Raw genomic sequence first — 72,089 nt, 5'->3', positions numbered from 1 at the left:
ATATTATGTGTATAATTTACCATATTCGAAACTAGTAATAATGGTAACTATCCAAAATTATACTTATAAAACTTTTACTAAAATACTCCACTTAAAAGAAAATACCACATTAACATAATATCTAACGGTATCAATGTTGTTAAACTTACGGAGTCTTACGGTCACAAATCCTCTGTAGAAAAGTACGGGATGTAACATGCGGCGTGCTGCTCGATCCAAATAAGACAATATGGCATGTTGTGGAGTGCAACCCGATCCAAATAACATTAAAGCCAATAAGGCATGTTGCGACATGCAACCCGATCCAATTAGCAATAAAGCCAATAAGGCATGTTGCGGCGTGCAACCCGATCCAAATATCACTCTCAATATGGATCTAAGGCCCACCTCAGTCATCAACCTCTTAAGTCCCAAGGACTCACAATCTCATATCACTCAGCTAAACGGTACCACATATGGAAAGTAACAACAACGTGTGATGTAACAACAAATAATGAACAGAGACTGAGATATGATATACAAATGAAAAATCATGACAGAGTATAAAATTATAATTAAATCAGATAGCCCAAAACAATAGAAATAGTCTCATTAGGTCTCAACCAAATCATCACATTGCCTAAACATGATTTCTAACATGAATCACAACTTAGATAATCAAAAAAGTAGGGAGAACACGGATATAACAAGATATAACAGCAAAACAAGTCCGATAATAGTCTAAAGGTCAACTCGGATAATGATTACCCTGGTGCACGGCTACATGCCTGTCACCTAGCATGTGTGTCACCCTAACACATCACAAATAACACAGTTCCGAGGGATAATTACCCTCAAATTCAAGTTTAGAAATGTTACTTACCTTGAACAAACCAAATCTAATACCGAGCAAGCCAAACAAGACTCTAGAATGCCATCCCGCGCGAATCGGCCTCCAAACGGCTCAAAACTAGCGAAAAGCAACTCAAAAACATCAAATAATGCCAAAGGAAACCAATCCAAATGATAAAGGTCGAATCTTTAACCAAATACTCAAAGTCAACCTAGTCCTGCACCTCAAAACCCGACAAAACTCTCAAATTCGGACAACCCATTCAATTACGAGTCCAACCATACTAATTTCACTCAAATCCGACACCGCATCGATGTTCAAAACCTAATTATTCACTTTAAGAAAATTTAGATAAAACCCCCCAATTTCTGTTTTACATTCATCAATCAAATGCCAAAATCGAATATGGAATCGTGTAATATAATGCAATCTGAGTAGAAAATACTTACCGCAATCCATGTAGTGAAGATCTCCTAAAAAATACCCAAATCCGAGCTCCACAACTCAAGATAAATTAACTCAAAGGTCCGAAATAGAGTACTTATAGATCTGCTCTAGGGGTACCCTTCGCGAACGCGGAATAAGCCTCGCGTTCGTGAAACACAAATCTTACAGCCCACAAAATATCTCTTAGTCTTCGCATCCCATATCTCGCAAACGTGATGCACTGCTTAGACTACTCTTCGCGAACGCGAACACCCTGTCGCGAACGCGATGCACAAAGCACCTAGACCATCAACAACTTTCGCGAACGCGATACAACACTCCAACCGCGATGACCAACCTCACAAAGCTACACGAACGCATTCCGCACATCACGAATGCGAAGAAGAGAAATTCTCAGCTTCAATATACTATACGCGATCGTGGTCAGTCCTTCGCGATCGCGAAGGACACCAACAACAACAGAAACCCAACAACATAATCATGGAGAAAAAGGTTTGAAATGAATTCGAAACACACTCGAGCCCCTGGGACCCCATCCGAACATACCAACAAGTCCCAAAATACAACACGAACCTACTTGAGACCTCAAATCACACATAACAATATCAAAACCATGAATCGCACCTCAAATCAAACTTAATGAACTTTCAACTTTTAAAACTTGTACCGAACCATATCAAATCAACTTGGAACGACCTCAAATTTTGTACATACATTCGAAATGACATAACAAACCTATTTCAATTTCCAGAACAACAATCCGAACCCGATATAATCAAAGTCAACTCTCGAATAAACTTATGAACCTTCCAAACCTTTAAATTGCCAACTTTTGCCAAATAGTGTTGAAACCTTCTAGAAACATCCAAATGCAAATCTGGGCATACTCCGAAGTACAAAATCACCATCCAAACCTAACAGAACCATCAAAACTCCGATCCGAGGTCAAATACACAAAAGACAAACTTGGTCAACTCTTTCAACTTAAAGCTTCCAAAATAAGGATCATCTTTCCAAATCAATCCTGAACCACTCAAAAATCAAAACTAACAATGCACTCAAGTCATAATACACCATGTGAAGCTACTCATGGCCTCAAACCCCCAAGCTAACTGCAATTGGTGAAAATGACTGGTCGGGTCGTTGCATTCTCCCCCACTTAAATATACATTCGTCCTCGAATGTGCCAAGAATCGTTCCAAAGCCATCAATCACTGTATAAACTCACCATGCACATACTCATGGGTGATACCATGTCAGCCCAATCCATATAAGCCTGACAACACAACCTAACTGAAGATCCTAACTTCAACCTTAGCCCATAAACCTTGGAATCAAATTTCCAATATCTGATTACAAGACCCGATTCTCACATCTATACAATGTATAAGTCTGAACAAGTTGTATCAAGCCATAACTATAACCCAAGATAAAATCACATGATATAACGCATAACTCAGATACCCATAACAATAACTTCCGACCACAATAACTGCCCATTAATAAATCCAGTACCGATAACAAACCTCATATCAATGGAAACCTTGATCGAACCCTTCATACACTGCCAATGATGAAAGAAACATGCAGAAACTCATAGCCACTCATTAGACCAACAAGTTATGGGGCTCTCCCGCCCAACAAGAACTATAATCAAATTCTAAGTTGACTGGTGACATTATTCTTCCAAACATACCTTAATCAAATTCAATAGCACTCATTCCCGGTCCAATAACCTCATCTCGTCTAGTACAAGCTTCTCTACTGACATGCTACACCAATACTACCTAAAGCCACAAATTGTGCAATCTGTGCACCAAGCAACAACTCAAATGCACCCAACGATGAAAAGAGAGGTAAATGAGAGAACCACCCCGCTACTTCAACATATATCACCACAAGGCGCAATGTTATGAACCCATCACACATAGTAGAACCAAGACATATGGATCTAACACAAAGGTTCATATCTTAACATAACTCTGCCGCAGTGCGTGACCCAACCCAAACACTGGTCCATATGAAGTACCTCAAGCCATAATGCTCAAGATTAACAACCATACGCAGATCGTCAACAACCACGCGAAGTGCATGACCGTAACCATGGAGAAACGGATAGCACAATATACCACTAACAGGAAAGACCATAACCAAGGCGCAATCAGCCATTCAACACCCCAATAACCCTCTCACTCGAATTTCGCCATAAAGCCCTAACAGAAACACATCTTGTGTGCAATTAACCAACATATCACAACCCATTATAGCATAGCAGAGTGGCACATAGAATATATCAGAACACGAACAAGTTCAACTCTAACCGAATGACACATCCCTCAACAATAGCAATGGTGAGTCAACAAATCCGACCCGGTATAGAATGCACATCCTCATTAGGCCAACCAATGGGCCCCCAAATCAACACCGGTCATCTACAAATAGATAAATAACCCTCCAAAAGTCCACAATAACTTAACCATAACATATACCATTAGCTATCTAACTTTGGCCATACCTTTACAGTCCGTAACCAAGAAACAATCTGCCTATGAGAACTCTCAGTCTCCCAATCCCAAGAATACCAGAATCACCATATCAAATCCCAACTCGACCACTCAAGTGACTGACACCTCCTTCATACACAATCATTCCACATAGGAAAAATTTGAACATCAATAGTCTTTCAACCAGGCCATTACCGTAATACCAATCAAGCATCCGCAAGTCAAACCACAGTGCGCTTTTTTGAAATACACGCTCTTCTCAGGTGATATCAAAATAGTACCAACATTCTTCTAAACATCTAAAACCATCCATGATGTTTAGAAATCATGATATTCCTTTCGAAACTGAACCGCAAACTCTCACATGCAAATCTCAATCCTACACGATGCACCGCCTCTAACATACCAATATATGAAAGCACGAGAATCCCATTATCAACTCCGAGTCACAAGCAGGATACATACTCAATCATCCAGAAACCTTATACTTAATCCCTTCCAGTAGAGAATCACAACACGCAATAATCTTCCCACGCCAGTAGAGAACATATATCCTAAGCCGTGGTAGAAACCATCGAGAACTCTTTAAAATCCATTAGCACAAGATCAAACCATCAGAACTGAATATCTCTAACCCAACCAAGTCATGCGGCTCGCCAAACTCAAGAGTATTATCACAAAACACCTGTAAAGCCTCACCATATCATAAGAACCAAAAGAACCGATCGTATCCATTACCATGTTGATCCAACTTACTACCAAGTTGTCCTAGTTCTCTCAGTTCCTTTTGAATTTCCTTCAAGTTAACACTTCTCTTTGCCAATACACTACAATCCTTAACCAAAGCTCACCACGAGAGGTCCTATCATGAAACCACGCCATCCTAAAGTCCATAAGTCGTTGTATTCCTTCTTAAGCACCCAAAATACCGCATCTGAGATACTCACTCTGAAAAGACCTTATGTTAATCCGAAGTTGTTTCCTTTTAACCTCTCAAACACTGAAATGTAGAATCGACAATGACACAAAAATGTTGCAAGGCCCGACACCATCCAATGCAAGTCTCAGATCTTAGACATTTACAAATCTAGAAATTCCATAAATACCACATATGAATCTTGAACCCATTAGGACCTTCTCGAGAGTTATCCACCCTATTCTAATCTCAAATGCACCACCCAAACGAGCCGAACGACCTGTGCTCCATTAGCACAATAACATCCAAAGAAGTAACCCCACCTTAGCGTAACCGAGTGACTCCCTTCTCTTAGTACATTACGTCCATCACGAATAACAAACCTAAATCATTTTGAGATTCCCATATATAGTGTAATACATCATGCATCTAGAAATTTTCTTGCTCCAGTCATCCTCAAATCCAACCTCTGCAAGTCATAACTGATCCACATGTATACCTCTGACCCAGACTAACACACGACCATATAATCAGATCGTCGATAGCAGGATCCCCCATATGGCTCAAATCCATAGAACATAACATATGATAACCCACCATACCTTTAGTCCATAACTGCCATGATCTCGCATCGTAATTTAGCCAAATCCTTCATGAACTCATGTAGCACTAATCATAAAAATACCTCAAATCATTTGATAAACTCATATTCACCCTCGTAAAAGTCAAGCCAACTTCCTCAAGTGATCCAAACTCAAGTTGCAACACTTGTAACCCATTGGCATAAAGAAACTCTCCACATAATCATCATAAGAATCACATAATCTCAGAACATCCCGCAGGAGATAACCCACATGCTTAGCCTTAAACTGGCATCTCTCTACGCCCTATCGTGGCCACAACCACAATGCAACCACTTAATCCTACCGAGTCTGAACTCGTTAACAATATATAAAAATATACTTCATTCCACACATGAAAAACATGAAAGATCCCTTAACACACCCACAATTTGAGATTGTACAACACATCAAGACTGGAATCAAGCATCCATAGTCCTTTCACATCCCAAGCAAAATCCCCTTGTCATATCCAAACCATCTAAGCACATCCCTCAGTCACATAGTACTCCACATATAGCTATCCAACCACTCACCGAGCCATCAATCCCACTCTCAGGGACACTACTAGATGTATAAGTCCAAAAGCACATACTAACCCAACCGAAATCACCGAGCCCAAGCTGTGGTCTAAACTTGGGCTCAAGTCCTTAAGACCGACCTATCCTCAAAATATATAGAACACATCTCGCACCTCATCCATGACATCACAAGTTGTCGATGCACAGTTGATACCACACTCATATAACATGCGAGTGAGTGGAAGGAATTCAAAGAAATAGCTTCAAGCTGAATCAACGTCGCCCGATGAGGAAAGAAAGATGGCAGATTTCCTAGATGCCATGTAGCCTATCGAAGAAAGGTATGGACGTCATCATACCAATCTGCAAGACTCTACTAGACACTTGCTCATGACTCGTAGAACTTATAAACCTAGAGCTCTGATACCAACTTGTAACGACCCAAAATCCAACTAGTCACCTAACCCAACCTGCTATGTAAGCCAAATAATATCCAACACAAATCAAATGAGAATAATAGGAATCAATGAGTAAAAATAACTGAATTTCTATACAAATCCCAAGGATTGATAATACAAATCATTAGCTTCCAAGACATAGAATTTACAAAACTAGTACGAAATAAATACATCATCTGTTCGAAGTATACATAAACAATTTTGCAAATCTAAAGCTACCAAGGACAAATGGCAGCTATATCCGGAACACAGGTACATCTTCAATGCCAGCTCCATCATACACAGCAACAACAACTCCAAGATCTGCACGCAAGGTGCAAAAGTGTAGTATGAGTACAATCGACCCCATGTATTCAATAAGTAATAAACCTAACCTCAGGTAAGCAGTGATGAACTTGGAAGGAGGTCAGTGTCCAACACAAATAGCTAATAATAACTCGTAATAATATAATGGGAACAGTAAAGGGAAACAACTCAAGAGATATATACTCAGCTCGTTCACAATTATGGAAAAGTAGGCATGCTTTTCAAGTATAACAGTCAAGTCCAAATCTTACCACTAAAAAATCAACTAAACACTAGTTTATCAAAAGAACTGTATTCACCAATTCACAATACCAGATAAGAATTATCGTTTACAAATTAGCACAAAGAAAGTACATTTGTATACCTACATGTCAATATACATGTCACGTCACCAATTATCATATACCGCCTAGCAGGAGGAATATACATCTCTATGCCTATATGTAAAATATACATGTCAAATCATCAAATGACATTACTGTCTAGCATGAGCAAAAATGCATCTCTATGCCCACGTGTCAAATATACATGTCAAGTAAATAATCTCACAGTGATGTCATCAAGTACACTTACTCTCAGCACACTCAAGATGCCTGGCTCATATGCCCCCGCTCCATCACACGCACACAATCACTTAGCACTATACGGGTGCTTGACTCAAAAGCCCCTCAACAAAACACGTGTATATATCACTATGCATGTGCTCACTGCTGGTATGTAAGACTCCGGAGGGGCGGATCCTACCCAAATGCTAATCAAAAGCCAATATGGCTTGTTGTGGCGTGCATCCCGATCGAAATTGTAATAAAGTTAATAAGACATGTTGTGGCGTGCAACCCGATTCAAATAATAATAAAGCCAATAAGGCCTGTTGTGACATACAACCTGATCCAAATATCACTCTCAATAAGGATCTAAGGCTCACCTCAGTCATCAACCTCTAGAGGCTCATGGGCTCACAATCTCATATCACTCAGCCAAACAGTATCACATATGGAAAGTCACAATAACGTGTGATGTAACAACGAATAATGAACAGAGACTAAGATATGGCATACAAATAAAGAATCATGACTAAGTATATAATTATAGTTAAATCAGATAACATAAAATAATAGAAATAGTTTAATTAGGACTCAACCAAATCATCACATAGCCTAAACAAGATTTCTAACATGAATTAATGCTGAGATAATCAAACAAGTAGGGAGAACACGGATATAACAAGATATAACAGCAAAACAAATTCGGTAATAGTCTAAAAGTCAACTCGGATTATGATTACCCAGGTGCACGCCCACACGCCCGCCACCTAGCATGTGTGTCACCCCAACACATCACAAATAACATAGTTCCTAGGGATAATTACCCTCAAATCTAAGTTTAGAAATGTTACTTACCTTGAACAAGCCAAATCCAATACCGAGCATGACAAACAACACTCTAGAACGCCATCCCACGTGAATCGACCTTCGAACGACTCGAAACTAGTCAAAAGCAAATCACAAATATCAAATAATACCAAAGGAAACTAACCCAAATGATAAATGTCGAAACGTTAATCAAATACTCAAAGTCAACCAAAAGGTCAACCTGGGCCCGCACCTTGAAATCGACAAAACTCACAAATTCTGAAAACTCATTCAACTACGATTCCAACCATACTAATTTCACTCAAATCCATCTCCGAATCGATGTTCAAAACCCAATTATTCACTTTAGGAAAGTTTAGACAAAAACCCCAATTTCTCTTTTAAATTTATCAATCAAATGCCAAAATCTAAGATGGAATCATGTAATATAATCAAATCCGAGTAAAAAAAAAAATTACCCCAATCCATGTAGTGAAAATCCTCTCAAAAATCGCCCAAATCCGAGCTCCCAAACTCAAAATGTGATAAAATAACTCAAAGGTCCGAAATAGAGTACTTATATATCTGCTCCAGGGGTACCCTTCGTGAACGCGGAATAATCCTTGCGTTCGCGAAGCACAAATCTCACAGCCCACAAAATAACTATTCACATTCGCATCCCATACCCTGCGAACGTGATGCACAGCTCAGACTACTCTTCGCAAACGCAGACGCCATGAATGCGTACATGATACAACACTACGACCGCGATGACCAACATCACAAGGCTACATGAATGCATCCCGCACGTCGCGAACACGCGAAATACTCAGCTTCAATATACTCAACGCAATCGCGGTCAGTCTTTCGTGATCGCAAAGGACACTAACAACAACAGAAAGCCATCAACATAATCATGGAGAAAATGGTTCGAAATCAATTTGAAACATTCCCGAGACCCTCGAAACCCCGTCCGAATATACCAACAAGTCCAAAAACATAACATGAACCTACTCGAGGCCTCAAATCACACATAACAACATCAAAACCATGAATCGCACCTCAAATCAAACTTAATAAACTTTTGAACTTTCAATTTCCAAAACTCGTGTCGAACCATATCAAATCAACTCGGAATGATCTCAAATTTTGTACACAAGTTCCAAATGACATAACAAAACTATTCCAATTTCATGAACAACAATCCGAACCCGATATTATCAAAGTCAACTCCCGGTCAAACTTAGAACCTCCCAAACCTTCAAATTGCCAACTTTTGCCAAATAGTGCAGAAACTTTCTAGAAACATCCAAATGCAAATCCGGGCATACGACCAAGTCACTAATTACGATCCAGACCTAACGAAACAATCAAAACTCCATTCCAAAGTCAAATGCATAAAAGTCAAACTTGGTAAACTCTTTCAACTTAAAGCTTCCAAAATGAGGATCATCTTTCCAAATCAATCTCGAACCACTCGAAAACCAAAACCGGCGATGCACACAAGTCATAATATACCATGTGAAGCTTCTCATGGCCTCAAACCACCAAACTGACTACAATTTCTCAAAATGACTAGTCGGGTCATTACAAAAATTATCGCATTTGCGAATAGCCCCCCAATCGCAAATGTGGGTAACACTTTGCAAAATGCGAAGCTGTCTCTCTGGGGACTCTGTCGCAAGGGTGACACTATGATCGCATATGTGATCTCTACTCTGCTCACAAAAGCTAACTTTACTTCACAATTGCGAAGTCCCAGGCCCCAGCCCATATTCATATTTGCAAGCCTGACATCGCAAATGCGAGGCTCGTAATTGCAATCAGGTCTTCGCAATTGCGAGACCTGCAAGTTTACACCAACAACAACTATGCATTAGTTGTTTCAAATCTATCCGCAATGCATCTAAAACTCACCCAAGCCCCTCGGGCTCCAAACCGAACATTCACACAAGTGTAATAACTTCATATAAACTCGCTCGGTACTTAAAATCATCAAAATAATGTCTAATAATAAGAATTGATCATCAAAACTGAAAATTTCAACTTAAAAAAACTTATTTTTCATAATCTTTCACATAATGTGCCGAAACTCGCTCGGGTCACCGGGACCCCAACAAACCTGCGTACAAGTCCAAAAATATCATACAAATCTATCAGAATCATCAAAACGTAGATCTGAGGTCAACTCTAACATCATTTTAAGTCAATAATTTCTTTTTCTTCAAAATTTTACGTACAACCTTTCTAGAAAACCACACAGACCATGCATGCAAACCAATAAACTTCAAAAAAAGCTATTAGAGGTCTCGGAACACGAAAATTAAGGCTAGTACTTTAAACGAACTATCGAGTCATCACATTCTCCACCTCTAATAGAAAAGTTCATCCTCGAATGGACATAGAAATGTACCTGGACTGGTAAAAAGGTGTAAGTATCTACTTCGCATATCGGACTCGGACTGCCACATAGCCTTCTCAATCAATTGACCTCTTCATTGTACTTTCACAGAAGGAAAACTCTTGGATCTCAATTTTTGAACCTGCCAGTTTAGAATAGCTACCGGCTCTTCCTCGTAGGTCAAATCCTCATCAAGTTATACCGTATTAAAGTTTAGAACATGTGACCTATCCTCATGGTACTTTCGAAATATGGAAACATAAAATACCGGATGTACCCCTACTTGGCTAGGAGGCAATGCAAGCCTATAAGCAACCTCCCTAGCTCTCTCCAAGATCTCAAACAGGCGAATAAACCTCGAGCTCAACTTGGAGAAGAAGCTTCTCACCGCCATGTTAGCCACATCTCAAACCTTCCGATCCGCGTAACATTTTTCCTGGACTTAGTTGTATGAAGTCGCTCTTGGATCACCTTAACCTTTTCCAAAGCATCACGAACCAAATCAGTGCCCAACAATCTAGCTTCACTAGGCTCAAACCAACCAATCGGCGAACGACATCGCTTCCCATATAAGGCATCGTACAGAGCTATCTGGATGCTCGACTGATAGCTATTGTTGTAGGCAAACTCTGCTAGAGGTAAAAATTGGTCCCATTGACCCCAAAAATCCATAGAGCATGCCCGCAACATGTTCTCCCATAACTTAACAGTGCACTCGGACTATCCATTCATCTGAGGACAAAACACGATACTTATCTCGACCCACGTTCCCAACTCACATTGCATGGCTCTCCAAAAATGCGATGTGAACTGCGTGCCTCGATCAAAGATGATAGAAATGGGCATGCCGTACAGGCAGAAAATATCCCAGATGTAAATCTGAGTGAACTGCTTTGAAGAATAGGAAGTCATCACCAGAATGGAGTGTGCAGACTTAGTCAACCGGTCCACAATATTCTGACGACCCGATAGGTTATTTTGAGTACTAGCCCTTATTTCCATGTTCCAAGACATCTATTAGCTCCATTTGATATTTCTCAATTTGCACGTGTAGTCCGTGTCTTTTTCCAAAAATTTTTTACGTAAAATATTTAAAGAAAATATGATTTTTTGCTTTAAAAGCAACTTGAGTTGACTACAGTCAACATTTTGTATAAACGACCCCGGATTGATGTTTTGACAATTTTTTTAGGTCTGTATTATGATTTTGGACTTGGGCGTATGCCCGAAATTGAATTCGGAGGTCCCTAAGTTGATTTGACTTGTTTTGCCCAAATTTAGCAATTTGAAAGTTTGGAAATTTCCTAGGTTTAGCCGTAGGTTGACTTTATGGCTATCGAGTTCGGATTTTTGTTTTGGGACTTAGCATAGATCTGCTTTGCTATTTGAAACTGGTCTGCAAAATTTGGTGCAAATTGGAGTTGGCTTGATAGGATTCGGATGCTTAGTTGTGATTCTAGATGTTCTTGAGTTTTCCTTGGAATTTCATTTATTTTGATATTTGATTTGTAGTTTTAGATGTTATTTTGGTATTTTGATCATGCGATCAAGTTCATATGATGTTATTATACTTGTGTGCATATTTGGTTTGGAGCTCGAGGGGTTCAGATGGGTTTCGTAGGCATTTCGGATGAGTTTGGATACTGTAAGTACTGCTGGTGTGCTTCAGTTCTGGTGTTGGGCTGCAGGTCTCGTAATTGCGAAGACCTATTCGCAAATACAAACTCCACTTTTACTAAGTCAAGCTCGCAATTGCGATGGGAGACTAGGCAGGGTAGCCTTCGCTTTTGCGAAAAAATGTTCGCAATTGCGGACATCCCACGATTCGCATATGTGATGGCTTGGTCACATTTGCGACTGAGCCCTGGGTTTAGACAGGTTTGCAAATACGAACCTTTGGTCGCATTTGCGGTTGGATGGGAGATCACATTTGTGATGTTTTGTCACAATTGCAACTAAATCAGGCTAGGGACATAATTCCATTTTGCGACATGTTTCTCGCAATTGCGACATCCGCAGCTGGGTAAAAGTGAGGGAAACTGGGACTTAGCTCATTTTACACCATTTCTATCTGCTCATGTAATTGTAACTCTGGATTTCTAGGAGTAGTTAGCATCGCATTACTTCTATTAACATTGTGTTAAATTTTGAGTTCATTAATCGTTAAATATCATCTTTCTATAATAATTGTTAAAGACGGGTTAATTGATTTAATAATGTCGGCTTGCCTAGCAAATAGATGTTAGGCGTCATCACGGTCCCGAGGTTGGGAATTTCGAGTTGTGACAAGTTGGTATCAGAGCACTAGGTGCCTTAGGTATCACGAATCATGAGCAAGCTTAACAGAGTTTGGAGGATCAGTATAGAGACGTTTGTACTAATCTCTTAGAGGCTATAGAGCTTTAGGAATATTTCACTTCTTTCTTTCTTTATCTATCGTGAAATTTTAGTCGAGAGGAGCATGAGCAGCATCTTCGGATCATACTTAAGACTCTAAGAGATAATTAGTTATATGCCAAATTTTCAAAGTGTAAGTTTTGGTTGGACTCGGTTGCATTTTTGGGCCATGTTGTATCTTCTGAAGGCATTAAAGTGGATCCTAAGAAGATTGAGGCAGTTCAGAACTGGCCTAGACCTACTTCAGCTATAGAGATTTGGAGCTTCTTGGGTTTGGCAGATTATTATCGTCGAATCGTGGAGGGGTTTTCATCTATCTCGGCCTCATTGACCATGTTGACCTAGAATGGTGCTTTTTTGAGATGGTCTGTTGAGTATCAGTTGAGCTTTCAAAAGCTCAAGATTGCATTGACTACAACCCCAGTGTTGGTGTTGCCTACGGGTTCGGGGTCTTACATTGTATATTGTGATACGTCGCGTATTGGGATTGATGCGATGTTGATGCAAGACGGTAGGGTGATTGCCTATGTGTCTTGACAGTTGAAGGCTCATGAGAAGAATTACCCGGTACACGACTTGGAATTAGCAGCTATTTTTCATGTATTAATGTTTTGGAGGCACTATCTGTACGCTGTCCCATGTGAGGTCTATACCGACCACCAGAGTCTCAAGCATCTGTTCGAGCAGAAGGACCTTAATTTGCGGCAGCGGAGATGGTTAGAGTTGCTAAAAGACTATGATATCACTATGTTATATCATCCAGGAAAGGCTAATGTGGTGGCCGATGCCTTGAGTAGAAAGGCCGAGAGTATGGGTAGTTTGGCATATTTACCAGTAGCAGAGAGGCTACTAGCCATGGATGTTCAGGCTTTGGCCAATTAATTTGTGAGACTAGATGTTTCGGAGCCTAGCCGGGTTCTTGCTTGCGTGGTTTCTCGGCCTTCTTTGTAGGAGCGCATTAGAGCGCGTTAGTTAGACGACCCCTATTTACTTGTTCTTAAAGACACAGTGCAGCACGACGATGCCAATGAGGTTTCTATTGGAGATGATGGGGTGTTACAAAAGCAGGGCCGGATATGTGTGCCCAATGTGGATGGACTGCGTGAGTTGATTCTTAAGGAGGCCTACAGTTTGCGGTATTTTATTCATCCGGGTGCCTCCAAGATGTATCAGGATTTGAGGCAGCACTATTGGTGGAGAAGAATGAAGAAAGATATAGTAGAGTATGTGACTCGGTGGTGAAGTACGAACATCATAGGCCAGGCGGTTTGCTTCAGAGACATGAGATTCCCGAGTGGAAGTGGGAGCGTATTACCATGTATTTCGTTGTTGGGCTCCCACGGACTTTGAAGAAATGTGATGCATTGTGGGTCAATGTGAATAGGTTGACCAAGTCGGCACATTTCATTCTGTGGCGACTACCTATTCTTCAAAGCACCTGGCCCAGATCTATATCTGTGAGATTGTTCGTCTCCACGTTGTGCCGGTGACTATTATCTATGACAGAGGCAAGCAGTTCACATATCATTTCTAGAGAGTCATGCAGCGTGAGTTAGGCACACGGGTTGAGTTGAGTACAATATTTCACCCTAACCAGACGGGCAGTCCGAGCGCACCATTCAGATCTTGGAGGATATGCTACGGGCATGTGTTATAGATTTCGGGGGTTCATGGGATCAGTTTCTACCACTTGCTGAGTTCGCCTACAATAACTACCAATCGAGTATTCAGATGGCTCCTTATGAGGCCTTATATGGGAGGCAGTATTGTTCTCAAGTTGGTTGGTTTGAGCCGGGAGAGGCTAGATTGTTGGGTACTGATTTGGTTGGGGTGCCTTGCAAAAAGTCAAGTTGATTCAGGATCGACTTCGTACAGCCCAATCTAGGCAGAAGAGCTACATTGATCGAAGGGCTCGTGATATAGCATTTATGGTGGGAGAGAGGGTTTTGCTGTGGGTTTCACCCATGATGGGTGTGATGAGGTTCAGGAAGAAGGGCAAGTTGAGCCCTAGGTATATTGGTCCTTTTGAGATCCTTAAGAGAGTTGGTGAGGTGTCCTACAGATTTGTATTGCCACCCAGTTTATCGGCAGTTCACCTGGTGTTCCATGTTTCCATGCTCCAAAAGTATTATAGTGATCCGCCCCATGTATTAGATTTTAGCTCAGTCCAATAGGACAAGGATTTGACATATGTTGAAGAGTCAGTAGCCATCTTGGACAAGCAGGTTTGGAAGTTGAGGTCAAAGAGTTTTCCTTATGTAAAAGTGCAATGGAGAGGTCAGCTATTTCAGGTATCTACATGGGAGTCCGAGTCCGAGATGCGGAGCAGATACCCATAGCTTTTCACCAGTTCAGGTACTTTTCTATGTCTGTTCGAGGACGAACGTTTCTTTTAGAGGTGGAGAATGTGACGACCCGATAGGTCATTTTGATTGCTAACCCTTTTTTCCGTGTTTCGAGACCTCTATTAGCTCCATTTGATGTCTCTCGATTTGCGTGCATAGTCTGTGTCTTTTTTCAAAAACCTTTTATGTATACAATTTGAAGAAAGTATGATTTTTAGCTTTAAAAGCAACCTAAGTTTACTATGGTCAATATTTTGTGTAAACGACCCCAGATCGGTATTTTGAGGATTCCGGTAGGTCCGTATTATGATTTCTAACTTGGGAGTATGCTTGGAATTAAATCCAGAGGTCCCTAGGTTGATTTGACTTGTTTTGCCGAAAGTTAGCAATTTGAAAGTTTGAAAATTTCTCAGGTTTGACCGTAGGTTGACTTTATGGCTATCAGATTCGAATTTTGGTTTTGGGACTTGGTATAGACCCGTTTTGTTATTTGAAACTTGTCTACAAAATTTGGTGCAAATCGGAGTTGGCTTGATAGGATTTAGACGCTTAGTTTTGATTCTAGATGTTCTTGAGTTTTCCTTTGAATTTCATTCGTTATAATGTTCGATTTGTAGTTTTCGATGTTATTTTGGTGTTTTGATTGCGCGAGAGAGTTTGTCTGATATTTTTATACTTGTGTGCATGTTTCGTTTGGAACCCGAGGGGCTCGGGTGAGTTTCGGACACGTTTCGGATGAGTTTGGGTGTAAGTATTGCTGGTGTGCTTCAGTTCTGGTGTTGGGCAACAGGTCTTGCAATTGTGAAGACCTCTTCGCAAATGCAAACTCCGCTTTTGCGAAGTTGAGCTCGCAATTGCGATGGGGGACTGGGCAGGGTAATCTTCGCCTTTGCGAAGAAATGTTCGCAATTGAGGACATCGCACGATTCGCATATGCGATGGCTTGGTCGCATTTGCGACTGAGCCCTAGGCTTTGATAGGTTCGCAAATGCAAACCTTTGATCGCATTTGCGATGTTTTTGTCGCAATTGCAACTAAAGTAGGTTGGGGACGTGGTTCTCTTTTGCGACCTATTTCTCGCATTTGCGATGCTCGTAATTGCGAACAAGATTTCACCATTGCGACATCCGCAGCTGGGGAAAAGTGGAAAAAATCGGGACTTAGCTCATTTTACACCATTTCTCAACCCTAAACACTCTAAGGGTAATTTTGCAAGAGATTGTTTTTTCCAAAAATCATTGGTAAGCAACTTTAATCTATTTCCTTTCAATTACCCAATGGTTTTCATGTATTTTCAATATCAAATCTAGGATTTCCATGTTAGAAATTAGGAATTTTGATAGAAATTGGGGATTTTGTAAAATTGATATTTAGACCTCAAACTGAGGTCGGATTTCGAAATAAATTACATAATCGGGTTCGGGGATGAATGTGTAATCATGTTTTGGTCAGAATCTCGAGATTTGGCCAAGCGGGCCCGGGGATGACTTTTGTTGACTTTTCCCAAATTCATTAAAGATTGAATCTTTTTCACTTGCGAGTAGTTTCTAATGCTTAGTTTGAATTTTTTGATCGATAATTTGTTAGATTTGGTTGGTTTGGAGGCTTGTTCAAAAGGCAAGGACGTGGTTGGTTGATTGACTTTGTTATGGAGTGAGGTTAGTGTAGTGGTTAACTTTGACTTGAGGGATTAGGACTTATTGGTCTAATTGCTACGTGAATCATGTGTGGGAACGGCGTATATATATAAGGTGACGAGTATATGTACGTTGTTATTGGGTTAAAGCATACGAATAGAAATTATTTTATTGTATTATGTTGTTTCCATTATTATGTTTTCCATGCCGTAGTTAGATTATTACTTCTTTAATTGTTCGTTTTTCATATCTATGGCTTATTTTGAAGTTGTTGGGATTTTGAAAGTTGAGATGAATTATCATTACACTAAGATTGAAGTGAAATAGCTTCCCACCTTGTTTTGTTATTTGGATTAATGTTATTGCTTGGTGAGGAAGAGTGAAAAGCACGAAGGGTGTTGTTGTGCCTTATTTGCATACAATATCATCTATTTGAGAGATTATTAGGATTAAAGCACGAAGGGTGATACCGTGCATTTGATTGCTTATTATCATTTATCACATCATGTGAGGTTGAGAGTAAAATCACAATGGGTGATGCCGTGCCATTTTATTTAACATAATACATGGTGAGGACGAGAGTAAAATCACGAAGGGTGATGTTGCGCCATTGTTGATTTCATTGCCTTACTTCGTTTCCAGATTGTTGATTTAATTAATTGCATTGTTGTTGTTTTTCGAAAAAGTTTATTCAGTGATTTTGTACTTGCCGTTGTCATCGTACTCCCCTTTCTACATGTCCCCTCCCAGTTAATATATTAATTGTCCTACCTATTATTTTGTTGCTTTATATATATATATATATATATATATATATATATATATATATATATATATATATATATATATACACATATACATGATTTACGTAGGTGTCTTGTCATATCCTCATCACTACCTCGTCGGGGGTTAGGCTCGACACTTACGAAGTACAATAGTTCAGTTGTACTCATGCTACAGTTCTGCACTTCTTGTGCAGATACTGGTGTTGGTCCCAGCGGCGCCTAGTGGTGTCTCTGCTTGGATTCAGCTGCATTTGAGACTTGAGGTATAGCTGCACGACGTCCGCAACCCTGAAGTCCCCTTCTTTATCCAGTTTACTGTTTATTTAGTTTCAAATAGTTGTACTTTTTTCAAACCGTATATGTACTATTCTAGCTGCTCATGTACTTGTGACTATGGATTTCTTGGAGTAGTTATCATCGCATCACTTCTATTAACATTGTGTTAAATTCTGAGTTCATTAATCGTTAAATATCATCATTCTGTAATAATTGTTAAAGACTGGTTAATTGATTTAATAACGTCGGCTTGCCTAGAAAGTAGATATTAGGCACCATCACGGTCCCGAGGTTGGGAATTCCGGGTCGTGACAAGTAATCGAAATTGCGTCATATTTCCTCAAGGTCCATGTTAAGCCTACCACAAAATCCTTAGTGATGCGCTCCCACTTCCACTTCGGTATCTCCAATCTCGGAGTCAACCCACCTGGTTTCTGTTTCTCACACTTCACCTGTTGACAATTCAAATACCGAGAGACATAATCAACAATATCTTTTTTCATCCTTCGCCACTAATAGTGTTGTTTCAAGTCATAATACATCTTCGTAACACCTGGGTGAATAGAATAACGTGAATTATAAGCCTCCTCAAGGGTCAGCAATCTCAACCCATCAATATTTGGAACACAAATCCGGACTCGAAGCCGCATAACACCATCATCTCCAATCACAACCTCCTTAGCACCACCCTGTTGCACCGTGTCTTTCAACACCAACAAGTGAGGATCATCAAACCGACGAGTCTTGATCTGCTCCAACAATGATGACTGTGCCACAACACAAGCAAGAACCCAGCTAGGCTCCGAAACATCCAACCTCACGAACCGGCTAGTGGCCTCTCCACTGCCCGTAAATATGCTAAACTGCCCATGCTCTCAGCCTTCCTACTCAATGCATCGGCCACTACATTGGCCTTCCCTGGATGATATAATATGGTGATATCAAAGTCTTTCAGCAATTCTAACTATCTCTGCTACCGCAAATTAAGGTCCTTCTACTTGAACAGGTGATGGTCGGTGTAGACCTTACATGGAACACTGTTTAGATAGTGCCTCCAAATCTTCAGCGTGTGAACAATGGCTGCCATCGTCCTACATCAATACCGCACCAAGCCCAATACGTGTTGTATCACAATATACAGTGTAAGACCCAGAACCTATAGGCAGCACCAACAATAATGTTGTAGTCAGTGCAGTCTTCAACTTCTGAAAGCTCACCTCACACTCGTCGGACCATCTGAAAAGAACACCCTTCTGGGTCAACTTGGTCAATGAGGCTAAGATAGATGAATACCCTACAAAATATCGGTGAGAATAACCCGCCAAACCTAGAAAGCTTCGAATCTATGTAGCTGAAGTAGTTCTAGGCCAGTTCTGAACTATCTCAATCTTCTTAGGATCCACTTTGATGCCCTTGAAAGACACAACAGGCCCCAAAAAGGCAACATAGTTTAACTAGAACTCGCACTTCAAAAACTTAGCATATAACAGATAATCCTTTAGAGTCTGAAGTGCGATCTGTAGATGCTTCTCATGCTCCTCTCAACTGCGGTAGTAAACCAAAACATTATTAATGAAGACGATCATGAAGGAATCCAAATAAGTCTTGAACACCCGGTTCATAAAATTCATAAAGGGGGCTAGGGCATTAGTCAAGCCAAATGACATCACGAAGAACTCGTAGTGATCATACCGAGTCAGAAAAGCTGTGTTAGGGACATCTGATGTCCTAATCTTCACCTGATGGTAGCCAGACCTCACATCAATCTTGGAGAACATCTTGGCATCCTGAAACTGGTCAAGTAAGCCATCAACCCTCAGCAATGGATACTTGTTCTTGATAGTGACCTTGTTCAACTGTCAATAATCTATGCATATCTGTATCTATCCATCCTTTTTCTTCACAAACAACACTGTTGCACGACTTTGGAGCTGCTATTTTTGTGCGAAGAGGGGGCTGTTTTTCTGTATTTTTTGGCTGGTTTGGAGGTTGTTCAGCAGATTTTAATGGTGGTTTTGAGCTGAAGAAGATGGTGTCGTTTCAGTAGGTTTTGGTGTTGATTTAAGGGGCTGTTTCAGATCAGTTTTTGGCTGCTTTTTTCAGCAGTTTCGTAGCTAATTTCGCTGCTATTTGGGGCTGGATTTGAGCTCGTTTTTGAGGTCATTTTGGAGCTGCATTTTGGAAGGTTTTGAGGCTGTTTTGGATTGTTTTCGGGGCTGGAAATTTGTGATTTTGGTGGCTGATTTTAGCCATTTTTCGGAGCTGTTTTGCTAGTGCTTTAGGGGTACTTCAGGGGTGTTTTAGGCTGTGGCTATTTTATGACTGTTTCTGCAGCTGTTTCAGCTGCATTTTGGGGATGTTTTTGGCCTGATTTCAAGGTGTATTTGGAGCTGGAGTTTGAGGCATTGTTGGGGTGTTCATCATTGGTCTTTGGATGAAGAAGGAGGCTGCATTTTCTTTTGTATGAATTTCCCTTTTAAAAATCAGAGAACGAATGATATATATTGTTGTCTATTTCGTGGGAAAGAAGAAAGAAAATGATCAGAGTGAATCCCCCCCCTTTGACCTGTAGTCCCTATCCGTATATTGAGGGAATTGGGTCAGGGGTAATTCTAAAATCCCCAAATCCCTACAGGTGCTATGTGCGTGAGGGAATCTTTTTGAGTGGTCAGTGCCTTGCCTATGTATTGGATGTGCATTTGTTTTCTATTGTATATTTTGGGGAATAAAAGGGAGATGATAGGGCTTCGTGGGAAAACACCAAAAAGAGTGGAAGTGGCATGAATTTTATTACCTGGATAGTAAAACATCGGCGAAATGTCATTGGGTTCTTCTATTAAAGAAAAGTTATAAAATTACTATTCTTACCAAAATTAGAAGAAAAATATACTTTTTGTGAATTTTCTTTTGTGTTGCAAATGAAAAATAAAATTAATACTTTAAAATGTGAATCTTCTTGTTGGTTTTCAATTTTCTCAAATAAAACCTATAAAAAAGTGAAACAAAAGCTAAAATATAAAAAATTAAACTTAAAACTATTAAAATACTAAAAAGTGGTGAAAATTTTAAATATAGTCAAAAATTAGGTGTTCACAGCATGCCCCTCTTTACTTGGAAATATCAAGACTTTTCACGCAAATAAAAGTTGAGTCATGTGACTGATTTTTGACCATATCATTATTCAAAAGAACAAGAAATAAAAAAAAGAGTGAAGAGTGCAACCGAGTTCTGGTTTTGGACAGCCTACATATCCCAGGTTATAAGTGTTTACCCTAAAAATTGAGTAACAATTAAACTTATATTGTGGTTTTAAGGATATGTGATTTAAACCAGCACCAATTGATAAACAACGAATTAAATAGATAAATTGGACAGTAAAATAGATCAAATCGGTCTGCAAACAATTCCTCGACCTTGACTCAAGATAGTCTCGAGGTTAGTTAATAAGAACAGTAGAGGATGGAACAAGCAATGATGAACAATAAGTAAGACATAGAAAACAACATATATGTATATGTTTTTCAGTGAATCATGATGCCTACAAATGATTGGAACTCCTCTTTATATAGTAGAGGAAACATAATTATGTTATGTCTCTAATTACAGAAGGAAATCATATAAACAACTAGTTAATCGCTTCTAATTCGGTCCGTTCCTAGATTTACGCCATGATCCTCGACCAGTCTCGAAAATATGTTCCGAGATTCACGCAGTGATCTTCGACCGGTTACTGATATCTCGCCATTCCGTTATTATACTGCCCTCGAAGTCGGTCATACTTGGTCTCGATTGTTGCTGGCCTCGGTCTCAACATACACTTCGATCTCTAGGCTTGATGTCTCATCTTCGAGCTCGGATCTGATTTATTACGAGGCTACCCCCGATGCAACTCCCTTGTCTCGATCAAACAATAAAATTGGTTTGGCTCGATTTTGACCGTATGCAGATAGTTCCCTCGTTTCTTGGAATGTAACGAGAAGAAATGAAATGAGCCTTCGATTTAGTACCTCAACCAATTATGACATCAACATCGTGACATAAGCGACAAAAGCAATTGAAGCATCGCGTCTGCACCGTTCCCAAGGTCATTAATTAACGCCAGTTGATGGTCGGCCAGTAGTGCTTTCAAACCGTCAAAGTGGCAATTATAAATAGACTAACTTCATAGTCCTCTTAAACTTTACTTTCAAACTTCTTCTAATCCTCAGAAAACTCTTGTGTTCTCTTCAAGTTCATCAACTTAGCCGGTTTTCGTTTGCCAATATCTAAAGAACAAATTCCGCCTTCTTCTTCCTTAAACCTTATATAACAATGGCAAAAACATCAAAATCCGTTCCTCAAGAAGAAAAAGCCTCCTCGTCGCGGCCAGCCGGTGGCAAAACACCGGTGGAGCCACGTATTGAAGAGTGCATCCCCGGGCCATGTGAACTTACTTCCGACTTTAAAGTCAAAAAACCCTCTTCGGTTCCTGGCCGATACGAGCCCATGTCTAGATATATCTGTTCAATATCTGAAGGCGATCTCGAGCAGGTGAAAAAGGATTGCTGCTGGGAGAATAAAGAGGCGATGATTCCTACCCCCGAAGAGGACATCACCACTAATGTGAAAGGGCTTTTAAGTGTGTATACTTACCCTTTCACACTGGGTTCCGTCGATCCCATCATAATCGACTTCTGCCGCCAATATCGGGTAACCCTAGGCCAGATCTATCCCTCTTTTTGGCGTATTGTCATTTTGCTAGGATTCTTCTCGAGCAAGATCGAGGGGATGCCTTTCACCCTCGATCATCTCATTGGGCTATACAGCTCCCGTCTTTATCGGGGTAGACTAATAAGGCTTTAGCGCCAAGCCACGGAGGTGCTATTCTCGAGCATAGATGAGGACAAGGACCGAGGATGGATGTGCTGATTTGTCCGAGTCAGGACCTCCGATTTAATCCCAACCGAGAATATGCCATTCCCAGAAAAATAGAACATGAAACGTAAGTAGAACTTCACCGATAACGTTTGATTACCTGTTACGTTTCCTTTATCTCTTCTCATCTATATTCTTCTTTATGGTGCAGCTTCCCCCTGGTTTCCTGGGGCAGTCCCAGACCTTGCAGGTTGGGTTCGACAACTGGTTTCAACCTTTTCGTATGCTGAGTGCTCATGGAACGATTTGGCCAAGGGTCGATGGGAGGCCAAAAATCATGGTAAGTTCCCCTGTACGTGTTTGATGTGATGATTTCCTGTGAAATACTTCTTTTTAACTTGATTTCTTCTTATTCAGGTCTTGGAGATAATATCGTCATGAGGCCGCCTCCCCTCGGGGAAGAAGAGGCCCCGAAGCCGACCAAAGACAAGAAAAGGAGAAGGGCCTCGACTCTAGATACCCCAAAGCCCAAGAAAAGTAGGGCTCGAAAGTCGAAAACTGATCTCTCCGTTCTATCTGCCGATGTAGCCCAAAGGCTACGAGATGAGGATGAGAAGGGAGAAGATGCCGAGTGCCGGCTGGTGGCTCGGAAGAGGGAAAGCGTCAAAGCTTTGATAACTGCTAAGCCGGTGACGGTCAAGGAGGTTCAGCCGCAGATCGAGGTGATCTCGGGGGAAGGTCCGAACAGAGTCCTCGAGTCATCAGCTATTGATGACGCCTCCTACCGTGATGAGCAACCGGCGGGTGTGCCCGAAGGGTCTAGTTCTGAGGCCCTTCAAAGAGAAGAGAATGCCCCGAGTGACTCGCTCGAGGCAATTAATACCGATGATTCACCTCCTGGTCCCACGTTCACCGAGGGAAAATTTTGGGATGCCCGATCCATGGGGACAGCCCCCGAAGGGGACGATATATTTTGTGGTTGCTTCGTAGGGGTCGATGATGTTTCCGACCTTAACGCATCACTCATTTTTGATGAGGCTCAGCGGCTTCTGAACCAAATGAGTTTTAGCCCATGCTACCATGCTTGCATTTGTTCTTATTTCTCTAAGTCTGATTTCCTTTCTTTCTATACAGGCTACAACGCTCCATTGAGAAGTGTCTTCCAAGTATCGAGCTGAGCTGGACCGATGTGAGGTTGATCTCAAAAAGCTTACGGATGATAGAAACGCCCTCAAACTCCTCTATGTGCAAAAAGAAGAGGAGATCGTGAGCATTCGAGCTGAGCTGACAAGAGCTCATCGAGATCAGACCGAGTTCATTGAACGGGTAATGTAAACTTTCGGGAGCTTGTTATGTATTGACTTGATATTGGAAACTAACACTTTGATCCTGCAGGTTCAGCAGAAGGCCGGATTGGTTGAGCAACTTCGTGATGTGGCCAAGATGAAAGAGGTAGAGACTTTGGGGTGAAAGCAGAACATGGACCGTCTCGCCTCGGAGAAAGAAACAGTTCTGGCCCAACTGTCTTCGGTTGAGCATCAACTCCAAAGTGTGAAGGAGGAGAACTTGGCCCGAGCCTATAAGGTTGAAGAGCTCGAGACTCGGTTAGCTGTTGAGCTTGCAAGGGCCACATCCAAGGCAGAGGTGCTCGTGGCCTCCTATCGAGCTGACGCCGAAGCCGCTAACACTAGGGTAAAGGAAATTTCTGATGCTGCTGAGGTTAGATTGTCTAGTGTTGATGAGCATGCTAGGCGCCAGTCTTGAAGAGAGACTCTTGAGGAGGAGCATGCTCTTGGCTTCGACCTCACGACTGATATCGAGAATGCGAAGGTTTTGGAGGACGAGGCTGGAGCTTTGCTATCCGATGAGGAAGACTCTGTAAGTGGATCCGAGAGCGGAGATGAAGATGAAGCTCCCAAAGATGCGGCTCCCGAGGTGGACTAGGCACTTAGGATTTTTCCTTCTTTTGTTTTTTGTGTAAGACCCTGAGTGGTATTTGTAAATACTTTGCATATATGAAAGATTTCTTTTCTTTCCATTTCGCTAATTTCTGATTTATGATAAATTCTGTTTTGCTTTGTGAAAACTTTGTTGCAATCGGGTTACTGTAGCCTCTATAGTCGAGTGAGCAATAGCTCAAACTCAGAGTAGAACAAACCCTTAGGTTTTTTAGTTAAGCGAGGGCGAGTCCCCGAGCTTAATAATATGTTCGGGATTTTAATTTCGGATAGCATGATCGAAGCCATAAATGTACTGCAGTTATAGCCGAGTTCGGGTAAATTTTGAACTCACAGTAACAGACCCCTTAAGGTTTATTGATGAATCCTCGAGCTATATTTTATTTGAGCTCGGAATAGTGGAACCAATAGGTCCGAATTGAGTGAGAACAAAATCTCGAACTCTAAGAGTATTGGCCTTTAGGCTCTTTAGATTGGGCCGACATGGCCTCTAAAAGATGGCTTTTTCCCTTTTTCGGCTTAGAAGACTTGGTAAAAAAAAAAAATTCTTTATGCCTTAACACGTATTCTTTACCCATTGGGTTTTTTGAGGGTCGTTGTCGATTGAAACCCCTTTGCTTTTTGTGTCTTAGCACGTTTGTGTTAAGATAATCTGGTACCTCTTAAGATTTTTCGTCGGCTGATTTTATCGAGGCCCTTTAGATTACATGCCGAGGGTAGCCTTTTTTAACCGTTTTTTCAAAGAATTTGAAGGCCTATTTTTATTGCAGAATTCGGTCGTCTCCGAACCGCTTTAATTTGGCCGTAGCATTTGGGTACTCCTCTTGGGCTTATTTCCTAATAATACTTCGAACTTGTTCGAAGTATTAGTCCCCGAGAATGATGGCCTTGGCCTGTAGATCGAGGAGTGCCTCTTTGAGGTCTTATAAATTTGAGTTTAAATTACTCGAATATGTCGATGGCAGTCCCCGAGGTATATTTTCCCTTGGCCCTTGAGCCATTTCTCACAAAATCATAAGTATGGAGCTTGTATAGTAGAAAATTTTCTTTGAGACACAAGATGTTTGATATAAAAAGAATGCTTCTTTGTATAATTTATACATGCGTACATGTTTTGCCATCGGGGCTCGACTAATCTATACGGACACGGTTCATTCAACCGTTTGGCCCATTACAAAGTTTCTCTATCGAGTCCCTTTGACACGAAGTATTTTTCTCGAAAGCATAACATCCAAGGGTGATGCCTCCCAGTATTCGAGGTTTATTGTAAAGAAGCCTTGGATACTGTTGAATGGTCCTCAGGTAGCACATAATTGTTGCCTCGTTAAAAACCTCACCGGAAAAATCCACTTGGGACAAAAACCGAACTAAGGGAAAAAGAGTGCAACGCGTACTTTAAAACTTGAGGTCTCGATATCTTCGATCAATCATCTGTAATGAGCTAGTGTCGAATATATAAATGAAAAAGAGGAATAAAGTCATACCTTAGCAATAATACCGTTTGAGAAGCGATATGTTCCAATTATTTGGCAGTTGTTCGCCGTTCATCGTGCCGAGCTTATAAGATCCCTTTCTGACGATTTCGAGGACTTGGTAGGGTCTTTCCCAATTTGGGCTGAGCTTTCCTTCATTAGGATCTCGAGTGTTGATGGTGACTTTCCTCAGGACTAAGTCCCCGACTCTGAAGTGGCGAAGGTTGGTTCTCCTATTGTAGTATCTTTCGATTCGTTGATTTTGTGCATCCATTCGAATGAGTGCGGCTTCTCGTTTTTTATCCAATAATTCGAGGCTAGTATTTATAGCCTCGTGATTTGACTCTTCTGTTGTATGTCAAAACCTAGCACTGGGTTCTCCGACTTTGACTGGAATCAAGGCTGTGGAGCCATATACTAAGGAGAACGGGGTTGCCCCCGTACTGGACTTTGACGTTGTTTGGTATGCCCAAAGAACTTCGAATAGAATTTCTCTCCATTTCCCTTTAGCGTCGTTCAACCTTTTCTTTAGGTTTTGGATAATAGTCTTGTTCGTCGACTCGGCCTGTCCGTTCCCACTAGGGTGATACGGCGTTGATAATATCCTTTTTATTTTGTGATCTTCGAGGAATTTCGTCATTTTGTTGTAGATAAATTGTTTTTCATTGTCACACACTATTTCGGTAGGTATCCCAAATTGACATACGATGTGATCCCAGATGAAGTCTATAACCTCTTTCTCTCTCACTTTCTCGAACGCCTGTGCTTCAACCCATTTAGAGAAATAGTCAGTCATAAATAAAATGAACTTGGCTTTACCTGGGGTCGATGGTAGAGGGCCGACGATATCCATCCCCCATTTCATGAATGGCCATAGGGATAGGACTGAATGAAGTTGTTCTCCGGGCTGATAGATCGTCGGTGCAAACCTTTGACATTTATCACATTTTCGAACAAACTCCTTAGTGTCTTTTTCCATGCTATCCTAGTAGTATCCTGCTCTAATGATTTTGCAAATTAGTGATTCGGCGCCGGAGTGGTTCCCACAAGTGCCTTCTTAGACCTCTCGTAGAACATAATCGGTGTCTCCTGGTCCTAAGCATACTGCCAATGGTCCATCGAATGTCCTTCGGTATAATGTTCCATCTTCAGTCAATGTGAATCGAGCAGCTTTGGTTCGTAGGGCCCTCGACTCTTTAGGGTACGATGGGAGCTTCCCGTTCTTCAAGTATTCAATATATTTATTCCTCCAATCTCAGGTTAAGCTTGTAGAGTTTATCTCGGCATGACCTTCCTCGATCACGGATCTCGAGAGTTGAATGATAGTCCCCGAGTTGATCTTATCTTCCTCGACCGATGACCCTAAACTTGCAAGTGCATCGGCCTCACTGTTTTGTTCTCGAGGTACATGCTGTGATGTCCATTCCTTGAAACGGTACAAGGTTAGCTGCAGCTTGTCCAAATACCTTTGCATTCTATCCTTTCGAACTTTGAAAGTTTTGTTTACTTGGTTCACCACCAGTAAAGAGTCACGCTTGGCTTCAATAGCTTCTGCTCTTAAGATTTTAGCTAGCTCGAGACCTACAATCATGGCCTCATACTCGGCCTGATTGTTAGTAAACCTAGGAGTTTTGATAGATTGCCTAATAGTGCTACCCGTGGGCGGCTTTAAAATGATGCCTAGCCCGGACCCCTTCATATTCGAAGCACCGTCTGTGAAAAGGGTCCATACCCCGATGATGTACCCGATTTTAACAAGAGTTCTTTTTCGACTTCGGGTACGAGGGTTGGCATGAAAACGGCCACGAAGTTCACTAAAATTTGAGACTTGATGGTCGTCCGGGGTTGATACTCGATATCGTACTCACTGAGTTCGACGGCCCATTTGGCCAATCGGCCTGATAGTTCGGATTTGTGCAAAATATTACGAAGCGGGTAAGTGGTTAATACGCTTATGGGGTGACATTGGAAGTATGGTCTTAACTTTCTAGAGGCGCTTATTAGTGCCAGTGCCAATTTTTTCAAGTGCGGATATCTAGTTTCTGCTTTTCCTAAGGTCCGACTTACATAATAAATGGGAAATTGCGTACCTTGCTCTTCTCTAACTAGGACACCACTTACCGCGATTTTCGATACTGCCAAGTATAAGTAAAGTGTCTCATCTGCTTTTGGAGTGTGAAGCAATGGTGGGCTCGATAGGTATCACTTCAATTACTCTAATGCTTGTTGGCATTCCGGGTCCAGGCAAAATCGTTCTTCTTTTTGAGTAGAGAGAAAAATCTGTGGCTTAAATTCGATGACCTCGAAATGAATCAGCCTAAGGCAGCTATCCGTCCGGTTAGCCTCTGCACGACTTTTACATTGTCCACGATGGTGATGTCTTTGATGGCCTTGATTTTATCCGGGTTGATTTCGATCCCCCGATTCGATACCATAAAGCCAAGGAACTTGCCCGAACCGACACCGAAAGCACATTTCTCGGGATTGAGCTTCATGTTGTATTTCCTTAAAATCTCGAACGTTTCCTGCAAATGAGCCAAATGGTCCTCTGCGCACAGGGACTTAACTAGCATGTCGTCAATATAAACTTCCATTGATTTATCTATTTGTTCTTCAAACATTTTATTTACTAGGCGTTGGTAAGTAGCTCCTGCATTTTTTAGCCCGAAGGGCATTACATTATAACAATATGTTCCATACTTGGTGATAAATGAAGTCTTTTCTCGGTCCTGCGGGTTCATTTGGATTTGATTGTACCCGGAGTAGGCATCGAGAAAAGTAAGGATCTCATGGCCGGCCGTGGCATCGATCATGCGATCGATGTTAGGCAGTGAAAAAGAATCTTTGGGGCACGCCTTGTTTAAATCCTTATAATCTACATACATTCTAAGTTTGTTCACATTTTTAGGGATTACAACTACATTGGCTAACCATTTGGGATATTTCACCTCCCGAATGGACCCTATTTTGAGAAGTTTAGTTACCTCGTCCTTTATGAATGCGTGCTTTACCTCGAATTGGGGTCTTCTCTTTTGCTTCACCGGTTTGAACCTAGGGTCCAGGCTTAACCGATGCATCGTTATCTCCGGTGGGATACCTATCATGTCTAAATGGGACCAAGCAAAACAATCCATGTTATCAGTAATAAATTGAATAAGCTTTTTTCTGAGTTCGGGGGTTAATCCCGTTTCTAGGTATACCTTTCGCTCGGGCAGGTACTCGATCAATATAACCTGTTCCAGCTCTTCGACTGTTGATTTGGTGGCGTCAGAATCTTCGGGAACAATAAAAGTTCGAGGGGTCAAAAAATCCTCCTCTTCTTCTTCTATCTTCTGCTTCCCCGATTCGGCCGAGGCTGGTGGCTATGATTGCTATTTGACTTCCTGCTTACCTTTGATGCTCAACCTTTCCGAGGTTGATAGTGTCGATATCGGTGTTACCTCATCGACCGCAAACATTTCCTTTGCAGCATGCTGCTCCTCGTATACTGTTCTTACACCGTCCGACGTCGGGAATTTCATCATTTGGTGGATAGTTGAAGGGACTGCCCTCATATTGTGGATCCAAGGCCTTCCGAGCAGGGCATTGTACCTCATGTCACCCTCGATTACGTGAAACTTAGTATCTTGAAAGGTTCCAGCCACGTTCACCGGTAGAATAATCTCCCCTTTAGTTGTTTCACTAGCCATACTGAACCGTTTAAGACTCGAGCTGTGGGCACGATTTGATTTTGTAGGCCGAGCTGCTCCACGACCCTTGATCGAATGATATTCGCCGAGCAACCTGGATCCACTAAAACATGCTTAACTTGAACTTTATTTAATAAGATAGAAATTACCAGAGCGTCGTTGTGGGACTGAGAAATGCCTTCTGCTTCTTCGTTGTTGAATGATAAAATGCCTTTGGGAACATAATCTCGGGTTCGTTTTTCCCTAGTGATTGATACCTTAGTGCGTTTGAATATGGTCCCTATGGAATGTCGACCCCACCGACGATCATATGAATGACATGTTGGGGTTCCTCCTGTTCATTTTTCCTGTTGGCGTCCCTTTCTCTGAAATGATTCTTCGCTCGATCGCTGAGGAACTCTCGAAGGTGGTCCTCATTGAATAGACGGGCTACCTCCTCCCTTAATTGCCTGCAATCCTTGGTCTTATGACCATGCGTGCCATGATACTTGCACATCAAATTTGGGTTTCTTTGGGAAGGATCGGTTTGTAAGGGTTTGGGCCACCTAGTATCTCTGATCCTTCCGATTGCCAATACAATGCATCGATGCCAAAGTTATATTTCGATAACCAAGGTGCCTCTGTGGGATCGGCACACTTGTCAAAACCACTTTTTCTCATAAGTCCCCGAGAATTCTGTCCTCGATTATTTCTTCGATCATTCCGGGCGGAATTGCGTCCTGAACCATTATTCCTTCGATCTGCGGTATAAGGTTGATATCGGTCCCTGTTCGACCTTGGATCCTTATCGACGTCCCTCTGGTTTTTAATTGTCGACCTGTTTGGATATAATGAACCAGAAGGGACTCCTAATTGGTCGTCCTCGATCCTGATCTTCGACTGATATCGATTGTGTACATCTGCCCAAGTTACAGCTGGATACTCAATCAGATTTTGTTTCAACTGACGTGATGCTATCGAACTCCGCTCATTCAACCCTTGGGTGAAAGCTTGAACGGCCCAATCATCTGTGACCGGCGGCAACTCCATGCGTTCCATTTGAAATCGGGACAAAAACTCCCTGAGTATTTCATTATCCCTTTGTCTTACCTTGAAAGGTCTGATTTCCTCGTTGCGACCTTTATGGCCCCGACGTATGCCTTTACGAAAGAATCTGCTAACATGGCGAATGAGTTGATGGAATTTGGTGGCAGGTTGTGATACCAAATTATTGCTCCCTTCGAAAGGGTATCTCCAAATATTTTCAACAACACATATTCGATTTCATCATCCTCCAAATCGTTACCCTTGATGGCGCATGTATATGAAGTAACATGCTCGTTGGGATCGGTGGTCCCATTGTATTTGGGTATGTCTGGCATACAAAACTTCTTTGGAATAGGCTTCGGATCCGCACTTAGAAGAAACGACTTTTGTACAAACTTCTTCGAATCCATCCCTCTCAAGATTGGCGGTGCCCCCGGTATCTGATCAACTCGAGAGTTGTATGTCTTTACTTTTTTATCGTTGGCTTCGATTCTATTCTCCCTTGATTCAATTCTTTTGGTGAGCTCCTCGAGCATTTTCATTACCGCATGATTAGTCCCCGATTCGTTACCATTCGACCTTTTCGGTACTGGCTCGGTACAACGATTAATTTTCAGCTCGACCCTATTTGGAGCTCTATGTTGATTTTGTAACTGAGCAATAGCGGCTTGCTGAACCTGAAGCATCTCGAATATCACTTGGAGACTGACTCCTTCGTCTCCTCTGCCCTGTGTTCCTTGGCTACTAGATCGGCCTTCTCTACGTACACTCCTATCGAGATCTGCGCCTAAGTCTGCGTTTAGAGCAACGTGCAAACTGATATCGACTGGGTTGGCAACCGGTGCTGCCCCGAGATTAGCCTGTGGCACCTCGACTCTTGGAGCGATCACATTTTCGTTTTCATCATGGAATTCGAGGCCATTGTCACCGTGTGTGGATGCGTTTTGTAAGTTTGACATGTTTTAACCTGAAAGAAAAGATACTCGATAAGAACAAGCGTAAAATAGTGTGTTTTACCAGAATCAGAACTGAATAATCACTATTATCCTTAGCCCCACGGTGGGCGCCAAACTATTTACCCTAAAAATTGAGTAATAATTTAACTTATATTGTGGTTTTAAGGATATGTGATTTAAACCAGCACCAATTGATAAATAACGAATTAAATAGATAAATTGGACAGTAAAATAGATCAAACCGGTCTGCAAACAATTCCTCGACCTTGACTCAAGATAGTCTCGAGGTTAGTTAATAAGAACAGCAGAGGATGGAACAAGCAATGATGAACAATAAGTAAGACATAGAAAGCAACATATATGTATATGTTTTTCAGTGAATCATGATGCCTACAAATGATTGGAACTCCTCTTTATATAGTAGAGGAAACCTAATTATGTTATGTCTCTAATTACAGAAGGAAATCATATAAACAGCTAGTTAATCGCTTCTAATTCGGTCCGTTCCGAGATTTACGCCATGATCCTCGACCAGTCTCGAATATATGTTTCGAGATTCACGCCGTGATTTTCGACCGGTTACTGATATCTCGCCATTCCGTTATTATGCTGCCCTCGAAGTCGGTCATACTTGGTCTCGATTGTTGTTGGCCTCAGTCTCAACATACACTTCGATCTCTAGGTTTGATGTCTCATCTTCGAGCTCGGTTCTGATTTATTACGAGGCTACCCCCGATACAACTCCCTTGTCTCAATCAAACAGCAAAATCGGGTACGCCCGATTTTGACCGTATACAATAAGGAAATCAGGTCGCGTGTAGTTCAAGTAGGTTAAAGGATGGAATGATGAGCTCGAGAGTCGAGTGAGGTTCCGCCGAGGCTCCGATCCGTAATCCTATATATTTATTACATCAAAATGAAAAGGAAATTACATTAAAGAAAAAAAAAATACAAATTATATTAAATGAATTATAGTTATACTACATGATGTCTTTAAACACTCCTAAAAAATCTGATCTATCTTTAAAGCCTAAGACTAATGATAGCACAAATTAGGATAGTATTAGTTGTCGTTTCTATGTTACTCAATTACACAAAAGAAGCTCTAACCAATTACTGTCATATTTTGTTAATGTAGTACATTTCTTGGATTTATGCATTACGACTTAAATATTAAGACTTCTCCCCTAGTACCTAGCTTTAAAAGGAAGGATTTAATAACCAAAATTTCAGCTAATTTTAAAGTTATAATAATTAGAATCCTAATATAAAAAATGAATATTTCAAAAAAGGTAAAAAAACAATAAACAAAATATAATTGGTTTAAAACTTCTAAATATTAGGAAAAAGCATAAATGATAATTTTGTTTAATGTGAAAATAAAATTTTAAGGGTATAAAAGGCGAACCACATTTCGCTAAAAATGTTCGTGCTTTTAATATAGTATTAGATTTAGAGTACGCGCATTGCGCGTGTATTTCATATCAGCGAGTATAATTCTTTAAAAAATTACACAAATATTATTAACCTATGTAATTGACTTATAAAATAAAATCAAAAAGAGCACAAGCTTTTGAAAATGATGAATATTGATAATAGCGAGCTTAATAAAGAAAATATTACGTACATCACATAAAATTATTCTAATGTCTTATCATGATTTTGGTATATGAATTGTGCATTTGATTTTGTTGTTCGACATGACAGAATAATATGCTAACTCGTACTCAAACATATCTTATAACAATATTATATTCTTCATGACCTTAAAAAATAAATCCTATTACTCAAGTAGATAATATGAATTTCATCTTATTCCTTATTGGAAATCAAACTGAAAAAAAGATATTATATTATTAGTTTTAACTATCATACGAACAATTTAATCGGATAAGTATTGTTTAAACCCAATTACATGTGTTTCTAGAAAAAACATAAAATGATTATCACAAAAATTAAGGATAAAAAATAATATTTATTATTATTATTATTATTATTATTATTATTATTATTATTATTATTATTATTATCTTAATCAACTTGAAGGTATCGTTATGTAATATTATTCTCAAAAAGTATAAAAATCTATTAACATTTCATGTAATGTGCATATAGATAAATCATTATAATAGTGTTTGCAATATCTATTTTTATCATGAGAATCTTACTATTAGTACTGATATTGGTCACGAGTTTCATAGTTATATTAATAATTAAAGATAATCATGAGTCAGAAAACACACAAAGTGTAAAAGCCGACAAAAATTTGAAACCAAGGAATTCTTTTTAAAGTTTCAAAACTAATTCTTTCAAAATTAAATTCAAAATAAAATACATAACTAATGGCGTTTGGATCTTTTGATTTAAAATTTTACGCTTTGTTCAAGTGAGTTCCAGGCCCATCAAAGAATATAATTCATATTATCTCAATATGAAAAGTATGTTAATTTAAATGAGGAAATAATTTAAATAAGGTAAAACTTTTATTACTTTTAAAGTCCTAAATATTAAGAGTTCTTATCTACACTATATTAAAAGCACGAAGGCAATTAGCGAAATGTCGTTAGCCTTTTTTACCCTTTAAAAATAAAGTTCATTGTGGGCAAAATAGTCATTCTAATTAATTTTTTAATATTTAAATAAGGAAAGATTTTTAGTAAAACTAAATGATTATTCCTAGATATTAGAAAAATAATTAAATGACTATCCCTAAACATTAGGAAATTAATTAGAATGACTATTTTGCCCAATGTGAACTCTATTTTTAAAGGAAAAAAAATGCGAACGATATTTCGCTAACTGCCTTCGTGTTTTTAATATAGTATATAGATAAGTTAAAAAATCCGGTTCTTTAACACGTGAAAATTAAACAAGACACAATTCACCCCTAAAATAATAGCATCTTTCAATTCATACCTCAACCATTTCGCCAAGATGAAAACTTGGAATGCAATTTGTATCAAACTAATTAAGGTAAGATGGAGAAACTGCTCGAATCTGTGCGTTACATATAGAGCTATAGATTGAGAACAAGAAAACTACCTAAATGTCACAACATATCACGCAAAACATTTGCAAGGACATTGCTAATTGCATGCAAGAAGTGATTATTCCCCTAGAGTACAATTCCTCAGTAATGGTCAAATATACAAGTACAGGCTACAGGGTAAACGATGCAAGTTGTATAATGTTACAGAGTAGTTTATACAAGTACAGAGTTTGAGCAGGAAAATAACATCAATACAGATTACCGATACAACCACAGAAGAAAGGAAAGAGAGGAGGGGGAGATTGGATCTTCAACATGTGTGAACTGCATTTCATATACATATAGGGGATAGTGGATACCAAAGAGTACGACCAGAGAATTAAGAACTACGGGACTACACGGGTCCTCCTCATTTCATCAACATGGCCTTGCGTATCTTTTACATTGCATAGACAATCTCTCCACTGCTATCAATGTCAAGGTCAGCATCGCTCTCCAAGTCTTCGTCTATGTCATCATCAATGTCCAAGCATCCCGTAAGATACTGATTCAGGTTGTCGGTTCCAGTTGCAGGAATCGTGGCCTCGGCTATTATCTGCATGATTTCATCAATACTCTGCATAGGTTGATCTGGCTCTTCAAACTGATTGTTTGTATTGTTATCCATGAGATCTGCAGGGAGGTTCTTCAAGAACCACTCATGGTTCTTGATCTCATGCATCGTTATCCTCTGTTGCAATGCAAACATAGCATGACCAAATTAAACTCTGAATATAGCTCAAACTGTTCAATCACAAACAAAGCTAAATAAGACTATTCATCAAATACTACTTCCCGCACCAGGCAATGCTCAACAAAGAGAAGAAAGAAGCCCCGTGAAGAATCATGATAAAGGGGTGCGGAAAAACGATTTAGCAAAAGAAAAGGAAGATCCATTGGCAAAGATATGGGCACCTTCGGGTAAAAGATTCCCCTGACCAGGATAGGATAAAAGTTCAACCATAAACGCATTGAACTGTTGCTACACCCAAAGAGTAGTTAACTGGAAAATCTTAAAAGTATACTTTTGAGAGTGACAGTGAAGGATGAAAATTTGAATACAGGAAACTATTATTTCGACAAAGTTAATATACCTTTGCAGGATCAGCTACAAATATTCTTGAGATCAGATGACGACATTCAGCAGATATGTGGACATAATCTGGAATTGAATATTGTACATTCAAGATTCGCTGCAAAAAAGAAAAGAGCTTGGAGTCAAGTAACAGAAACGATGAAGATTTTGCAGCAACAATAGAGTAAAGGAATTTACTTGTATTGTCTTGCGAAAATTCTTAGGCTCCTCTGGGTCTTCAAAAGGGTAAGCTCCCACAAGCATGACATACAAAGTCACCCCGCAAGACCATACATCTGCAATCTGCAAAAAAGTTGTGATAATGATGAAAAACTTTTAAACGATGAATAAGCCATATGAAAGTCAATGAATATGATAGCTTATTGGAGGAAGGTAAAACCAAACAAGACCGAAACTCGTCTGCAAGTGTTTATGACATAGGTAGAGAGTAAAACGAAAACTTTGGAACAAACATCAAACAAACAAATGGCTAAGTTTGTCTGGTACAGCAAAAAGTTTGAACACAAGTGATTCCTATGGCCATTAACTATTTTAAGTCAATTTTGAAATTTGGACTGTTGAGTTTGCACTTTTTAGGGGTCTAATGAATTGGTAATATAATTATATGGTCCCTTCCACATTGACAGAATTACTTATTTCTTAATATTTCAACAACAACAACAACAACCCAGTGGAATCCCACAAGTAGGGTCTGGGAAGGCTAATGTGCACGCAGACTTTACCCTTCCTCTAGGAGATAAAGGCTATTTCCGAAAGACCCTTTCGAGAGGAAGAATAGAAACAAGTAAATATTATTTCTTAATATTTCACCGAGTTAAAAAAAACAGCATTTACTGAGTTACATACTAGTATGTCATGCTTTGAGTACATCTAGAAACAATGGTGCATTCTTGTCTTGTGGAACAGGAAGATCGTGATTAATTAATTTAATTATGAGAAACTGGTCCAATAAGAGAGCAGAACAAGATTAAATTCAATAGAACATCTAAAGTGCCCAAAATCCCAAGGTATCCATACAGTTTGAAAATAAGTTTACTTTGGCTGCGAACTTTCAAGGAATTTTATACAAATTAAGTATTTTAACAGAACAACTTTTTACATTTTCAGACAAATCTATCCTTTCACATCTTGATAGTTCTAATGCTGAATGGTCCATCAAACAGCGTCTAAGAACCCTTCTCGGGGGGCTTTAAGAACAAATAGACGGTCCATGGACGATGAGGCACATGCCTTACTGCCTTCGTGCCTGTACAAAAGCACCGCATAGGAGAAGCAGAACGCTGATCCAGTTTTGCACCGCTTGAGTGTTAAAGTGCGGCTTAACCGAGCCTTTGACAACACTGGTGAATTCTACATTGATTTTTTATTTTCTCAAATAAAATTGCATAGTTAAGAGTTAAAAGTAATGTAAATCAAAATTCTGTAGCTAAAAATATCTAAAAGTTGATTGAGAAAACTGTTTAACTTTACAAATAGTTAAACATGTCTCCTAGACTACTTCAATAAAACGGCAGGTCTCTCTTGGACATTATTCAATAGGTGACTCAAAGTTGAGGGATGATTACAAAGATCTAATCTGGATTCAATTGTAGAAAATAAACTGAAATCCACAGATAGCAAGATGGGTAGGTCATTAGGGATGACAATTAAGAGGAACCGGACACATGGGTGCAAGAGGAACGCCTGCGGGGAGGGTGGGATAAGAGGGTATTTGTGAATCAGAAAGAACTGGTAAGGGGCTCTTGAGCATCCATTCCCCCACTATCACCAATTTAATGACAGAAAACAGGACGTCATTCAAGCTTATTTCTGTTTGCAAGGATGTCAATATTCTATCAACCCAAACTAAGAAGTGTTGCAAAGAATTGGGAACTTGAATCTTTTCTCTTCCTTTTAATCTATGCGCAAAACTGATCTGAGCTTCAGAGATCACGATAGCTTCACGTGGAACACTACTACTCAATGATCTGCTAATTCTATTTTATGCAGCTCCAAATAATTACGGAAATGAAGATACTCTTTGGAAAATTATTTGGAGGAGGGTCCAAACTAGCAACTTTTTATGCATAGGAAGCAGCCTGGAAGTATCACTCGACTAGATATCAGATGAAAATAATGGGCACTTAGATATGCGAATGGTTATTAGTTTTTAGACGAGATAGTTCATCATATTGTGTTGCTTCATGAACAGGGCTATACTTGTGGTCCTTTATCATTGAAACTGGGGATTTTCTGGATGATGACGTCTTCCGTCAAGGAATTCTTTCTACCATGGAGGCAATAACATGTAGCCAGGAAAAAATTTCCGGATATGAAACCAAACTCCTTTTTGGCATTTGTGCGGGAAGCAAAAAAGAGCACCCAAGGTGACATGACCAAGTTCATAGCTGGTTTATCAAAACTTTTCGGTTTGTGCTGAGGAGCGTTTACAATGGACACAGATATTGCAATTTTTGTTTTGGGCAAAATAGAGGTGTCCACGCTCATAGACGTGAATAGAAAAAGCAAGCCTTATGTATTGGTAGATTGTGACTGTTCTATCTTTGTCTAAAAGGATAACATTCATATTAACTTTGAAAATCATGCAAGTATTGCAACAACTTTGTACAGGGATTAGCACTCTGTTTGGTGCCTGATTCAATGATATTTCGAACTTTACCACCTACCAAAAGAAAAGAAAGACTAAAATGGTAAAAGAGTTACCTTCCCATCATATTCTTTCTTGAGTAAAACCTCAGGAGCAATATATGCAGGTGTGCCGACAGTTGATTTAGGCTGCGAATGCAACACTGAGGACTGCAAGCAACAACAGTCAAAAGGATGCTCAACAAGATATGAAGGATGCATGAAGAAAGAACAAGGTAGTGAGAGGAAAAAGAAGTTCAAATACTTCAAGGGTTTGAGATACAACAAAATCTCATCCATGTCATGAATTTTGAATTCTGGAAAAGACAAGTTACTAAATTTTGGATAAATTATTTATACACATTAAATAAATTTTTAACACAAATACCGAGCTAAACCTAGAGAACCCGCAAGTAAAACTGTTGCTCCACCCCTCGCGTAAACCCACATGAAAAAGAGTTGCTATATTTTCAAGCTAGCTCACATGAAACAAAGCATTGAATCCAAATGTTTACACTGCAACACTGGAGAGTATGCTTTCTAAGATGAGCTCAGTACGTAGTTGGTATAGGAAAAGAGTAGAGAGAAAACACTCGATACCTTTGAATATCCAAAATCACAAATCTTTAGCCTTGGTGCCGGGCTTCCGTCCAGTAATGTGTTCTCCAATTTCAAGTCTCGGTGGCAAACTTGCTTCATAAAAGAAAATAATTGCAATCAGGATCTTTTCCATAAACTGCATAGATTCTTCCTTTTCATTAAAAGGCAGAGAAAGGTGGCAGTAAGTACCATGGCATGACAATAGCTGACCCCTGATACGAGTTGTTGAAAGAAAAAACGTGCCTGCAGCAAAAAATTGTAGCTAATAGATAATAAATGTATGCAGGACATAGTAACAAGCAAAATCGCATTGTAAGATATAAACCTCATCCTCACTGAACCGGCCTGCATTGCATATTCGCTCAAACAGCTCTCCACCAGATGCATATTCCATCACTATAGCCAAATGAGTTGGGGTCAGTATGACCTGGAACCAAATTGTCATTCATTAGCATTAACTATCAAGTTTACAGAACCTTAACAGTTAACAAAAATGGATTTTCAAAAGTACCTCCTTGAATCTGACTATGTTAGGGTGCCTCAATGATCTGTGGTTGATGATTTCTCTCTGGACATTTTCATCAATCTGCAATATTCATGGATAATGAACAAAAAAATAAGTTAGATGAACTGGTAAAAGGTAAATGGCCAATAAAATTCCCATAAACAGAGTTCCCAACAAGTGCACAAAGTGCCATTGTTCAAGACAATGCTACAAAAAATAGACTAATGACAAAGCCCTCTAAGAGAGACCCTCTAACGAATGCCATCACAAAAAAGGCCTTCTAAGAGTCAATTTTCCTTTGTTTAAGTTTGTTACAAGTAACTGATACTTCCTTGGTCCCAATGCACATGACACTACATAAGGTTTGGCACCATTCTACTAAACAATATAGTTTTATTCTATTTGACTTTCAAATCATTCAAGAATTCAATGTTAACTCTACAAACTTTTTAACCGGTACTTTAATGTTTTCTTCCACTAACACTAATATAACATAGATCAAACTAAAATTTTATGTTCCATGTGCGATCCAATGTGTCAAATAAAATAGGATGGAGGGAGTGGTTCGTTTAAGCTATCAGTTTTCTGCAACAACTGTAGCAGGGAGTGTCACATTCCTAAACATAGAGTGAGCAGAGTTCATTCTTTCTACTTCTTCCCCCAATCCACTACATAATTCTCATGTCTGGATGCAAAAACCAATTTTTTTAGGGAATGTCAATCAATGCCAACTCCCCACCATGGTCAGAGCTACTAACACCCACTAAATCATTAAACTGACAAATAAATCAAGCGAAACCTGGTAAAGTTTTCCTAATACCCCTTTCAATCCACCTTATATGACATTCTTTCATGTTCTGAAAAAACTGGCATATTGAAAACCAAAAGTCTTATTTTTGCTAAACTTGGTGTACAATCAAACAGTTTGTTGCATTAATAAAACAAAAAGAGTAAATATAAATTTCAGCACCGAAGAAAGTGACAAGCTGCACAATGAAACGAAAGAACTGGAACACTAACCTTAGCACCTCGCTCTATATATTTGACAGCAACAAGCTCATTAGTCTGCCTATCTCTCATAAGCCTTGCTACTCCGAAATTCCCCGAACCGATGTCTCGAACAAGCTCGTATCTATCACTATCGTGCATGATCGGTACGTCCATCCCTGGTCCCACCGTTAGCGCCGTCCGATCCATAACTTATCTTTCTCTACAACTCTCCTTCAGCCGAACCTCATATTGACATTATATATCATCCGCTACCTAACCATTATGACAAAGAATTAACCACACACACACAAAAAAAAAAGAACCCCAATCCAAAAACAAAAGATCAGACAGGAGAATCCACATGGAAAAGGATGAACCTCAGGATTTTGAAGAAGAAAGAAAGGGTGAGTAGCGCTAAGTGATGAGCTCCAAACCCGTGAACAAGTCATCACTTTACCACAACAGCTTTAATTGCCCTCGACTTGAACTACATGCATAAATGCACTCGTCGATTAAGACACAAAGTAATAATCAAATCACAATTTATTTTCGGCTCGCATATATGTATATTTAAATATAGTTGATGAAGTGAGTGTTTCAACAACTTGTTCTTTCTTTGGACTTCCAGAATGAGTAGGCAGTACTATAATAACTAAGCTTTTTTATAAATAAAGCTATAATAATTGTTTCGGTTCTCTCTGAATCAGCGAAATAAGGTGGCAATATTTTGTGTGAATTGAAATGACGAAGGTGACCTCTTTAACTTAAATTAAGGGACAGGTTGGCGTCAGAATATGCGAAGGTGAACCTTTGCCCTTTGGCTTAGTGGATAAGGGTGTACACACAGAATCAGAAAATGTCTGAGTGCACTGTGCAGCCAAGTGTTGAGACTTTATTTTTGAAGGAGTAAGCAGAAAAAGTTTTAAAATATGAAATAAAAGAGCAACAATTAATAAATATGGGTGACGGTTGAGGCAAATAGGCAATGCTGCAATGTTAAATGTTGGGTATGGAGGGGGTAGGGTGGGTCACCACCCTGCGCGCACTCTTTAACACTTTGTTCTCATTAAATCTCGTTTTAGAAACGCCAGCCATACTTGGAAGTTAAGGTGCTGACCGAACTAATGGAAGTTATATTCTGATTAATTGTCGACTCAATCAGATGCAACGGAACACGACAAATCATGCGATAGACTAATACATATCGTTGGTGTTACTTCCTGCAACAAGGAGAGAAAGAAGAGCATTTGAGATGAGAAGCTGAATGTTGTTTATTTGAACATTTTGTGCCAAAAACAAGATACAAGTTCAATTTCAAATTCAATTTATGTGGCTAAGTTTGATTGGATGGAAATAAAAAATAAAATACATTGGAAACACGTGGTCGTAAATGTGACATGACACTACTAGAAAACTGTAAAAAATCGTCCAAAGCATACCGACCAAAATCGGTGGGAAGGGAAAACCGACCAAAATCGGTCGGAAGGGAAAACCGACCAAAATCGATCGGAAAAAGTATAAATTGGTCGCAAAAGTCAAATAACCAATTTCAATTAAATATACCGACCACCATTGGTCGGTAAATGTGGTCCCATAATATCGAAATACTGTATTATCTGATACATTTCACATTTCCGACTGAAATCAGTCACAATATGGTAAATATTTGACCAAAAGCTGGTCACACTTGCCTATTATGTACGAAAAAAATATTAAAATAAAATAAGCTCCTCATTTCTGACCGATATCGGTCGGAATACTAAATTAATTTTTTTCCGCCCAGGTTCTGTTTTATTTTCCATAACTAATATAATTTTTCAAAAAAATATTGAGGAAATTTTTGACCGATGTCGGTCGGTATTAGTGGTCAAACATGGTCAAATATTTATAGATTATTTTTATCTACAATATACATATATTTAACACCCTAAATTAAAATATTATATATATATATATATATATCAATCGTGAGATTTGACCGAGTATATGTTGTTGTTGCTACAACTTAAGTTTTAATATAGCACTACATGTTATAGCACTATACATTTTGCTTTCAAATGTGTTCTCTCGTGTTGGATGCTGTTATTTAGACTTGATCACTCACACATTAAATCTCAATGATTAATTTATTAAGGCCGTCGGTATGCCTGAGCGTCTTGTCAGTTAAAATCAAGAATTATGCATGTTCTAGGTTAAATAAAGTCATAAAAAACATATCTTAGGTTAATTGAATATAATTGAATTTTCAATTGATACAGCGGTCAAGTATCCGAGCAAAGTATTAATCAGGTGATCGAGAATAACTAGATTATACAATTGATGTTCTATGTAAGTGCTTTAGTATATGAGTGCCTGATTCTGTTTAATAGTTATTGATTTAGTATATGAGTGTTTTACTCTTAAAGTCTAGTTACAATCGTACTTTGCTCGATCTAGTTAGTCTATCACACAGAGCATCTATTGTATAATCTAGTATATATATATATATATATATATATATATATATATATATATATATATATATATATATATATATATTTCAATTTAGGATGTTAGATCAATTAGATAATTAACTAAATATTAAATATTACTTATGTAAAAGTATTTTTGATAAATTGACTAAAATCGACCGACTTCGGTCGGTTTGATAATTAAATTATTTAAAAAAAAATTAAAATATAAACACCGACTTAATTTAGGGCTGCCAGAGACGGATTTCTTCGCCATTTCTCTCTTTTCTCTTTCTCTCATTCACTCTTCCAAAGGTGCGATTTCACCCCAAATCCCATCCAAAATCAACTCCTCCCTCCCTCTCACCCAAAATCAAAGCCCCGCCCCCTTCGTCTCTCCCCGTCCGCTATCGCCGCGCACCACTGCCGTGCACCACCACTGCTTTTCGGCCTCCACTGCTCTGCCTAAGCCTTCACCCACTGCCATTTTCACCCAAGATCATACCCCTCTCCTCTCTTTGAAGGTTAGTTATCTATATTTGTAATTTTAGTTATTTAAATTCTTTCAATAGTATAAACTAGGGTTTACTCTTATTGATTTTGGAATTTTGGGATTCTTTCAATTGATTTTTAATTCTTTAGATTTAGGGTTTACTCTTATTGATATTGTTTATGATAGCATGTAATGTACTTGGCTTAGCTAATTTAGAAGATATTATGTTAGAAGATTATGATTATGCTTTGGTTAGCTAATTTTTATTTTTTTAATTTTATTGATCATGATTATGATAGAGTTTATTAAATTATAATTTAGGGTTACTAAATTAGATTTAGGGTTTATTAATTATGATTAATACTAAGTGAGTTAGTCTAATTGAATGGCTTAACTAATTCATTGTTCTATCGAGTCTAATTATGATTAATGCTAGGGTTAGAGCAATATTGTATTCAAATTAATATGCACTTAAATTATTAAAATTTACTATATTGTTACTAAAGTTTATTATGTAACTTAAACTATAAATTAATTTGAATACTCAATTAATAAAACATGTAAGTTTTTGTTCTTTGTGTAGATGGAATATCGTAGTTGGATGTATAATAGGAATTATCCAAATCATCGATTTTTTAGGGAGGAATTTATAGAAGGGGTTAATGAATTTATTAGGCATGCAATGTCACTTGAACTATTTTAGTTTGAAAGGATGATTAGGTGTCCTTGTGAAGTGTAAGTGTTTGAATTTTTTGGGATCGGAGGATGTTAAGACTCATCTTTATAAAAAAGAGTTTGTGAATAATTATTTTGTGTGGACTAGTCATGGAGAGGTTGATGGTAATGATGGTGTATTTTATAATATGGTTGTTGGTGAAAGTAGTAGGTCGGTGAGAAATAACGTTCAACATCCTAGATACCATGAAATGGTTGTAGATACTTTTGGGATGCACTTCGAGTTTGAGCCCCATGAAAGTGTTGAACAAGATCATAACGAAGAGGCAAAATATTTTTATGAACAGTTAGAGGCCGCTAATCGTCCGCTATGTGAAGGGAATATGCACTCTCAGTTGTCTGTTGCGGTTAAATTATTAAGTATCAAATCAAATACCAATATTTCTCAAGTAGGAATGGATTCTTTCATTGGCCTTATGAGTGAACTAGTTGACCTAACTTTCAACATACCTGAGGATTTCTATAAGGCTAAAATATTGGTTTCTAAGTTAGGACTCTCATCTATGAGAATCAATTGTTGTGAAGATGGTTGCATGTTGTATTATAAGGGTGATGCAGATTTAGAAAGTTATAAATTTTGTGATTGGCGAATTTATGTCTGAGAGACGCTCTATTCCGTTGGTTGTGGACTATGGAAGTTGTTACAGATTTTATGATAGATCGTATGTGTCATAGATAGGGTCATTGTTGATCTTGGGGAGGTTATATACCTATTTGGAGATGATCGGAATTGGCTTGAAGTCCGTAGGTAGGATAGGCCTAATGCGAATGTATATTCCATGCCAGATTAGATACGCTTAGATAGCTTGGCATTGCTTATGGATGATTCTTCGGGCGTAGTGGATGATATTCCTAGCGTCGGCTATTTCAGGTGCACTCTATTATTCCATGTGGGTTGTGAGACGGCTTAATTATTCGCACATGTGTTGTGATACCGTGTAGCTTGTGGTGTTATATGAGCAAGATGGCTCTTGAGATACAGGTCAGTTATTACACCTTAGTCGTGTTTAGGCTCTGGTAGCGCATGACGCTATCCGTCTCCCTAGAGTTATGTTATGCATGCTTGTTATTAATATACGTGTGTTTTGTGGGTATGAACATTTTGGATCGATAAGTATTTCCCTTATTGATTGTTATGTTCGGATCGGGTGGCACGCCACCACGGGTGTGATATTTGGATCATATTGCATGCCACAATGGTATCATGTATGGATCCGGTTGCATGCCATAACAGTGAGATGTTGAGTACGGTTCCTTATACCTATTTTGTATGCCTTGTTTCTCATCTCTGATATAGGTTCATAGCATATGTTTGACCATTTTATTTGTTACACGGGTTGGATAGCTCTTTACCCGAGATCGTTTTTCCTTAGTTGGTCGTATTCGAGTTGTGGCTTGTTGTCACATTGATGTCGTCGTATGAGGTTGTAGGTGATTTTTGATGTTGTTTGTCGGTCGAGCAACTTGTACTGGGTGAGACGAGGTTGTTGGGCCTGAAATCAGTGTAATCAGATTCATATAAGGTATATTAGGAGGAAAATGTCAGTAATCAGTTCAGCATGAGGAAATGGTTCTTGTCAAGCGGAGAGACTCCAGGAATTATTGATTTTGATAGGTGGTTATGAGCTTTTACATGTCTCTTTCATCGTTGCAGTATTGCTAGGGTTGGATCAGGGCTTATACGCATTATGAGGTATACTACGGGCATCAGGTTAGTAAATTTGCAGTTGTTGTGCTTGGAGGACGTTATAATGGGCAAATGCATTATGCGGTACATTGTGTAATATCAGCATGAGTGCATGATCATGTTTTGGTTCAGCGTGTAGAGATTGGTACGGTGTACGTATGTTAGAATCGGGTCTAGTAGAGAATTTTGGATATTGGAATTTGGTTCTAAGGCTTGTGGGCTAAGGTAGCAGGAAGGATCTTCAGTCTAGCTCGAGCGAATGTACTCACATGGGTTGTGGTGTCACGGGTAGGTGCGTGAGGTTTTAATCAATGATTTTGGGCTACTCCGAAATGGTTCTTGGCACATTCGAGGACAAACGTATGTTTATGTAGAGGAGAATGTAATGACCCGACATGTCATTTTGAGCTCTAGCGCGTTGTTCGGCAGCTTGGTGGCCTTGAGTAGCTTCAATTCGTGTTTTATGACTTGTACTTATGGTCGGAATTGAATTTCGGGAAGTTCAAAGTTGATTCGGAAGGAAAATTTCTCAATTTGGAAGCTTTAAGTTGGAAGAGTTGGCCAAGGTTTGACTTTTGAGGAAACGGCCTCGGAATTGGGATTTGAAGGTTCTAATAGGTTCGTATGATGATTTCGCATTCGGACGTATGTTCGGGTTGAGTACCGGGCGGTGCGGGAGTATTTCGACTCTTATTATGGAAAGTTAGCATTTTGAAGGTTTAAGAATTTTCTAAGTTTGAGTTGAAGTGGACTTTAATGTTATTAATATCTGTTTGGGATTCCGAACATTGGAATAGGTTCGTATTGTGATTTATGACTTGTGCGTAAAATTTGGCGTCATTCCGGAATGTTTAAGTATGATTCGGACGCGTTCGTCGAAGTTTGAATATTTGAAAGTTGAAAGAAGAATTTTTGTCGTCAATTTTTGATTTTGATGTTATTTGTGGCATTTCGAGCCTTCGGATAAGTTTGGATAAGGCATTGAGACTTGTTGGTGTGATTGGACGGGGTCCCGGGGGCCTTGAGTGTAATTCGTAGTGGTTTCGAATCATTTTCCCTTGTTTTGCAACTGTTGGTACTGGTGTCTGGTTTTGTTCTTCGCGAACGCGAAGGCTCTCACGCATTCACGTAGAAGGATTTAAGCTGGGGGTCTTTTTTTCTACACGTTCGCGATAGGGACATCGCGTTCGCGAAGTGTTGGGTAGTGGTGCGATCGCGAATGTGCTCCGCATTCGCGATCGCCTGGTCGTTCGTGTAAGAGAAGCTGGCCAGGTAGGGGAATTTGGTCTTCGCGTTCGTGAGTGTGCAACCGTGTTCGTGATGGGTAGGCTGGTAAAGCTTCACGTGTGCGAGCCTTGTCTCGCGTTCGCGTAGAGGAATTGGGGAGCAGAAGCTGGTAGTGCTTCACAAACGCTAAGGACTTGCCGCGTTCGTGAAGAAGGTCGGGCTGGGCAGTGTTTTTTTAAAATCGGGGGTTTGGCTCATTTTCACGTTATTTCTTCCATGGGACCCGACTTTGGAGCGACATTGGAGTGCTATTTTCATCATCAATCATGAGGTAAGTGATTTCTATGCGTTGTGAGTTAAATACACGAATTTAGGCGTGTATATTCGCGAATTTAAGTGGAAAATGTGAAATTTTTGGTGGAAGACCTAGAAATGGTGTTTTTGGATTTTGACTATGAAATTGGACATGGAATTAGGAATAAATTATATATTTGAGTTTGTGGCGCTATGAGTAATGTTTATCTTTAAAACTTTTCACAAACTGGGTACATGGGCCCGTGGTTGACTTTGTTGACTTTTCGAGCGGAGTTGGAAATTGTCATAAATTGATTAGTTATAAGTGTTGAAGTATATTCTTATTGGTTTGCATGTTGTTTGACTAGTTTCGGATTGATGGGCATCAGTTTGAGGAGTTAGAGAGGCGTTGGAGCCAATTATGAAAGTTCGGAGCGAGGTAAGTCTCCTGTCTAACCTTGTAAGGGGGAATTCACCCCGTAGGTTTTATACTTGCTATGTGCTATATGTTGTGGGGGCTACGCACGTATATGGTGACGAGTGTCCATGCGTATGCTAGAATTCATGATTAGGTTTGGGTAGACATAGACTCACGCCATGCTTTAATCATAATATTTGAGTTATTCCTGCATGTTTAGTTGCTTTAATTTACATTTAGCCCGAGACTAGACTTGGGTAGAGTATCGGACTTGCTATTTTAGATACTTGACGAGCCACTTGATTAGCTGTGGAAAAATTGTGCTTCCCTTACAAGTTTCTTCCGCGTTGTGCGTATTCATCGAAAAATTTCCTTAAATTTTATTACTCACACGTATATTCGTGAGTGAGGTTAAGGACCCATTAAAGCTTCTTGTTCTAATGGGATCAAGCCGCTCGTCTCGGTAGGATTACTGTAATACACTCTTATGGGATCGGGCCATTCGCCTCGACATGATTACTGTAATACACTCTTATGGGATCAGGCCGTTCACCTTGGCAGTATTATTGTAATACACTCTTTTGGGATCGGGCCGTTCGCCTCGGCATGATTACTGTAATACACTCTTAATGGATCGGGCCGTTCGCCTCGACAGGATTATTGTAACACACTCTTATGGGATCGTGCCGTTCGCCTCGGCAGAGTAACATATTCTTATGGGATCGGGCCTTTCGCCTTGGCGGGATTACTATAATGCACTCTTATGGGATCGTACTGTTCGCATCGGTAGGATTACTGTAATACACTCTTATGGGATCGGGCCACTCGCCTCGGCAGAATCGTGCAAAATACTTGATAAGGGGTCCGTGTACTCATGAGTTTCCTGACTTGAGATGTGACTATTGATTTGGTATTGACCATTACATTGTCCATTTAAGGAGGTATCCTATAATTGAGGACTTTGTGTTCACTGTTCAGTTGTAGACCGTATTATTTGCCTATATATGTTCTCACTGTTTACTTACCATGTTTCATACCTGTCTACCTTATTATATTTAATTTATTAAACCACTAGTAAGTGTCAATGTCCACCCCTCGTCACTACCTATTCGGGGTTAGGCTAGATACTTACTGGGTACGCGTAGATTTACGTACTCACGCTACACTTTTGCAGTGAATGTGCAGGTACTGAGGCATGTACATTAGGTGGTCATCGTGGTGCATTGGCGCACCTGCTGAGGGGACTTTATGGTGAGCTGCATTCTACGCTATCATTCGCGGCACACAAAATCTCCATCTTATTCAATTATTATATATTGTCTATTTTATATTCCAGACAGATGTTGTGGTAGTGTTGTATTGTTCTAGTAAATGCTCATGCTCTTGCGATACCGGATTTTGCGGGTTCCTAGTGGATGTTCATTATTTTATTTCACGTTATTATTATCACCTCACTTTATGATTTACTTATATTCGGAAATTTAATAAAGAAAAGCATAGGTTCCTATGAGTGATAGATATTATTCTATTTATTTAATGAAATTCCTGATTTTGAAAATTTAAAATTGATACTTAAGTGGAGGTTCACGCGTTGGCTTTCCTAGCAGCATAGTTGGGCGCCATCACGACCTATTATTAGATTTGGGTCGTGACAACTTGGTATTAGAGCACTGTGTTCACTTAGGTCTCATGAGTCATGAGCAAGTCTAGTAGAGTCTTGCGGATCGGTACAAAGACGTCTATACTTATCTTCGAGAGGCTACATGGCTGTTAGAAAAACTTACCTTCCTTGATTCCTCATTGTGCGTTTTGATTTCATTGAAGCTTATGCCTTCGGTTCCTTCCTTCTCAATCATACGCGACGTCAAGCATTTGTTATCAGTTGAGCACCGACGAGTTGTGAAGATGCTACAGATGCGGTGCATGCATGATGCTTTTTCATACTAATGCAGGCGGACCATTATCATCGCCTTGTGGAAGAGTGTTCTATCATTTCAGCCCAGTGTTGGTGTTGCCTACGGTCGAGATTTGCTATTTCTTAATTTGGTGGAGTTCTTGTTAATATTGTGGTGTTGCCATCCTTGAATGAATGCATTGAGGCTCATCGGCATGTTGGCCTTCACTTGTTTGCCTCTGGGCACGGTGTTGTGAGATGGAACCTACTTGAAAGTTATTAGAGATGGCTATGTGTTGTGACTTCAGGATTGAATCGGCATTTTCAGTGTTGATGGTTAGAGGGAGGTGATCCCTGAGGTGGTCTCTGTGCTTAGGAATTTTGGATGTGACGAGAAGGGATTGATTGGAATATAGGAAAATGTGAGTATTCGATTATTGTTTTGGAGGAAATACAACTTCGAGTTTCAAACATATTGTTGGACCTTTGGGTGATGCTAATGAATGAAAGGATTCTTACGGCTGGTGGATCAGTGTAGACCCAGGGAGATTAATTGATCTCATGATGGATGTAACTATAGCAATGATGAAGGATGTCGATTTGAGGTTACACAGGTGGGCTATCTCCTGTGAGCAGGTTAGCGGTTTCGTGATTTTGATGAAGTTCTTATAAAGAGTTCTACTCTCTACCCAGCGGGAGGCACATATTGCGATGTGAGCTTGGATCGCTTGAAGAAGATGGTACGACTGTCAGGAGGTTGAACGTGTGATGGTGGAATATCAGCAGATTCAAATTCGCAGGAGGTCTTCCAGAACGGGTGTATCAACAAGAGATACTATTGAGTGCATGAGGATGGTATGAGATAGCTGATGGGTATTGAGACGATGTGACTGATAGGTTTCAAGAAACTCTTGCAACTGATCCTTTAACTCCTTCAACTCTACTAGGGCCATACAATATGGTGGAATATAAATGGGCTGAATGCCCGACAACAAGTCAATACCAAAATCGATATCTCTATCTGGCGGCATGCCCGGAAGATCTGCCGGAAATACATCTAGGAAGTCTCTCACTAACGAAAATGACTCAACGGTAGGAGTATCAACACTAACATCCCTCGCAAAGGCTAGGTATGCATCACACCCCTTCTCAATAATCCGATGTGCCTTAAGGAAGGACACAACCATGCTAGGAACATAATCCAAAGTACCCTTCCACTCCAACTGCGGTAAACATGGCATAGCCAATGTCACCGTCTTGGCATGACAATCAAGATTAGCATGATAAGAAGAAAACCAGTCCATGCCCAAGATAACATAAAGGTCTACCATACTGAGCAATAGTAGATCAACTCTGGTCTCAAAACCACCAATAACAACTAAACATGACCGATACACACTGTCCACAACAATAGAATCTCTCATAGGCGTGGACACAAACATAGGAGAACTCGAAGAATCATGAGATATACCCAAATACGGAGCAAAATAAGATGATACATATGAGTAAGTAGATCCTGGATCAAATAAGACTGATGCATCTCTATGACAAACCGGAACAATACCTGTGATAACTGTGTCTGATGCAACCGCCTTTGTCCTACCTAGAAAAGCATAGCACCTGGCCTGGCCTCCCCCTCTAGGGAAACCCCTACCCGCTGGACCTCCACCCCTAGCTGGCTGTGCAGGTGGAGCGGTAACTGGAGCAGTAGACCTAAGAAGTCTGGGGACCCTGTTGAATACATGGAGCATGTGTAATCTGTGAAGGTGCACCCCTCCTGATTCTGGGGCAGTCCCTCACCATATGACGGATATCACCACACTCAAAACAAGCTCTCGATGGGCGTGGCTGCTGAAACTGGCTCGGGCCTGATCGGCTGGACCGACCGCTTAAAGCACCCCGTGTAAGAGGTGCACTAGACAGTGGCGGTGCATAATGGGCAACCTGAGACCTGGAAGTAGATGGAGTACCACTAGAAGCTGGAAGTGCCGAATGAGCTAGACGGCTCACATAGCCCCTGCCACGACGGGCTGCAATAGGGGCATGGGCACCACTATACCCACCAGAATCTAGAGGCCTCTTGGCCTCCCTGTCCTCTCTCTCGCGGCCCTGCATACCCTCGAACCTTCGTGCGATCTCTACCACCTACTAATGTGGGGTAGCTTTCTCCAACTCTCGAGCCATGCTAAATCTAATACCATAGTTGAGCCACTCGATAAATCGACGGACCCGCCCTCTGACTGAAGAAACCAAGGCAGGTGCATGTCTGGACAACTTATTGAATCTGACAATGTACTCTGACACTGTCATAGTAACCCGACGCAACTGTTCAAACTCCACGCGCCATGCATCCTGAAGGCTCTGGGGAACAAACTCTCTCAAGAACATCTATGAAAACTGAGCCCGTGTGAGTGAAGCTGCATCAGCTGGGCTACCCTCCTCGTAAGCCCGCCATCACTGATACACTGGTCCTGATATCTGGAATGTAGTAAAAGTAACCCCACTCATCTCCACAATACCCATGGTGCAGAGAATACAATGGAACTTCTCTAGAAAACCATGTGCATCCTCTGTAACTAGGCCGCTGAATGTAGGAGGATGATACTTCTTGTACCGCTCAAGTCTAGGTTCCTCCTCCTCAGATACTACTTCCCTAACCTAGGGCTGAAATAGAACAAAAGGCTGCACTGGTCCTCTGAGACCTGATCAATATGGACCCGATGCTCTAGGGCACGGGCCACGGGAGTTTGAGTTCCTCCCCCTGCCTAGATATGGCTGGTGCAAGTGGAATCAACCCCGCTTGAGCTAGAGTACCACTTATGATTAAGAACTGTGTGAGGGTCTCCTTAAGTGCAGGGGTGGTAACAGGCGCCTCAGGTTCCTGCCTCCCAACTAAAGCTACTGGGGGCTCCTCTATCGCAGCTCGGGTAGGTGCTCTAGCTACACTACATGCCCCTCCTCGGCCACTGCCCCGATCCCGGCCTCTCGCAGCTGTAGCAGGAGGCACGTGTGTCTGATCGTCGGATCTAGCGGTGCATGTTCTCACCATCTGTGAGAGAATGATGGTAGGCTATAATTATATGTTTAATCGCTTATTACACTCCAAATTACTACACTTTAATTGAGTTTGAGCTTTAATCGCTAGTGGTTTGCACTAATTATATATTTTATGCCTAGTAGGAGAATTCCAAGCTATGTAAAAGTTATGGAGATAATTCGAGTGATTTGGAGCTTTGAAGTCTAAGTAAAAGCCCAACGGAATAAGCCGGGATCGCATTCGGGGGTCGAAAATCATGTCTGGATATCAAAAAGTCAAGAAAAATCCGGACTCTAAGAAAACAACACACCCACGGTGTGCCGCGCCTGCATATTTTCTGGTTGTCTGGCAGATTTTAACTCTCTGGACTTTCCCATTAATGCCCCGCCTGGCGCGTCGCCCATTGCGGCGTGCATGTGCAATTTTTACAGAGTTATTGTCCTAGTTCGCGCAGGAAAAGGTGTTTTCGTCTGGGTCTGGCCCTACTTAGTATAAATACATGTAGAAATATTATTTTATGGTCTTTTGACACATCTTAGACCTAAGGAAGCCAAGGAAGAGTTGGAGAAGCAAAAGCTCAAGGATTTCATCATTCAATTGTCACTCAAGATAAGAGTTTGGATTGTTTTATGTTTTCCTTTAACTTAAACATTGTTATGATGAATTACTCTATATCCATGGAGTAGTTCTCTTTAGGGTTTGATGGATTTGGTGTATTGATACTTCTTTATGGATAGTTAACTCTAGTTTTATGTATTGAATCATTTTGGATGTTTTAATTGTTGCATCTATATTCACTTTTTATTGTAATCGAGAGAGGCATAACGTGTGATATCGTTGCATTATATTTTGTTGGTTGAAGTCATTAATTCTTCTTTGTAATCGGAATAGGCTAGTTGAATTGTTGATTAAACTTAGTTAGGAGGATAATCGAGAGAGGTTCTCCTAAATACCAATCCACTACGAATTCTTGCATATCTTCACGTGCTTAAAATTGGTTCATCTTGTGAGGTTGAGACTTAATCGAGAGAGGAGTTTCTACTAATCAATTGAACTAATAACCAAGTAAATTCGAGAGACTCACTTGGATATTAGAAGTGAATTATATAGAGTTAAATTCCAAACATTTATCTTCCACTTATCCTATAAACCCTATCTTCTCCCAATTGATAACTTCCTTTGATTAATACTTGTGTTGATTTTCATTAGCCAATAGTATATATTCTTAGTTAATTTAGTTTTAATCACATAAACCTAAGTTGTTGATCATTTTGGATAGCAATCTAGTTACAAACTACGATACTATTGTTTAACTCCAATCCCTGTAGATACGATATTTTAATTTACTATATTCGATTAGCGAGTATATTTTAGTGTGTGTTTTGCGCTCGTCAAATTTTGGCGCCTGTTGCTGGGGATTGGCAATCATTAGTGTTTGAAATAGTTTGTACAGCTTATTCAGGAATTTTTGTTTTTATTTTATTTTTCCGTTTTTATATTTGGTGTTCTTTGATTGTGCACAGGCTACATGTTAGATTGGTGCATGACTCGATCTTCTGGTAAGGAATTGCAACCATACGAACCAGAAATCGAGAAACAACTACGACAGTTGAGGAAGGAAAGAAATCTCGCCAAGAAATTAGAGAAGGTTAGGCAATCCTCAACCAAGGAAGTTATGGCGGGAGATGATGATAATGTTGATTTGGCTTCACGAGAGGCATCCCAGCAAAGAGAAAAAGCTGCACGAGATGCTGAGGATACAGCTCTTCGAAATGCATAAATTGTCTATGAAGAGGAGAGGGCTCGAAGAATTGCTCAGAATCTACCTTTAGGTGCAGACCAATTTGGAAATATAGCTCCCGGTGCTGGGAGACCACTGGGTGATTATGCTAGACCGGTCTACAATCAAGGCTTATCAAGTGTGCGACCACCTCCAGTTGCAACTAATAATTTTGAGCTAAAGCAAGGGTTGCTCCAAACCCTTCAAAACAACTGCGTTTTAAGGGAAAGATGAACGAAGATCCAAACAATCATTTGATGGACTTCGAGGAGATTATGAACACCTTTCAATACAATGGTGTGTCACAAGATGCAGTTTACTTAAGGGCTTTCCCCTTCACACTAAAAGACGATGCAAAGCACTGGCTTAGAAGCTTGCCTAATGGATCGATTAGAACATGTGATGAAATGACCAGAAAATTTCTTGACAAATATTTCTGATCAGCTAAGATGGGCAAGTTTATAAGAGAAATCCATAACTTCTGTCAGAATGAGACTAAAACTGTGTTTGAAGCTTGGGAGAGGTTTAAAGAGATAGTGCGAAAGTGTCAACATAGCGGAATTGAACTCTGGATGCAACTCCAGGACTTTTGGGATGGATTGACACCCGCCGCTCGCAGAACATTGAGCAATGCAGCTGGAGGCCCGTTGATGAAAAAGACTCTATAAGAGATAGTCACTATTCTTGATGAGTTGTTTGAAGATACAAATCAGTGGCCCTCTGAAATTGCTGAAAGAAGAAGGGCGAATGGTGTTCACCAGGTTGATGATAACACATCTGTGCAGGTACAGCTGGATGCCATGGTGAAAGAGATAAGGAAGCTGACCTTAGCTTCAATACAGAGTGAGAATCACGCAGCTTATGATATATGTGGAAGAGGACACCCTACTCATGAGTGTCAAGCCTCAACTGAGGAAGTAAATGTTGTGGGAAATTATAACTTCAATGCAATGGGTCAGAAGCACTCCGTTTTTATGGAGTTCACCTGGAGGTACAACAAATGCATGGCATCAAAATAACTCCAGATTTCAAGGAGCTCCTGGTTTTGGGAATCAATCAAGGCCGCAGTTTCAGCCTCAATAGCCAATTCAGTCTGGGTTAGAAGATCTGATGAAATCCTTCATTGTCAAGACTGATGAGAGATTAGATGCTCATGGTGCAGCTATCAAAGAACTTGGGACAGGTTTGCGTAACTTGGAGAGACAAGTGGGACAAATTGCAACTATATTATCTGAGAGAATCCTAGGTAGTCTGCCAGTTGATACTGAAAATAATCCCAAAGAAATGGTAAATGTTGTAACCTTGAGAAGCGGACAAGTGTTGAACGATCCCACTCCAATTCACAAAGAAGCTGTGCCTGAAAATGAAAGTGGGAAGGAGCTGAAAATTGAAGATGATAAAAAGACTGAGAAGAAGAAAGGCAAGAAGGGAGCTGAGAAAAAGAAGGAGGAAACTTCAAGAAGGAAGGAATCTGATGATGTGAGCAAGCACATGCCTGCTCTACCTTTTCCCCAAAATCTTTATAGAGAGAAGCTGGACAAGCAATTTGAGAGATTTCTGGATAAGCTGAATCAAGTTAATGTAAAATTGCCATTCACTGAAGTTCTCTCCCAAATTCCAGCTTATGCTATGTTCTTGATGGAAATCATGATAAAGAAGAGAAAGGTACAAGAGACCTCAGTGGTCAAGCTCACAGAGCATTGCAACGCGATCTTGCAAAATAAACTCCCACAAAAGTGTGGATATCCAGGGAGTTTTACTATACCTTACTCGTTAGGCACTCTTAATTTTGATAAGTCTTTGTGTGATTCTGGTGCCTCAATTAATTTAATGCCTTTGTCTATTTACAGGAAACTGGAGAATGAGCTTGGAGAGATAAGGTCTGCACCAATATCTTTACAGATGGCAGGCGAAACAGATATAATACCCGAGGGGATAGTGGACGATGTATTAGTTCGGGTAGATAAGTTTGTCTTTCCTGTAGATTTCATCGTGGTGAAGATGGAGGAGAACAAAGAGGTCCCCCTTATCTTAGGAAGACCATTCTTAGCAACGTGTAGAGCAATATTGGATATACATGATAGAAAACTCATGCTTAGAGTGGGTGAAGAGACTGTAACGTTCGAGATGGATGTAGAGACAAGGGTGATAAAGGAGAAGCCAGCTGCAAGTGTAGAGTGGAGAGTGAAAAGATCGAAAGAGAAGGTCCTACTGATTGAGAAATACAAGTGTAGGGTGTACCCGAAGAAGGCTGAGAAGAAGCTGTCTGCATGGATGCGTGCATTGGTTTGGGCGCGTGGAATGGAGCCCGACTTCGACTCAGACCCCGACTGAAAATTCAGAGAAGTTTCCTTCACCTTATGCTATTTAATTGTGTCTCATGGGGACATGCCACAACTTAATTTGTGGGGTGGGGAAAATTGTATGTTGTATGTATCTGTGTTAGTAATTTAGTTTTGTTGTTTTAGTAGTTAGAGATAGAAAAATGAGAAAAAACCTTAAAAATTTAAAATTTTGACTTTTCCCGATGATGGATATCATTCGACGGTTTTCTTGAGGCATTAAAGTCGAAAGGAAACGACAAAAAGATTTTCTTTTGTATTTAGTGTAATAATTCCCCCTTGGTTTTTTTTTGTGCCGCGGTTCTTTTCCAAGGGTTTTGTTTGAACTAGGTGTAGTTAGTTTTTGTTTTGTAGAATAGTAGGAAACCGTGTGCTATGTTTTGAATTGAAAGCAATATCACTCGACTCTATTATACCTTGAGAATAGTGAGTGATTTAGTGTGACGCTTAGGCTCAGTTTGTGACTCTTGCATAAGCACTTTAAATTGTATAATTTTAACTTTGCTTAACTGCTTTGACTAGAGTGTCTTGATAGTCCAATCTTGAGTGAGTTATGTGCCATGTGTGTAAGGTTTTATGTATTTTGTGCATTGTATTTGATGTCTAGAACTTACCCCGTGTGTTTGCAACGCGAAATGGTAGTTTTGTTTAGTCTTAGAAGTGACATAGGTATTTTTTTATTGAGCCACTTATATGCTATTACCCACCTAATTGTTATGTCTATTAGTTAACCCATTTGAGCATGTAATCCTGTTTCTTTGTTAGCCACATTACAAGCCTTACCCATTTGTTTGAATTGATCATCTATTTGAACTTTATACCTCTCATGAGCACTTAAATTTGTTATGAACTTTGTAAAAGTTGAAGTATAAGGTGATTGGTTTGGCTTTTGAGTGGAACTAATGAAATAAGGAGAAAGGTGCACTGTTTAAAAAATGTAAGAGCCACTTGAATTGAAAGAGAAAGAAAAAAAATAATTGTATTGTTGTGCAAAATATTCCATGATAGTGGTAAATCTTGATGTAATTGTGCTTAAAGAAGTTGGGAGTTAATGTATAATGATGTTAAGATGGAGTATGGTTTGACATAAGCATGGAGTTTTGAATGTTAAATTGTATGTATTAAAGTACTTAGGGATGTGTAGTCACTCTTATATCAAAATGTATCCTACCTGCCCCACAGCCTACATTACAACCAATTAAAGTCCTATTTGATCCTTGACTGAATGAGCTCGATTAGTTGAGTAGTACACTATGGGCAAGCCTATGGTTCATCTTTTGTGGCATATGAATGTTATTTCCGAGGGTGAGTGAATTCTTTCTATTTAAAGTTCCTAATTATGCTTAAATTTGATTGCGTGTGGAACTACTCTCTTTTGGTTGTGAGGGAACGTGATTCATGAAGGAAAGGTAATGTCGTTGACCTCTGTGTTAGAGTATGTGAGCAAGTTATAAACAATGCATGGTACTTGTGAGTCAAATCTTGAGGCTAGGATGTTACACTATTGTGCTTAGTCTATTTTAAATATTCTTGGTATGATGACTTACGAGAATTGCTTAAAAGGTCATGTCTATATAAAGTGTGGTTTGATTTCTCGAGGACGAGCAATGGTTTAAGTGTGGGGTGTTGATGGTAGGCTATAATTACATGTTTTAGTTGCTTATTACACTCCAAATTACTGCACTTTAATTGAGTTTGAGCTTTAATCGCTATTAGTTTGCACTAATTACGTATTTTATGCCTTGTAGGAGAATTCCGAGCTATGCAAATGTTATGGAGATAATTCGAGTAATTTGGAGCTTTGAAGTCTGAGTAAAAGCCCAAGGGAATAAGCCAGGATCACGTTCGGGGGTTGAAAACCACGTCTGGATATCAAAAAGTCAAGAAAAATCCGGACTTTGAGAAAACAACACACCCGCGGCGCGTAGCGCGCCGCGCCTATACATTTTCCGACTGCCTGATAGATTTTAACTCTCTGTACTTTCCCATTAACGCCCCGCCTGGCACGTCGCCCCGTGCGGCGTGCCGGTGTAGTTTTTACAGAGTTATTATCCTAGTTCGCGCAGGAAAAGTTATTTTCATCTTGGCCCCACAGTACTTAGTATAAATACATGTAAATACGTTATTTTATGAACTTTTGACACATCTTTAGACCTAAGGAAGATAAGGAAGAGGCGGAAAAGCAAAAGCTCAAGGATTTCTGTCACGTCCCAAACTCGGGGAGCACGACCGGCGCTCAACCGAGTGAACCCGGCCGAGCAAGCCTATTAGATTTCCTCCAACCCAAACTCATCCATGAATAAAGAGGAGATGCACTCCATTAATCAAACACTGAAAATATTTCATTAACAACTCCCATTTCATTCCATTAGCATCTTCGTTCATAATTTCCAAAGTATTACCAGTTTATAGATATATTGAAAAACATGTTTGCCAAATACCAATATTTCTAGTTTAATTCCCAACATTCGACTACCACCCACAACCTATCTACGGAACCTCTAAATACAACACGAGAGTAGTATGGAAGTACCGGCAACAAGGCCCCGATTATACCTCAAAACACAATGTACAACTCGAATGACATCAGGCCCAGAATGGAGTAGGGCTCACCAAAACGTGCTGAATAGAGAGTGATTGCTAACGAGGACCAAAGTTGCCCGCTGATGAACCACCTGCATCCATTAAAGATGCAGCGCCTATGACAAAAGGGACGTTAATATATATATATATATGGAATAGTACTAGTATGTAAAGCTAACTGTCCTCTTTCAAAATAGAATGCCAATGTAAGAAAGGGAAAACCGTGGAAACAACAATCAACAATCAACAATCAATGATATTCAAATGCCAAGTTAAAATATAATAATTTCCAAAATATGAAGATAACACTGTGAAGTGATAATATAAATAGGATGATAATATTATTTGTTTGGTTGGGAGATCTTTAGCATCGATATGCCACTGTTAACAATACCAGTGTTCACAATACCAATGTTCTTAATACCAATGCTCACAATACCAATGTTCACAATACCAATACCACCATACTTTTAGGACGTAGTCCGATCACGACCCGATCGGCTAGGCCATCTCATTAGAGACATCAACCACAATCACTCTCAATACCAATATCAACGTACTTTTAGCAGGGAGTCCGATCACGACCCGATCGGCTAGGCCATCTCATTAGAGACATCAACCACAATCACAATTTCAATTACAATTTCCAGCACAATCACCACCATATGTGCGGCATGGCATCCGATCACGACCTGGTCGGTTAGGCCGTCTCACCACAATGCCGTGTGGATCGACATCATCCTTTTCTATCAATCAATCTCATCCCAATTAAGGAGAATAATTTTATCACATCAATCTCATCCCAAATAAAGGGAATAATCACAATCCACTCCTACACCGGCACGTGTAGTTTCGAGGTTAGGTTATTTCAACCTACCCTTCCTTGGTGACTATCGATACTCCCAAAAATATTATTATTGTTTTTGCACACAAAGGTAACATAAGTACAAATGTATTTACCTCATCATCTTTTACATTGTATGAATCTCCACTAGTACTTTCAACCAATAACAACAACAATATTCTCTTGGCTCTTTTGGCCATTCACAAGATACTTTATTCAAGGCACGGTGGCCGTATTTGATATTCCACACTTTCATTTCCTCCCTCTCATGTATCATCATCATCATAAATATCAACATATATAATATTCCGGAAATCACAACTTTAAGTTCATTAGAAATGAAGAATTTAAGCATAATAGATTTCTTTCCAAGAATAGAGTAAAATGATTGGCAATCGATGCGCAAGTTAAAATCATAAACAAGTAACACACCATTTATTCTTGAAATACTTTTCCACAAAAAAGGGCGATACACAATTTTCACTCACGAATATGTAAGAACGCAAAACACATTGAAAATACTCACAAAGCATAGCATTAGTTAGAATAGCCACATTTGGGCATGACTTGAGTATATAAGCTTTTAGGCAAATATATTTTCGAAGTCAATTCGGAATAGTTGAATCAAGGCTCATTTCATAACCTTTCTCACATCATTTCATTTCATTGGCACCATTGGCCACAAGTATAATTTTCACTCTTGGCACGTTGGCCACACTTTATATCCCCAATTCACTTATTTCACTTCCAACTATCTTTATAGATTATCAACAATAAGACATTTTCAATCAAGACTTTAGGTACACATATGAGCAATTAAGAGTCCTAAGCATATTGAGATTTTCTCACACAATTTGGCATCATATCCATCATTTGAAACATGACTCAAAGACATAGCATTTTAATACACAAATCATTCTTGAACATATTCCCAAAGGATAACATAATATGATAGGAACATTCGTAACACGTTTTGAATACATAATTCTCGACACTTTACTTATTCAGGACAATCGAATTATTGGGAACATCTTGGAACATAGAATAAGGAACTTGAGACAACCATACTTGTAACTTACGGGAACATCATGGAATTCATTTCTAAAAGAGTAGTTTAGCCAACATACCTGGAATTCACCCCTTAATAAATACTACGGTGTTCCACCACACTAAACAACTTCAATCTACAACAATGCAACACGATTCCACCAATATTTATATACTTTAAGTCATTTAGACTTTTTATCAAACATCTAGTGTGCATATCTTTCTACAACTTTCTCCAATGGAATTTCTTCACCTAACAACCACCTTCCACACTAATGATTCACCTCACAATCGTCTCTAGGCCATCGACAACTTCTATTAGCATATACATGCCCAACAATTCACTCCCAACCCATAAATCTTATCAATTAATTAATTTATAATCTCTATAATACCAACACAACCTAGGTTAGGCATTTGTGGCTTCCAATCACCATCCCATAAGTGCTAACACATATTTCATACATAAGTAATCACCATAGATTAGTTAGAGATGGTAGACATACCTTTTATAGTGAAACTCTTGAGAATCCCAACTTCTAGTGTTCTTGACCAATTTGGGGATTTAAATGGAAATCTATGGATCTTCAAGATTAATCCTTGTTAATACAAGTGTTTAGGAGTAGTAATCAACTCAACATTACTCCAAAAACATTACCTTGGTTCATGAGAGGGAGGTGTTGGACGAATTTCCCTTGATATGCAAGCCCTTGCTCAAAGAAATGACTTAACCCCTCTCTCTACCCGGCCTTGAGGGTATTTAATGGGCTTCTACGTTCGCGTCCGTGCACCTGGGAAAGTGGCCGCGCACACAAGGAAGGAACTCTAAAATATGCGCGGCCGCGCATTTGGGCGTGCATATGACACAGGTCTAGTAAAATGGCCATAACTTTCTGTATACATATCCAAATGATGAATGGTTTGATGCATTGGTAACTAGACGCAAAGGGATTTAATTTGATAGGTATATCACCTCCTAAGTGTTTATAGTTTGGTAGGAGGATGTGTTTGAAGTAGGATGTTGTGCGAATTGAGACATCCTTTCCACTTAATGTATCCAACTTATTCCATACAAGTTCTTGCCATTCACAAAACTCCTAAGTATATTCCAACACACCATAAACATATATTTTCATTTCAAAATAATGTGGTTCTATCCCATGGGTCTCCTTTAATACTCGAACACGTTATTCCCAAATACTGTTGGCGCACCTTAAAATCTTAAATCATTAGGAAATTATAACGGGGCCTTACATTCTCTCCCGCTTAGGATTATTCATCCTCGAATGAGGGTCAAAATTCACCATTAGCACCCATTGTTACCCAGTTACTATAACATACACCAGCAGTTCCAAACTTTTGACTAACCCCCTAAATTTCCAAAAATTTTACCAGAGTCTCCCATGTAATCGGGGCTTATCCACCTGCCAGAGAATTACAGAACCACCCTAACAACATATCCATAACTCAACAAAGCATCATAGTATATATCAACAACACTGATCTCAACAGTAAGGGCATTACATTAACAGAAGTGGTATCTAGATATAAGTTGCACATATTTAAATCATAACACATAACAAGTACCCTTTTGAACCACAAACATTTGGTTATATAGGCAAGTGAGAATACTTCCTTTACTTTGGCGGAGGCAGATCTCAATTTTCGGACTTATCTATCAGGGTTGACAACTAGGTACCTCTTATAAGCCAATTATCCATTAACTCCACTTTCAATAGTTTCCAACAGAATGATAGGCAAAGGATTTCCAACAACCTTCTGGAACCTAGATATATGATGCATCCGGTGCATGGAGAAAAATGATGGGAAAACAGCATACTCATAGTTTGGACTGTTTCCTTCAATATTCCATAAGGTCTAATGTGACTACACATACTTTACCTTCCTTAACAATTCACCCAATATATTCATAGAGAAAATCTTGAGAATAACCCGTTCACTTTCTTCAACTCTAAATCCCTACGCTGAACGCCTAAACTAAACCTTTGGCGATCTCCAACAATTACTCTAAGATGTGCTAGCATGAATATGACCATAAAATTTCCCATCCAATATATTTGATCACGGGATGATGCTTCTTCTTTGACATGTTTGAACCTTCAACCCTCATAGGTATAAATAGGAACAACGAGGTCCGAGATTGGGCTGGAAGTTTTCAAGAATCCATCAATGTGCTGAGCAGGGCATTTCAGGAGGTTATATCCTAATAGACATGAAGGTTACTACCAATAGTGCTGACATGGTTAATCAATATGATGACATCATTGATTCGACAAAATGAGGCATAAAGTTGCCTAGTAAGCATTGATAATGTAGGGACCATGTGATTCTGAGATTTAAAATAAATGAGTCATTTTAGACCCGTGACATATGGGAGGCATGGTCGGGAGGATAAAGACATTAGCGTCAGTTATTCTTGGAAGATTATGAGTCATGAAATGGACAACAACAATTGTTTCATTCCATATGTGCCTTATTTGGCAATAGTAGGCCTCAAAGAGAAATAGTCAAGTACGTGACACCAGTCGCCTCTTGGAATGTAGGGAAAATCAGTTTAATTCGAAATGAGAATATTCTGGCACCCTGAACGTGATATGGGTTTCAAAATACATGAAACTGCATTATGCTCTTAACGGTAACCAACACAAGGGATATATGACACAAGTCCATGAGGTTGAAAAAGAAGTTGAACACTTGTGAGACTATTATCATTCTGACAGCTTAACCCTTGCCAATAGTTGATCCTATATGAGAGGACTAGAGATATGACAAACTTGTGTTATAAATCAATATGCTCTCATGTTACTAGATGGTGAAAATGATTCACGATAATATTCCTAAATGAGTGAAGTGATTGTTCAAACGATAAGAGCCACATACACCGGAGAGAAAAAGAGTGGCTCAAGAAGGATCTCAACACTAGGTTGTTTTACATTAGATATGATACCACATAGGTAAATATTATGATGGTGCATGCATAGGCACAAGTGAGCAGATGTTATCCATTCGAATCAGAAGGTTCTGTAAGAAATTCATCAGGTATAGTCCCTTGTTGAGAATTTAGGGAAGCAGTGGGAAGTATTAACCTAGGGTTATAACTCATTCCAAGGAAATCATTATAAAACTCAATTCCTCAAGAGGTTGTAAATAAGAGAATTATGATTAGTAGGCTTCACGAATACTGCGTCTCGTTCAAAGAGTAGGTATATGCAACATTTTGTGATTCAACGTCTTGTTAAGACTGTGTTTATGACGGCTCTTCAATATGGATGTACATATACAACAAGGAAAAATTATGCGTGTTCATAATGATGTACTAAGGAACGACTTACTTGATGACTTTAGATTGACAGGACAGTACCTTAATTGATGCCCCTCTACTCCACATCCAAAGCATATATGCGTACCATAGTGATATAACCCCGAATGCCATCTCATACACTTCACACAATGAGGATGGGGCCCGCTAAACTGACTCGCCCCACCAACCTGATATTTACCCTTTTTGCATACATCATAAGCATTCCCCCTATCCTTTCTCCAGGTCTCCGTGATGGGATTAACAATCTCTACAACAACTCATTGTACTTTTGGAATTTCCCAAATCTACCAACCCTAACACGCTTCTGAGCATACTCACAACATGACACAAAATGTTCCAACCCACATATCGGGCAGACCGGGATCGGTGTACCCAACCTAAGGACATTTGTTCTTCTTGTGCCCGTTCTTTCCACAACTGTAACATGCTTCAAGAATCATCCAACATAAATCCGAGTGGCTATTCTTTCATATCAAACATTCCGGCTTATTGATCCCAATAATCCTCTTTCATAACTTAGGTGCTCTCACCACATAATACGGTGGCGCGGTAACATTAATAGGAACGAGGACACTTCCCCTAGCAACTGGTTCTTTCATTCCCTCATTGCTGCCTCGAACCCGTGGGTTACTCATATGGAAAATAAGATATGACGAGGAATTTGGCTTCCTACCTTGAGCTCTATCGCACGATTAGGAGTATCAAAGAAGGGTGAAATTCCTAAATGTTCAAGTAGCCTCCTCATTATATATGTGGTCGACAACACACCGACAAGAAGGATTCTACTAGACATGGCTTCGAGACATCCTATGACATTTTAAAACCTTAGGCTCTGATACCAAGTTTGTCACGCCCCAAACTTGGGGAGCGCGACCGGCGCTCAACCGAGTGAACCTGGCCGAGCAAGCCTATTAGATTTCCTCCTACCGAAACTCATCCATGCATAAAGAGGAGATGCACTCCATTAATCAAACACTAAAAATATTTCATTAACAACTCCCATTTCATTCCATTAGCAGCCTCGTTCATAATTTCCAAAGTATTACAAGTTTATAGATATAATGAAAAACATATTTGCCAAATATCAACATTTCTAGTTAAATTCCCAACATTCAACTACCACCCACAACCTGTCTACAGAGCTTCTAAGTACAACACAAGAGTAGTATGGAAGTGCCAACAACAAGGCCCCGATTATACCTCAAAACATAATGTACAACTCTACTGACATTAGGACCGAAATAGGGTAGGGCTCACCAAAACCTGCTGAATAGAGAGCGACTGCTAACGAGGACCAAAGCTGGCCGCTGATGAACCACCTGCATCCATTAAGGATGCAGCGCCCCCGGCAAAGAGGACGTTAGTACATATGGAATAGTACTAGTATGTAAAGCTAATTGTCCTCTTTCAAAATAGAATGCCAATGTAAGAATGGGAAAACCGTGGAAACAACAATCAATAATCAATGATATTCAAATGCCAAGTTAAAACATAATAATTTCCAAAATATGAAGATAACACTGTGAAGTGATAATCAAAATAGGATGATAATATTATTTTTTTGGTTGGAAGATCTTTAGCACCGATATACCACTGTTCACAATACCAATGTTCACAAAAATACCAATGTTCACAATACCAATACCACCGTACTTTTAGCACGGAGTCCGATCACGATCCGATCGGCTAGGCAATCTCATTATAGATGTCAACCACAATTACTCTCAATACCAATACCACCGTACTTTTAGTACGGAGTCCGATCATGACCCGATCAGCTAGGTCATCTCATTAGACACATCAACCACAATCACAATTTCAATTACAATTTCCAGCACAATCACCACCATGTGTGCGGCATGGCATTCGATCACGACCCGATCGGCTAGACTGTCTCACCACAATGCCGTGTGGATCGACATCATCCTTTTCTATCAATCAATCTCATCCCAATTAAGGGGAATAGTTTTATCACATCAATCTCATCCCAAATAAGGGGAATAATCACAATCCACTCCTACATCGGCACGTGTAGTTTCGGGGTTAGGTTATTTCAACCTACCATTCCTTGGTGTTTATCGATACTCCCAAAAATATTATTATTGTTTTTGAACACAAAGGTAACATAGGTACAAATGCATTTACCTCATCATCTTTCACATTGTATGAATATCCACTAGTATTTTCAACCAATAACAACAACAATATTCTCTTGGCTCTTTTGGCCATTCACAAGATTCTTTATTCAAGGCACGTTGGCCGTATTTGATATTCCACACTTTCATTTCTTCCCTCTCATGTATCATCATCATAAATATCAACATATATAATATTCTGGAAATCACAACTTTAAGTTCATTAGAAATGAAGAATTTAATCACAATAGATTTCTTTCTAAGAATGGAGTAAAATGATTGGCAATTGATGCGCAAGTTAAAATCATAAACAAGTAACACACCATTTATTCTTGAAATACTTTTCCACAAAAAAAGGGCAATACACAATTTCCACTCACGAATATGTAAGAACGCAAAACACATTGAAAATACTCACAAAGCATAGCATTAGTTAGAATAGCCACATTTGGGCATGACTTGAGTATATAAGCTTTTAGGCAAATCTATTTTCTAAGTCAACTCGGAATAGTTGAATCAAGGCTCATTTCATAACCTTTCTCACATCATTTCATTTCATTGGCACCATTGGCCACAAGTATAATTTTCACTCTTGGCACGTTGGCCACACTTTATATCCCCAATTTACTTATTTCACTTCCAACCATCTTTATAGATTATCAATAATAAGACAATTTTAATCAAGACTTTAGGTACACATATGAGCAATTAAGAGTCTTAAGCATATTAAGATTTTCTTACACAATTTGGCACCATAGCCTTCATTTGAAACATGACTCAAAGACATAGCATGTTAATACACATATCTTTCTTGAACACATTCCCAAAGGATAACATAATGTGATAGGAACATTCGTAACACGTTTTAAATATATAATTCTCGACACTTTGCTTATTCGGGACAACCAAATTTATTGGGAACATCTCGGAACATAGAATAAGGAACTTGAGACAACCATACTTGAAACTTACGGGAACATCATGTAATTCATTTCTAAAAGAGTAGTTTAGACAACATACCTTGAATTCTCCCCTTAATAATACTACGACGTTCCACTACACTAAATAACTTCAATCTACAACAATGCAACACAATTGCACCAATATTAGCAAGATTTATATACTTTAAGTCATTTAGACTTTTTATCAAACATCTAGTGTGCATATCTTTCTACAACCTTCTCCAATAGAATTTCTTCACCTAACAACCACCGTCCACACTAATGAATCACTTCACAATCGTCTCTAGGCCATACACAACTTCCATTAGCACATGCATGCCCAATAATTCACTCCCAACCCATAAATCTTATCAATTAATTCATTTTACAATCTCTACAATATCAACACAACCTAGGTTAGGCATTTGTGGCTTCCAATCACCATCCCATAAGTCCTAACACATATTTCTTACATAAGTAATCACCATAGATTAGTTAGAGATGGTAGACATACCTCTTATAGTGAAACTCTTGAGAATACTAACTTGTAGTGTTCTTGACCAATTTGGGGATTTTAATAGAAATCTATGAATCTTCAAGATTAATCCTTGTTAATACAAGTGTTTAGGAGTAGTAATCAACTCAAAATTACTCCAAAAACATTACCTTGGTTCATGGGATGGAGGAGTTGGACAGATTTCCCTTGATATGCAAGCCCTAGCTCAAAGAAATGATTTAACCTCTCTCTCTACCCGACCTTGGGGGTATTTAATGGGCTCCCACCTGGACAAGTGGCCGCGCACACAAGGCAGAAACTCTCAAATATGCGCGGCTACGCATATGGGCACGCATATGATACATGTCCAGTAAAATGGCCATAACTTTCTGTATACATATCCAAATGATGAACGGTTTGATGCGTTGGAAACTAGACGCAAAGGGATTTAATTTGATACTTAGATCACCTCCTAAATTTTCATAGTTTGGTAGCATCATGCGTTTGAAGTAGGATATTGTGCAAGCTGGGACATCCTTTCCACTTAATGTATCCAACTTGTTCCACACAAGTTCTTGCCATTCACAAAACTTCTTAGTATGTTCCAACACACTCTAAACATATATTTGCATTTCAAAATGATGTGGTTCTATCCCATGGGTCTCCTTTAATACTCGAACACATTATTACCAAATACTGTTGGCGCACCTTAAAATCTTAAATCATTAGGAAATTTTAACGGGGTCTTACAATTTCATCATTCAATCCTCACTCAAGACAAGGGTTTGGATTGTTTATGTTTTTCTTTAACTTAAACATTGTTATGATGAATTACTCCATATCCATGGAGTAGTTATCTTTAGGGTTTGATGGATTTGGTGTATTGATACTTGTTTGTGGATAATTAACTCTAGTTTTATGTATTGAATCGTTTTGGATGTTTTAATTATTGCAACTATATTCACTTGTTAATGTAATTGAGAGAGGCATAACTTGTGATATTGTTACATTATATTTTGTTGGTTGTAGTCATTAATTCTTCTTATTAATCGGAAGAGGCTAGTTGAATTGTTGATTAAACTTAGTTAGGAGGATAATCGAGAGAGGTTCTCCTAAATACCAATCCACTACGAATTCTTGCATATCTTTTCGTGCTTAAAATTGGTTCATCTTGTGAGGCTGAGACTTAATCGAGAGAAGAGTTTCTACTAATCAATTGAACTAATAACCAAGTGAATTAGAGAGACTCTCTTGAAGAAGTGAATTATCTAGAGTTAAATCCCAAACATTTATCTTGCATCTATCCTATCAACCCTATCTTCTCCCAATTGATAACTTCCTTTGCTTAATACTTGCGTTGATTGTCATTAGTCAATAGTATAGATTCTTAGTTAATTTTAGTTTTAATCATATAAACCTAAATTGTTGATCATCTTGGATAGAAATCTAGATACAAACTACGATACTACTGCTTAACACCAATCCCTGTGGATATGATATTTTAATTTACTATATTCGACTAGCGAGCATATTTTAGTGTGTGTTTTGCACTTGTCAGAGAATAGAAAGACAAAGATTCAGAATTTCGAAGTCAACAAATTCGTACGATAAGGAATCAAAGAAGTGAAGTTTCCTAACAATTCCATAGCCTATTGAAGATAAGTACAGACGTCTCCGCACCGATCCACAAGACTCTACTAAACCTCCTTATGACTCGTAACACCAATAAACCTAGAGCTCTGATACCAATTTGCCACGAACCTAATCTCCCACCGTAGGATGTCATGATGGCACCTTGTATCTAAGACTAAGTAAGCCTAACATACATGAAGAAATAACGGAAAATTTTAATAAAACTTCAATTTAAAGCAACGCACTATCATAAAAGAACACCACAATACAGCTGAAAATAACTCTGAAAATTTGGTGAGACTGAGTCATAAGCTCTACATGAGTATACATGAAACATCCCTAATACATCACTGACTAAATAAGGAGTATGCAATAGAAAAACAAGGATAGAGGTTGACTCCGAGGCCTGTGAATGCCGACAGGTATACCTCGAAGTCTTCAATCTGGAAGCTCTACTCACTAGTGCCTAGGTTAGTATGAGGTACCCGGATCTGCACAAAAAGATGTGCAGAAGCGTAGTATGAGTACACCACAACAGTACCCGGTAAGTATCAAGCCTAACCTCGGTAGAGTAGTGACAAGGTCAGGTCAAGACACATACTAGGATAAATAAAGATGCTGAACAAGTATGGTATAGTATAATAATGGAAGCAAGGAAATGATACAATGTTGAAATACAGCAAGATAAGTTACACTGAAAATAAGGCAATAAAGGCATCAAGGGAGGAACACATAATAAGTACACCAAGGAACGATGAAGACAAACACAAGTGATGTAAATGAAGGATAACATTAAGAATAGCGTTCGAGGTACCGCCTCGTATCTCATTTCACAATGACAGTCACAATCTTTCCTTATATCACCGCGGGAGACTTACATTTAGTTTTGAAAATTATTTTCCCGAAATAGCTACCCGGGTTTTAGCCCAACCTATCACACCGCGTGGCTTCAAGTAGTTCCCCTACTAGCAGCACGCGTATCAAGTCCACCTTATCTCACCGCATGCGTATCAACCCCTATCCTTATGCCACCTCATGCGTATCAATATTACAACATATCACAACTCGCACCTCAAGTGCCCAAATACTATAACTTGCCAAAAGAATCAACAATATCAATGTGTCCACAACAAACAACCCATGGCTCAACCACAATGTGTACATGAGTCTCAATGATAGCAAACTGAAATTTAATAGCTCAGCAAGAATAGAATTTCAACAATTAACAACTTTGCCTCAATGTGATAACGGATCTTACAACTTCAACAAACTCAACATGAAGATATTCCAAGAAATAACAACTTCGAGTAAGGTTGCTCAACGATTAAATAATTAACAAAGGCAATAAGGAAACAACAACTTAAACTAAGCATGTACGGCAATTAACTAGTAAAAGACAGGATGAGCATTTAACACTGTCAAATAAAGCATGTAAGGATAATTTAACGATGAAAGATATAACATGTTATGACAACGATAAAAGGCATGAAAAGAATTTAAATAGCCAAAACCGGTCAATTACCACATATAGCCCGTGTACCCACTCGTCACCATGCGTACACGGATTTCACGTACCACAATTAAAATAAAACAACTCCAATCCTAAGGGGTAATTCCTCCACACAAAGTTAGGCAAGATACTTACCTCAAACACGCTAACTCAATCCACTAGTAAGCCTTTTCCGTGAATATCCGACTCAGAACGACTCGAATCTAGCCAAAATAACTTTATCCCATAAATACAAATCATAGAAAACTATTCTAAATAATAAAGTTTCAATCTTTGAAGAAAATAAAAAAGTCAACCTTGGGCTCGCATCTCGGAACCCGACCAAACTTACAAAATCCAAATACCTATTCAATAACGAGTCCAGCCATATAAAAATTATTCAATTCCGACCTCAAATCGACCTTCAAATCCTCAAAATATAGCTTATGAAGTTTTTATGAATTTCCCTAAATTTTCCAACTCAAAACACTAATTAAATGATAAAAACAATGATGAATTCATGTATAATAGTCAAACGGAGTTAAAATTACTTACCCCGATTAACTCCTTGAAAATCTCTCTCAAAATCGCCCAAAACGAAGGTCTCTAACTCAAAAGATGAAAAA

General features: G+C 39.4%; 2 protein-coding genes across 4 annotated transcripts; one reads left to right on the top strand and one right to left on the bottom strand.

The window, feature by feature from the left end:
- Nucleotides 1-34,884: 34,884 nt before the first annotated feature.
- On the bottom strand, nt 34,885-41,211 carry LOC104096798 (serine/threonine-protein kinase SRK2E). Of its 3 annotated transcripts, none has more exons than XM_009603226.4 (10): nt 40,958-41,211; nt 40,627-40,869; nt 39,613-39,687; nt 39,427-39,528; nt 39,291-39,344; nt 39,102-39,194; nt 38,580-38,672; nt 36,054-36,158; nt 35,875-35,973; nt 34,885-35,471 (listed from the first exon to the last, which is right to left on the bottom strand). In XM_009603226.4, the coding sequence occupies exons 2-10, from the start codon at nt 40,801-40,803 to the stop codon at nt 35,181-35,183; spliced, it is 1,089 nt and encodes a 362-aa protein (XP_009601521.1). In that variant the 5' UTR covers nt 40,804-40,869; nt 40,958-41,211; the 3' UTR covers nt 34,885-35,180. The 3 variants fall into 3 exon arrangements, with proteins under 3 accessions (XP_009601521.1, XP_009601522.1, XP_009601520.1); XM_009603227.4 differs by having other exon boundaries at nt 40,974-41,211; XM_009603225.4 differs by having other exon boundaries at nt 41,031-41,210.
- A 14,510-nt stretch (nt 41,212-55,721) lies between these two features.
- Nucleotides 55,722-56,945, top strand: LOC138907579 (uncharacterized). The gene is made up of 3 exons (XM_070198179.1): nt 55,722-56,347; nt 56,462-56,578; nt 56,696-56,945. Exons 1-3 carry the CDS (start codon nt 55,722-55,724, stop codon nt 56,943-56,945), a joined length of 993 nt encoding a protein of 330 aa, XP_070054280.1.
- Nucleotides 56,946-72,089: the final 15,144 nt, after the last annotated feature.

This window comes from Nicotiana tomentosiformis, chromosome 3 (assembly GCF_000390325.3).
Source record: "Nicotiana tomentosiformis chromosome 3, ASM39032v3, whole genome shotgun sequence".
Lineage (NCBI taxonomy): Eukaryota > Viridiplantae > Streptophyta > Magnoliopsida > Solanales > Solanaceae > Nicotiana > Nicotiana tomentosiformis.
Note: the sequence above shows the minus strand (reverse complement) of the source record. Positions and strands in the feature narration are given on the sequence as shown.

Bases quoted from the DNA above. Each gene is read 5' to 3' on its own strand.
- LOC104096798 (XM_009603226.4), bottom strand. From the start codon at position 40,803: ATGGATCGGACGGCGCTAACGGTGGGACCAGGGATGGACGTACCGATC. The intron at 39,195-39,290 runs GTACTTACTGCC...TCTTTTATGAAG, and splicing joins TCAGCTATTGTCATGCCATG to CAAGTTTGCCACCGAGACTT. The intron at 38,673-39,101 runs GTATCGAGTGTT...TGTTGCTTGCAG, and splicing joins GTGATTTTGGATATTCAAAG to TCCTCAGTGTTGCATTCGCA.
- LOC138907579 (XM_070198179.1), top strand. From the start codon at position 55,722: ATGAAATCCTTCATTGTCAAGACTGATGAGAGATTAGATGCTCATGGT. The intron at 56,348-56,461 runs GTGTGGATATCC...GTCTATTTACAG, and splicing joins CAAAATAAACTCCCACAAAA to GAAACTGGAGAATGAGCTTG. The intron at 56,579-56,695 runs GTTTGTCTTTCC...TATACATGATAG, and splicing joins GTATTAGTTCGGGTAGATAA to AAAACTCATGCTTAGAGTGG.